The following is a 72,089-nucleotide window of genomic DNA, read 5'->3' as shown; positions in this document are numbered from 1 at the left end:
TGGTCTCTCAACATTTTCAACATTTTGAACTACTATCATATCCATGATTTCACCAAATAGAAATTTATCAAAAAAATTTTGCATGGAAAATGATAAAATATCTTTTTCAAAGTAGGGTTTTTCTCAAAATTGCTTCTAGGTGCTCTAAGCTTCTAAGATAATAACAATGTGGAAGTAATAACATTTATACTCTATTTAATTATCCAACTTGAACTTGCACTAATTGTGTACTTTTCTAAATCAAAAAATTTGTTCATTTCATTCTGAAATCAAATATCTGCTCAAAATCATCTATCTAATCTTCAAATGCTACCCAAGGTTAACCATAGCTTCCTTTCATCATGAAAATGCTCCACAAAATTTGTTGTAAAAATATAGGTTTCATCTTCTATCATAGAATAAACTTTATCTATTATAACAATAACTCTTATTTCCTTTCTAACTTATTTCGATAAGCTCCAATTTGCAAGTGAGCTTAGCTACAATCTAAACTCATATAGATACATATTTTCCCAACCTCGCTACTCATAGTTTGATCTCTAAATGAAATTTCAAATTATGATTCTATGAACAAGCTTAATTCAACTTGGTTAAATCAAACTCAATTACTAACTTCAATCTTCCTTTCTTTGTATCAAACTTTTTTTAGATCCAATAGTTAATCCCTTTACAAATGTCTCATCAAGTTCTTCTCAAAGTTCACTAACTACATTTCTTTGATTTTCATTATCTTTGTATGTTTCTTTGATCTTCATTATCTTTGTTCATTCCAAAGTTCCTTTCTTGATTCCTTCTATCATTTCCAAAGTTTCTTCCACTATTCATTCTATCCATTCTATAATACTTTTCTATATGTTCAAAGTTGTTTCATCACTGACTTACTAGGGTTCCTCTTCTACGATTATGTTGATCAATAGGTGCTTGAAAATTCTAGGTTATTTGTCCAAAGTTGTTACACTTATAACACACAATCCACTTTCTTTCTTCATAAGGTCTTCTTTCTATTGATGTCCTTTTATTAGATTTTCTTCTATCTACATGGGTAGTATTTCAAAGCATTCTACTATTCCTTTTATTATTATCATATTTAGGTTTCTTACAATCAATTTCTTTATGACCAATACCATGACAATTATGACAATAAAAATTTGTAACATGATTAAATGACTTATTTGTACAATCTCTTTTCACATGATCCATTTCATTACATGAAAAACACTTACCTCTAAATTCATACCCAGTTTCTTTAGGAGATTCAACTTGCTTAGGTTCATCCAATTTCTTAGTTTCCTTGTCTTGTCCAAATTCTTTAGATTTATCAGAGGATTGAGAGGATTCAATCCTATCATCAAATTTATTGTCTTCTTCTAGATCTAATCTATTTTTAGGTTTCTTTGTAGACATGCTAAATAGATAACCAGGACCAATCTTATCATAGGTAGGTCTTTCTACGGACATTTGTTCATCAAGATTTTCTCTGGTAGAATAAAGCTTTTCAAGATGTACCTTGCTTTGAGTTAGTTCACCTTTCATAATAGTGTTGTACTTTTGAAGTTCTTCATGATCTACTTTTAATGCTTCTAGTTCAAATGTCTTCTTTGCTAGATTGGATCTAAGATTTGAATTTCTAGTCTTCAAATTAGATTCACTTTTAGATTGGTAATATTCAATTCATTCTTCAAGATCTTGTACTTTTTTTTTAGCTTTGAATATTCATCATCACCAATTTTAGATTCTATAGATTCAGGTTTGGATTTGAAATGTTCAATCTTGTCCTTTAATTGTCCAATGTAGACTTTGGTGTCTTTGTATATGTTTCTCAAATTATCTCTTTCTTCAGCAAGAAGATCAATTTTTTCAAGTGCCTCTTCAAGATTCTTCATCAATTGTTACATATGCATAGGGATCTTACTCAAGTTGTTAAGCCTCTTCTAAGTAACTGTGCTCGGATACCAATTGTTAGAAATAGGGAATACTGAGAGGGTGGGGTGAATCAGTATTCTACAAACTTTTGTTACCAACTAGATATTATTTATTATTTTGAACCATACATAAGAAAGTAAACAAGTAATGTTGAATAGTATAAGTAACCATGCACAAAGATAACTCATAACACTATATTTTATTAACTAGGAAAACCCTGGCCAAGGAAAAACCCTAGTGGGGATGATACTCATAAGATTATATACTAATATAAATGTTACTTGTTAGAGGATGGACCCTATTAGGAGTCTATAAACTCATTCAGTACATGTGAGTCCCTATTAAGAGACTTTGAATCCCTGTTAGGAGATTCCAACCCAATTAGGAGTTGTGGTACAATGTATGCAAGAAGAGATCACTACCCAAACATGCACTTTCAATTACAACAAGAGCTCACTACCCAAACAAGTAATTTATCCTTTAAGTTTCTCAAATATAGAAGTATAGATGTTGTAACTTCTTTCTAGCTGATCTATGACCTCAACTCAATCTTAGATCACAAAATTAGGTTTTCAAAAACTCACCTCTACATATGATACAAAACTTTGCATTCATAACTTTCGTGCATAATTTCCAAATAACCTTGCAATATGTCTTTGCATAAATACCATGTCTTTTCACAAATTTTTGCTAGGTCAGCTAGGACCAAAATAAACTTTCCCAATTTAGAGTAAACATCTAGGATGTCGTCCCTAATTCATCAAGTAATTATTTTGTAAAAAAAAAAAATCTTTACCATTTATTCCACTTTTTCTTACATTGTTATACTAGTAAATCGCAAATATCTATTTTTCATATTTTATGTACTATTGTCTACGGTTATACACATCATCATCAACATGTATACTATTTCTAGATAACTTCTCTCTCAAAAATAACATCATACAAACAAGTTATACTTCAAATATTATTCTTTATTCCTATTTGATAAATACATAATTACATTCACTAGAACTTGAATAACAAGTGTCAGAGTTAGTATTCCCACAAGCAATGTTAACCATATGTTTTGCTCACTTCATACTACCTCCATGTAACCTTGTTATTCATAATATGATGTCAACAATAAGTTGCATACAAAACAATACACTGTTGTAAACCATTTTCATACATAGACAATTTTTTGAGTACCAAAAAGCTAAGTATCTCTATTTCCAGGGTTTTCTACAAGCATGTACATCATGTGTTGTCATTAATGACAACATTTACATGTCTACATATAGTCAATTATCAACAACTTCATGTATCTCTGTGTTCCTTGATTTGTTTGGAAATCACTTATTGATGCTCAACATGCTCTTCCCGATGCTCAACATGATCTACTTTATACTTGGAACCAATTTCTTGATGCTTGGAATGATTTTGTAACTCAACATGTACTAGTTGCATTTTCTTGGAATCCATCTTCTTATGTTCAGGTAAATTATTGATCACTCCTTCATTGATGTATATAAAGTCTCTATAATCTCCAAGTTTTTGCTTGCTTTCAACTTTGTTTTTCTCTTCATATTCATCAACTTTCACACTTACACTTACTGCAACTTTGATAGTGTTATAATTCAAACACTTGTATTCTTCTCTCTCAGTGGAATATCCTAGGAATATGCCTTCATCACTCTTTGCATAAAGTTTTCCATTTCTTTTATCTTTCAATATGTATCATTTTCTTCGAAAGACTTTGAAATATTTCACATTAGATGCATACCCATTCCATGACTCAAAGTGTATGATATTTTTGCCTTTCTTGACTTGTACTCTATTCAAGGTGTAAATTTTATTACTTACAACTTCTCTCTAGTACTTCGGTACAACATTCTTCTCCATCATCAATATCCTAGCACATTCCATGATTGATCTATTCCTCCTTTTAGCTATAGCATTTTATGGAGGGCTCCTAGGTGTGCACATTTCTCTCTTGATTCCTCTATCATTGTAGAATTTTTTGATTTCATCAAATATGAATTCATCTCCTCTATCAAATTTCATACGCTTCAAGCTTTTACCTATTTCCTTTTCAACTCTTCACAAATACCACATAGAAATTTGAAATGCATCATATTTTTCTTTAAGAAACATCATAGTCATCATTATAGAGAAATCAACAACAAATAGAATAAAACATTGGTCACCACAGTTTCTTTGTACTCCAATAGGTCCACAAAAGTTAGTATGAACCAATTCTAGGATTACAACAGAAGTATAGGTCCTTCTCTTGAAACTAGACTTTGTCATTGTTCCCAATTGACATTATTTACTAATTACATTATCAGGTTTATTCAATCTTGGTAAACATCTCACTCTTTTCTTCTTATTAATTCTTACCAAATTATCAAATTTGACATGACATAGCCTCTTATTCCATAACCATAGATCATTACATTGTGGAAACAAGCATGTATCATTAGATAGGTCTAGGTAGAACAAGGTGTCTCTTCTCTGATCACCACTTCCAATTATTTCTCTAGAACCATTGTATATCTTAGCCTTATGTTAAAAATGGGTGATATTGAGAGGGGGGTGAATTAGTATTCTACAAAAAAAATTTCCACAACTGAATCTTGTTAGTTACTGTATAACATGCATATGAAAGTAAACCAACAATGTTGAACAGTAAACAAATCCATACACAAAGAGAACTCATAACACTATTTTTTTTAACTATGGAAACCCTTGCCAATGGAAAACCTCAATAGGGATGGTACCCACAAAATGATCCACTAAACAAAAGTATCATGTTAAGGATGTTGACCCTGTTAGGATTCCATGAAGTACAAATAGTATGTTGATCCTTATTAGAGGACTAGGCCCTTTTAAAAGTATCAACCTTGTTAGGAGTTTCTTCAACCCTATTTGGAGTTTTTATTACAAAATGTATGCAAGATGAGCTCACTTCCCAAACATGTAATTATACAATGTAGTTCTTATATGCAAAAGAGATAGATACAAAAACTTGTTTATTATTGTTTGTTGTACTTCACTTCTCTAATCATAAATCAAAATTCACATCATATATAGCTGTCATAGACTTCACATAAGTTTTCATAACATATCCAACACATTCGCATATTTGTATATACTATCACTCTACTTTGCATATCTTGGTCTTCTACTTATAATACATTTCCTTTTTACAAAACTTGCCTTGTCGACTTGCACACATTCACATGCTTGACATAATACAAAATTAATTCTTGCTAACTTACGGTTAACATGTAGGATGTTGTCCCTAATTAATTAGTAATTATTTTATAAATAAAAAATTATTGATGTGTTATGTTTTGCTCTGTTCACCACCTTTACTAGTGAAACTTTTATATCTTATGTCATATTGTCCATACCATATTGTGCTCTTGCACATGTCATCATGACACTCTATACTATCTATATCCAAGTATGCATGTTCCTAAAATGTATTTATAGATTTTACATACCAAAACTATCTATGTATTGGGTATGTGTAGGTTCATGGTGAGTGCAAAAGTGGCAATATGAAAAAAATCACTTTTCTTCCAAATTTGATGAAATAAAAAGGGTTTCTTAAAGACATTATTTAATTTCCATTGATATAATTATTGTCAAATTATGAGTTCATCAATTATTTATGACTTATTTTCTAATAGAGTTACCTATAAAGTGTTGATTTACATATCGGTTGAAAAATAGTTATAACTTTCAAACTGTATAAACTTTTCAAAATTTGAAAGATGTATCACATTCTATGCTTTTCCTACTATATAAGGAAAACAAAAACAAATCTTAATTTTATATGGTTTTGAATGGGTTAAGGTGGTCAGACATGAGATTTTTTTTGTTCTAAAAAATTTTGTTTAAGAAAATTCAAAGTTAATTATTTACTTGAAATAAAATTATTAAAAAAATATTCGTCACATCTAGGTATGAGTCTACTTCTTATATCTAGAATTTTTTTTATTTTAATTATCAATTTGATTTTGATTAAGGTGGTCATACATACACCTATTTCTTATTTTTTCTTGAATTTTTTTTGTAGTTTTTCAATGAAAATATTAATTTTAACTAATTAAATTCTTTTTTCTCATAAAATGGCTATTGTTTTAGAAACTATGTTCAATTTACTATAGATTCTATTCTAACAAGTTTTTGATATAAGGTTCATAACTAGTTCAATATTTCGCATCAAGTTGACTAACATTGATGTCCTAATTTCTCATTTCCACTTAAGTCCATACTTTGGCCCACCATGATCCTACACATACCCTACTACCATTAAGACTATTTGATACTTTAACAATTTTCTATATCTGACTATGAGACCTTTATATGTACATTGTGCCTTCTCATCTGAGATATATATTGCCATAAATGAAAACTCCAACTTACCCTACTTGGCCATATTTCTAGCAATCTCCCCCTTTGGCATTGATGGAAACATATGGAAAAATTGGCTAAGTCCCAAAATGTTGTACAAAAGTTTTCCTTCAAAATTGGTCTTCAAAAGTTTACAAAACTTAAAAAATTCAAAACTTGTGGATCATTACATTTATAACCATCTTTCCTTATAACTCCAAATACTATATATTACTACTCCCTCTTACATTATACTTTATACAATTTTCATATACTACTCTCCCCCTTTGACATCAATGAAAAAGGTATCAAATTTTTATTTACAATTTTGGGTTACCTTTTCTAGCTTAACTTGAGATTCTCGGTACGCAATCTAAAAAATCAGTCTTTAACTTCTCAAGATCCTTCTTCCAAGTGGCCCTCATGACCTCTATGGTGCTCAAAAGTGCACATAGTGCATAGGATGCTACCTCATCTACATTCATATCAGTATAATAAAAATTCTCATAAGAAGTCTTCATAGCAAGACATTCTTCCAATTTCTTCTGTAGCATACTAATCTTTAGTGATAGATCTTCTCTAAATATAGAGAACCTTTTGGTTTCCCTTTCCTTCTTTAGTTACATGATCCTAATAACATCATGAACTTTTGATATACCAATCTCAACATCCTTAATGTTTACATTAGGCTGCTTCAATCTATTTGTGAGTGCTTGAGGCTAACTCATCTATACTAAGAATTTGTCATTAATATTTTTCAAATAGTTATAGGACATAGTACATTTCCCATATAACTTATTTTTCTCTTCCAAATAGTTCCTTAACTCATTTATATAGGCATCTAATGTATGTAGATCATTGTGCACATTTGTGAAAACTATATCAAATTGTTATGCATTATGCTTTAATTGTCACTGAATTGATGTAATGTTTGATAGAGTGGTAAACTCTACATGAAAAAAAAAATCACCATTTCATTTTCCTTCTATTACAAGTCTGGCTCAAACACCTTTGAAGTGAGTGTGTTCTACATTCTTTTCAAGATCTCTCCTAAGGTTATTTCCAGAGTTTTCACTGCTTTTTTCCTTTCTATTAATTTTCTCAAGGAAGATATGAGACATTTTTGGTAATCATCATCATCAAATGCTGCTAATAGTATAGGTAACAAGGGTGATTTATCTTTCATGGTAGTAGCTAGCAGTATATCTACTTCATGCTGAGAGATTATCTTATCCACCTCTATAGTCACATGCTTAAGTTGTGGTTGAAATTATGACTCTTGCATCACAATCCTCTAACCACACTTTATTTTATCCTTAGTTTCCTTTTCTTTTCTTCTTTTCTCTTCTTCTTCTTCTTTCCTTTTCTCTTCTTCCTCCTCCTCCTTTTTTTCTTTTTCTTTTTCTTCTTGTTTTTTCTTCCTTTCTTCTTCTTCTTTCTTCATTTTTCCATCTTCTACTCTTTTCTTTTCCTTTTCTTCACTATCTATTTTTCTTTCTTTCTATTTCCTCTTATTCTCCTCCTTTTTCTTTCATTCTCCTCTTTTTTTCCTTTTTTCTCCTCTTCCTCTTTCTTTCTTCTCTCTTCTTCTATATCTTCTTCCTCATTAGTACTAGAGTATCTAGTTATATTTCCAATAGTGTTTGGTCCATACTCTTTAAATTGATTTTCTTTAATATCAATAGTTATTTTAGTACTATCCACTTGCATGGTTTTAGTACCAATTGAGATTTGTGAAGATGATTCTAGCATCTTGGTATCCTTGACTTCCATTGTTGTTGGTTTAGGTGTACTCTGTTCAATGGTAATGGGGATTTCTCCCCTAAACTTCGAGCTCTCCTCTATAGTACTAGGTACAAAAATCATGTATTTGACAATAGCTTCCTTTGTTTCTTTATTCACTTTTTCATAATTTCCTCCCATTAAGAGAATGGCTTTTCTTTTGCTCCTTGACAAGGGCTCAATTCCCTTCATTTTTCTACTCATGTCCTCATCACTATTAACTTCACAAAACTTCTTTACTATATTTTCTTTAATTCTTTTTTCTTCATCAACAACTCTTCTTCTCTTATTTAGAAGGCTATTATATAGATATTATGGAATGTTCTTTTGAATTTTCTAAAATATTTTTCTCTTCAAAATCATGTTCCTAACTACTACACTTTCTAACTATAATCTATCCATAATATTATACATGCTATAATTCTTGTTTGATTGAAAAAAGTTATCACTATCAATGATTTGAACATTTAGGTTCTCTACCTTAGGATTCCAAACCTTCTTTCTAGTTGACATTCCTCTCTCTGCAACTACCTTCTCATTAGGTATGTCCTTTGTTTCTTCTTCTGCATCATCAACTTTAGACTCAATCATTTGCAATGTTTTTCTTCTCTTCCCTAGTCCACTATGTTGTTGTTTAACTCTTTTTCTTGATGGGGTCTCAGTAGGTTCTATCTTGACCTTAGAAAGTCTTACGGATTTCCTTGTCACTTAATTTTCTTCAACAATGGTAACTTCTTCTTCACCAATCCTTGACTAAATGGGTTGTATAATAGTGAATTTTACTTGTACAACTATGACATAAGGGGTAGTAGGGATCTGACTAGATAGCCCTACTAGTGTAACACCTTCTATAGGTCTTGCCACCCCAAGAGTTGTAGCTTAAAATACCTTTGTTTATCCATTTTTCTCAATTTCTAAGGAAATACCTTTAACTTCATTGAACTTCTCTCTAGTAATACCAAATTCCTTCAAAATTACTTCTATCTTTTTGTCAAATTTCTTCTTGGTGTCTTTGTTGTACAATTCACTATGAAATTCTTTCATATTTTCTTCAAAAGTGACCCATGTAGGGAATTTCTTATCTCTGTCATACTCCATGATGATCTTCACATAAATTTCTATTAGTTCTTTTCTCATTTAATATCCCATAGGGTCTATGAATTTAACTCTAGGCTCTACTACTTCCATATAGGTAACATCAAATTCAACCATGAAACATATGTCATCTTTGTACTTCTCTACAAGTGAGGGAGGAATTATGAATCTCATTTTCATTTCTAACTGGAAACTCTTCATCATCTTTGTTATATCCTCAATAATTCCTACCTATGTCTATATTTTGTAATTGTAAGTAGTCAAGTTCATTGTGCACTTGTTTCCATTCCATTCATAGTCTAGCATACCCAAAAACTTTATGATAACTTAAAAGAATAGATGAGTTATCATTGATTCAAATCTGAAAACTACATTCTTTATCATCTTTAAAATCTCAATATTGTCAAGTGAATGTTGCTTCATAATTTTACACATTGATTTTCTCTTTCTTTATTGTCATCAGATATCTGCATGGATGAATCCAGTAGGTACATAAATAACTCTTGAACTATAATTTATCTTGTACCCTATAATTTTTTTGATGATTCTTACATCATCCTCCTTTTCAAGTTATTTCTCATATTTCTCCCATCTAACATAGTCTTCAAATTGGTTTCAACCATTTTCTTTACATTGTTTTCATTCACTTGATTGCCCCCTTTATTTCTCAATCTAGTAAGCATATGGATCATTTCATTACCAATCATAACAAGAATGTTCCTACCCAAAATATTCCCTCTTGATATCTACTCAAGATGATTCTATTCCATTCATGTTTATCAAACTCTATATAAAACATGTGCCTAATAATGTTCAACTATTCTAGGTGCTGAAAACCTTGCTTCAAAGACAAATCATTGTTACAGACCACATTTGACTCCTTATTAATCTCATTGTCACCAATAGTTACAAATTTGCAGTGAATGTATGCCCTTACATCCTCCACATGTAATACCTTCAGTGGAACTTACAAAAATTCTCCCAAAGGATCCTCTTCCAAGGATACAAATGGGTGTTTGTTGAATATGTATTGCAACCTCTCGCTAAAATCACTCATAGTAGGCTCCACCATTTCTTTGATTCAAAAAAGCTTCATAATTTTCAATTGTAAACTCAAAGACAACCATTTTTTTATGTAACTAGGACTTTCTTTACTTCACACTTGAAAATACTTTAATTCACCTTAAAATTGTTGTCAAATTGTTCTTAATTACTCCTTAGATCTTCACACGATCGAATGGTACATGATATCTTGTTTGCATCCTTTAAATCCTTTTAGATTAAACTTCGAATTGATTGTGCAACTACTCAATCCATAAAAAGTTTTTCTTAAACATCAATAACCTTGTTTTCATTCATCCATGTTGATGTGATCTCCAAATGGCTTGCACTCTAAACCAAAGCTTCCTTATGATCTTTTTCTCCTTCTACAAACTTTTAACCCTATCTCTAATCTCTATTCCATCTTTTTGGTACTTTTTCTTGAATGACAAAGTGCTCAACTCAAATAAGATGAATCACACATAGTGGTTTACTTCAATCTCTCATCAGGCACATCAAAATATCATTTTCTAATACCAATTGTAAACTTAATGGGTCTTTTTCCTTCACAAATACTTCCTTGAATTCTTCAACATGCTCTTTGAGTGCATCTTTCTGACTACTATTGTTGTTGTCATTCCTTTTGTCATTTATATTGTTGTTCCTTCTGAAGTTTTGGTTCCTATTGATTTTACTTATATCCATTCTGAAAAATCTTGCAATGTGACTAAATTTATTGCATATCTAACATACAGGTTTACTTCTTCTCTGATTAGGTCCATTGTGATTAACTAGTACTCCGTGATTCCTTACAATATGGCCAAGGGAAAACCTTGGTGGGGACGATACCTAGAAAATGATCCACTAAAAAAAAGTATCATGTTAAGGATGTTGACACTATTAGGAGTCTATGAAGTACATTTTGGCTTCTGAATTAACAGCTTTTGAATAACCTAGTGATAAGAACACATACACCTAGGGACAGCTAATTCCCATGTTCAATGAACCTATTCAGACACTAGGGCCAACTATAAGGCTATTTAATCTCCTTCTTCTCTTTAGGCTCTGGAAAACCTAAGTGGGTGTACCTCAAATTCATTTATATGGTACCAGTGTCAAAGCATACACTTGAATCTAACAAAGCAGATAATACCCTTAATCTTCTAATGATTATATAGACAACATAGGCATGGAATAGCTAATAACATAACCTATGAACAAGATAAGATAAGTGAGGATAACACTTTTAGCTCTTTCAACATTAAAGGGAAAATGTAATACCCCACTAAAGGATCCAAAAGAATAAATCTAAAGTTTTCCTAAGTTTGCCAAACTTTTGTCTTTTTAAAGGAAGAATAACATACAATCATCTATAAGCATGCATAACAAATTACTTTCCTTAAGGATTCCAAGATGTTGAATAACATTTAAATATAATTAATACTAATCTAATAAATACTACATTCATATGAAAGAATAATTAAAAGTTCAATGTCCATTTAAATAATATACATTTGTTCCGAATGCCACTTGGCAATAAAATTTGGAATGCTCAATCATCCACTATACATGTCATAGGGTATGAAAGGCTAAAAGAATGTACAAAAATAAAATTACATTATCCTCCTCAGATCCATCATACAAAGTAGAATACCATAAATGAAACCATCCATCATAAAAGATATAAACATCCATCATAAGATATAACCATCCATCATAATGATACAAAAATAGAATGAAAGGAAATGCAGACAAGGAAACTCAAGACATAGTAGAAATGGACAAATCTCAATTGTAAGAGTAAAAAACACTACCACCTGACCGCGTGGTAACCCAAAAAGGCCCACTCCCATTACACTAAGGAGATAGTCTCAAGTCCCAAACAAGATAACAATCCAAATATCAAAAGTACACTCTAAGTCTAGAAAATCCTAAAAGTAATCTAACTCAAAGGTTCTAAGATAAATCAACATCTAAACCCAGAGACACACAAAGACATGTAGGAAACCTACTATGTAAGTAGGCAAGTGTCATGCACAAATCATGCTAGAGTTAACCTGGCAGTCTTTCAGGACCCCAGCCCCCTAGTGATCCCTATGTAGCACTAGTATCCTCTTGTATTTGACAAGGCATAATAACGATACATGGTCCCAACCAAGCATTCTCTCTACTCCCATCTTAGTCTATACTAGCACTCGAGGCATGGGAAAGAACATACAAAGACTCTTATTAGGTTCATTTTACTCTCATTTAGTTTAGTGTTTTCACTTATTAAACAACTTACAATGGGTTACCCTAGCAACCACTTAGGGCCCCGGCCTCCATTGCAAGCCACTTCCTGACATTACATATAGATAACCTACCCTAGGCTCACAAAATCACAAATCAAAGAATCATAGTAAAAATCACCTCAGTCATATACAAGTGATTGGAAAGCATCAAAAGATAATAACACATCTATTTTCTACGAGAAACTGGAAAGCATCCCAAAAAATATTGATCGAAGACTCAAAATGGTTAAGTCAAATAGGACATAACCTTCCCCTCAGCTTCACACAAGTACACTAGAAAGTAATAACAATCAATAGATCAACACACATCAAACAGCATACCAGACACATTACCATGGTTGAGTTTAAAAGATCAAGATCAATTCATCATAACATCACAATTACAGAATTCCCAAGCCTCTGGTAAACATCCTAAAACTGGTCAACACTCCAGTCAATCCAAACCCAAAACATAGACAACATACAGATAACATAGTGTAAGTTTCATAGTTTGGTTTGATTTTGAAACCATATTGTTGAGTTAAATATTAGGTTTTAGTTTTTGTTTCAATGTATGTTTCAAGTAAAAAGATTCTCTGTTTACCCTATAGTTTAACCCATTCATTTATTTCAATAAAATATAGGATTACCTCCATTATATATTAAGTCATTTACCTAAAATATTCTAAGGATAATTGTTTATTTAATTAAATTATTAAAATCATATCTACTGATCTTCTAATAAAACTTATTCTCAATTTCTATTAAAGTCAGTATAATCATTTAATAAAATAAATCCAATTCACTAAGTACTCTCGTATATTAATTAAACTTATTAAATTTTATTTAATTAAATTAATTAATAACTATAACAAATATTAATATTAATATTTTGTTAAATAAATTATTAAAAATAATAAACATTTAAATAAGAATAAAAATAATTTAATAACTTAATTTTTATTAATTTTTAACAAACTATTTATAACATTTTAAATAATTTTTTTTATAAATTTTATTATACAAAAAATATATTTAAAAAAACTTTTAGCATTTATTTAAAGACCCACCGGCCTTGGCTGCAGCATCTTTGCAACTTGCATTAGCGGCAGAACAGTCATAACTAAGGAGGAAAGGAGGAGATGGGGTAACCCCCTCCCTCAAATGTATAATATTTCTTTTTATATTTTTTTATAAATATTTTATTAAAATAAAACAAGATCATCAAAAAACACCTTGCCCTTTTAAAATTATTTTTAAAATATAATTTTTTTAATACAAAATTTCAGCTTTAATCTAATAGGGAAAATACGACCAACTAGTTGAATTTTCTCTTTAAATTTTTCCTTCTAAATTTCAAAACCTTCCCCAATTTAATATCTAATTTGCAAAATTAGTGGACGAGGTTTCTAAGATATTTCAATCCCTACATATACCAAAGAATTAACTTGTATACTAGAAATTCACAATATTGAAAAAACCTGTCACAAGAATTATTTAGATAACCATTTGACAGTCATGATGAAGAAAAGAAAGAGAAGAGCATAATAAACTATGCAAATAATCACAAGCATCTACCTGGACTCTGATGCTAATCGCTATGCTCAAGAAAATTATGAGAAAAAATTCTCCTTCCAAAACCTTCTCTTTTCTGAAATCCTTCCTCTTCCAAAACTCATAGTCCTTTGAAAATGAACCCTCAATTGGTGATAAGGAGTTCTTGCCTAAAATTGGGGCACTAATTGTGCGTTCGCCCAAGAGGACTCCTTGCTCACCAAACTTTAATTCTTTTTATATTTTTTTTTAATCTTTTTCATGAACATTTATTGAATTATAAAATAACTTTATTTAATTTTCACTTGACTTCTCTTTTCAATTAATTTATTAAATTTTAATCTCATGCATACATTATGCAATTTTGAAACTTTTAATAAATTAATATCTTTTTCACTTCTTAATTTATTTTTGAATGTTAATAACTTAGTATTTATTAACTTAAATATAATAGTATTCGGCATTTATTTAAAAATGAACTCTAAATATATTATTATAAAATAAAATTAATATTATCACTTTCTAAAATTATTCTTATAACTTTCATCTTCAAATTTAATTCTTTTTATTTAATTAATTTTTCTAATTAAATAAATATAATTAAATATAAAATATACCATAATAATTTTTCATTAAATTAAATCATTTAATTTGACTTAATTAATAGAAAAATCACCAAGGACTCATAAAACAAAATATGAAAACCCATCATAGAAAAACACATACAAGATGAAACTAATTAAAGAGTTATAATCATGAATCAACGTCATTCGACACATTTGAAAGGTAAACAACTTAGATACGTGTCCTAATTTTCTAGGGTAAATGGGTTAAAGGAATAGGATTTGGACTTAAGAATTTATCTCTCCTCTCTTACCATTGAGATAATGTGATAGGGTACTCGCATCTTGGCAATTCAGGGAAGTCAATACCCGGTACTTGTAATTTACATAAAATCCACGCATGTACAAACACAATATTCTAAACTAAATAGGCAATGACAGAAAGTAATGCATTGTGTAGATCCTGACTAGCAAGTGACTATGACTCCCTTCCTTAACCACATCAGATACGTCATACATAAAGAAAACATACACATGCAGTATGGGGTAAGTATCCATAAGAAAACACATATGATAATCCATCTAACTAATCATCATCAATAATTAAAAAACATTGTAATAATCATCATGCATACATGAAGTACAGAGTACCAAGTAATCTCATCATAAATCAACCGAATCTGAAACAATATTTGATAATCTGAAAATAATACTACTAGAATCAAGCATAAAACTAGCCTAAAAGAGTTCGGCAATAATAGCAAAAATGTAAACTAGGGGCAAGCACTACATCCACCCCACCTTAGACTTAGGCTTACACCTAGAAGCTTACAAGAATGGGAAAACTAAAGAACTCACTGTGCAGGTCCTATTGGACCCTTTCCCCCTATAGGAGGATGTGACTTCACTGAAAACACTACAATAATAATATCCAAGATAACAAGGTACTATGATAACCATAAAACATACTACTTTCAGTCACTTAGAGCAATATGATTCTGGTTTAATAGTAAACTGAAAAGCATATTGATCTAACATTCATTCTTTTAACAAGTACTAGAATAGATCCCCTAAACACTCTAAACAAAGGATCAACATCCCTAATCCATTGAAAAACATACAAGATGCTATCATAAACATAAACCATACTACTATAAGCACATATAAAAGACACATGTTTTGAAAATAGAATAAGTTTCAATTTCCAGTTTTGCCTATTTTTAGGTTTATGTATAATTTCAGTTTTGAGTTTAAGTGTTCATGCTTGAAAGTATACAACTAAAAGTTTAAGTTCTATTTCAGTTCAACTAGTTCAAGTTTCAATTTGAATAGGATATACATAATAGTTTAAATCTCTATTTTAGTTCAACTAGTTAACAACTAGTAGCATTCCAATATACCTAGAGCTTCCAATGTAGAAACTTGGGCTCTGATGCCAAATGTAACACCCCGCCAAGGGATCGAAAAGAATAAACCTAAAGTTTTACTAAGTTTTCCAAACTTTTTTTTTTAACAAGGAAGAATAACATACACATCAAACATAAAGTAGTGGAAGTAATAACATACAATCATTTATAAGCATACATAACAAGTTACATTCCTTAAGGATCCCAAGACATTGAATTACATTAAAATATAATTAATACTAATCTAATAAATACTGCATCCATATGAAAGAATAAATAAAATTCCAATGTCAATTTAAATAATATACATTTTTTTCCGAATGCCACTCGGCAATAAAATTCAAAATGCTCAATCATCCATTGTACATGGCATAGGGTATGAAAGGCTAAAAGAATATACAAAAATAGAATTACATTATCCTCCTTGGATTCATCATACAAAGTTAATACTATAAATGAAACCATCCATCATGAAAGATATAAACATCCATCATAAGATATAACCATCCATCATAATGATGCAAAAATAGAATGAAAGGAAATGCAGATAAGGAAACTCCAGCCACGATAGCAACAGATGGATCTCAATGGTAAGAGTAGAAAGCACTATCACCCGACCGTGTGGTAACCCAAAAAGGCCCACTCCCACTGCTCTAAGGAGATAGTCTCAAATCTCAAATAAGATAACAATCTAAATATCAAAAGTACTCTTTAAGTCAAGGAAGTTCTAAAAGTAATTTAACTCAAAGGTTCCAAGATAAATCGACATCTAAACCCAAAGACACACAAAGACAGGTAGGAAACCTACTATGTAAGCGAGCAAGTGTCATCGCACAGATCATGCTAGAGTTACCTTGGCAGTCTTGCAGGACCCCGACCCCCTAGTGATCCCTATGCAGCACTAGTATCCTCTTGTACTGACAAGGAATACTAACAATGCATGGTCACAACCAAGAATTCTCTCTACTCTCATCCTAGTCTATATTAGCACTCAAGGCATGGGTGAGAACATACAAAGACTCTTATTAGGTTCATTTTACTCTCATTTAGTGTAGTTTTTTCACTTATTAAACAACTTACAATGGGTTACCTTGGTAGCCACTTAGGGCCACGGCCTCCATTGCAAGTCACTTCCCAACATTACATATAGATAACCTACCCTAGGCTCATGAAATCACAAATCAAAGAATCATAGTAAAAATCACTTCAATCGTATACAAATGACTGGAATATATCAAAAGATAATAACACATCAGTTCTCTATGAGCAACTGCAAAGCATTCCAAAAATATTGATTGAAGACTCAAAATGGTTAAGTCAAATACGACATAACATTCACCTCAACTTCACACAAGTACACTAGAAAGAAATAACAATCAATAGATCAACACACATCAAACAACATACCAGACACATTACCATGGTTGAGTTTATAAGATCAAGATCGATTCATCTTAATATTACAATCATAGAACTCTCAAGCCTCTGGTAAACATCCTAAAATTGGTTAACACTCTAGTCAACCCAAACCCAAAACATAGACAACATATAGATAGCATAGTGTATGTTTCATAGTTTGGTTTGATTTTGAAAACATATTGTTGAGTTAAATATAAGGTTTCAATTTTTGTTTTAGTGTATGTTTCAAGTAAAAAGATTCTTCATTTACCCTATAGTTTAACCCATTCATTTATTTGAATAAAATATAGGATTACCCCCATTATATATTAAGTCATTACCTAAAATATTCTAAGGATAATCGCTTATTTAACTAAATTATTAAAATAATATCTACTGATCCTTTAATAAAACTTATTCTCAATTTTTATTAAAGTCAATATTATCATTTAATAAAATAAATCCAATTCACTAAGTACTCTTGTATATTAATTAAACTTAATTAAATTTTATTTAATTAAATTAATTAATAACTGTAACAAATATTAATCTTAATATTTTATTAAATAAATTATTAAAAATAATAAATATTTAAATAAGAATAAAAATAATTTAACAACTTAATTATTATTAATTTTAATAAACTATTTATAAAATTTTAAATAAATTTTATTATATAAAAAAATATTTTTAAAAAAAAATTGATGTTTATTTAAAGGCTTGTCAGCCTTGGTCGCAGCCTCTCTGCAACTGTTAGTCGCGGCAGTACTGTGTACTGTTGCTATCACAATCCCTACGTTAGCGGCAAAGCTGTTGTGACTAAGGAGGAAAGGTGGATGTGGGGTAACCCCCTCCCTCAAACGTATAATATTATATTTATTTATTTATTTATTTATTTTAAGTATTTTATTAAAACAAAACAAGATCATCAAAAAAAACCCTGCCCTTTTAAAATATAAATTTTTTCAATACAAAATTCTAGCCTTAATCTGATAGGGAAAATATGACCAACTAGTCTAATTTTCTCTTTAAATTTTTCCTTTTAAATTTCAAAACCCTCCCCAATTTAATATCTAATTTGCAAAATTACTAGACGAGGTTTCTAAAATATTTCAATCCCTACGTATACAAAAGAATTAACTTGCATACTAGAAATTCACAATATTGAAAACACCTGTTGCAAGAATTATTTAGATAACCATTTGACAGTCACGATGAAGACAAGAAAGAGAAGAACATAATAAACTATGCAAATAATCACAAACATCTACTTGGACTCTTATGCTAATCACTACGCCCAAGAAAATTATGAGAGAAATTTCTCCTCCCAAAACCTTCTCTCTTATGAAATCCTTCCTCTTCAAAAATTTCCGGTCCTTCAAAAATGAACCCTCAATTGGTGATAAGGAATTCTCTCCTAAAATCAAGGCACTAATTGTGCGTTCACCCGAGAGGACTCCTTGCTCACCAGACTTTAACTCCTTTTATTTTTTCTTTATCTTTTTCATGCACATTTATTGAATTGTAAAATAACTTTATTTAATTTTCACTTGACTTCTCTTTTCAATTAATTTATTAAATTTTAATCCCATGCATGCATTATGCAATTTTGAATCTTTTAATAAATTAATATCTTTCTCACTTTTTAATTTATTTTTGAATGTTAAATAATAAAATATTTATTAACTTAAATAATAATAGTATTTAGCATTTATTTAAAAATGAACTCTAAATATATTATTATTAAATTAAATAAATATTATCACGTTTTGAAATTATTCTTATAACTTTTATCTTCAAATTTAATTCTTTTTATTTAATTAATTTTTCCAATTAATTAAATATAATTAAATATTAAAAATACCTTAATAATTTTCCATTAAATTAAATTATTAATTTAATCATTCAATTTGACTTAATTAATAGAAAAATCAGCAAGGACTCATAAAACAAAATATGAAAACCCATCATAGAAAAACACATACAAGATAAAACTAAAGGGTTATAATCATGAATCAACGTCATTCAACACATTCGAAAGGTAAACAACTTAGATACTCATCCTAAATTTCTAAGATAGCTGGGTTAAAGGAATAGGATTTGGACTTAAGAATTTATCTCCCCTCTCTTTCCATTGAGATAATGCGATAGGGTACATTCATCGTGGCAATTTAGGGAAGTCGATACTCGATACCTAGAAGCTGCATAAAATTCACACATGTACAAACACAATATTCTAAACTAAATAGGCAATGGCAGGAAGTGGTGCATTGTGTAGATCCCGACTAGGAGGTGACTATTACTCCCTTCCTTAACCACATCAAAAACACCATACATAAAGAAAACATACATGCACACCATACACATGTAGTATGGGGTAAGTATCCATAAGAAAACACATATTATAATCCATCTAACTAATCATCATCAATAACTGAAAAAAATTGTAATAATCATCATGCATACATGAAGTACAAAGTACCAAGTAATCTCATCATAAATCAACTAAATCTGAAACAATATCTGATAATCTCAAAACAATAGTACTAGAATCAAGCATAAAACTAGCCTAAAAGAGTTCAACAATAATAGCAAAAATGTAAACTAGGGGCAGGCACTACAGAAATGATTTGATTAATGATGTTGATTATTAGCAAGACTAAGGTATGAAAAAAAAAAATGCATTCTTCAAGATGATCAGTCCCTTATCCATTGGGCATTAACTAAGTCAAAACATACACATGGATAACCAAATATACTCATACACTTAGATATCTTATCTATCTATCTACCTTGCAAATAGACATTAGTGTTCATAAAAATCCTCATACTCAAACTATCCTTTCGTGGATTCTATAACACTGTCAGATTATTGAGCATTTACTTGTCTCTTTGTTCCAAAAGAAAAACATATCAAGACATACAATTTTAAGGAATTGCAACTAGGTTTAAGCTCTCTATTCAGAAACCACAGAAGATTATAGACAACACAAATAGGAGACAAGAATTAAAATGAAACTAAGAAGTTGGTTGTTCCTTGTATTCATTTCATTGAAACTAGTACATAAAGTGTATGCAAAACTTAGATAAGACACAATAGACAATTGTATTAACTAGTTGTTTACAAGAAACTACAACACTTTTGTTTATAATAGAGAAACATTGAAGAAAATGGTATTCCATTCATTGAACTAGAGTCAACCTTGTGATTATAATAGTATAGACTAGAATACTATTGGTCTCATGGTGATAAAACTGGAACCTTATTGGTCCCCTAGTGATAAAACTAGAACCATCTCCTCCTCATCTTGGAAATCCTTATAAATGATTGTAACAAGCTACAAATGAGAGGACACATGTCAGAATTTTGACTAGAAAATACATTCAGAGATATCAATGATATTACATTCAAAACATTCTTTGTATTTAGATGAAACCAGGACAATGGTTGCTAAATCGGCATGGTGGAACTTGCTATAGGAGTCCTCAACTTATTTCGGTTTGTCTTTTAATACCTTTAATGATGAAATCTTCAACCGCCTTCAAAATATTTACTTCTTTTTTGGTGGTCATTCCATGAAATTAATTTTATCTTATTTCCATCATATCCCTACTCCAACTAAAAATTTGATCTACATTAAAACAGTGTTGCTTGAGTCACCAACCCATTCATTTGTTTGGTGCCGACCTATGCCATGCTATGTTTTGTATTTTAAAACCAAATACATCTACCACCTTAGGGTCAAAACCCAACTAACTACCAAGTGAGATCCATGTATGCAACATCTAAAAAATTTTAAAACCTTTTTAACTCCCAATCTCATGATGTCACAATCTCATGATACAGTTGAGAAGAATCATTTTGTATCATCTTTGAAGGGAAGCATTGGCTCTATGATCTTATGATTGTTATAAATTAAGCCCTTTATTGCAGAATCATACACCTTATAAATGGTTTCTACAACCATATGATACCTTAATTATTGTGACATTGGAACACACCTTTTAGCCTCTTACAATCCTACGATTGTGGTTTACACCCATTTGGCATAGCATCTTAGCTTCATTTTTTATGACTTATGATCTTATGATCATAGCACACTTCATCCTATCCTCACCATTTATACTTATCTTTATGATCTCACGATGAAGGCACTATGGTATCATCTTAATATCTTAACATCTTGAGTTTATGGCTTCATCATAAAATCTAAGGCCCTTTTCCTTTGCTTTATGATCTTATGACTGTCGTAACATCGTAACCCATTACTTTTTAGCTGAATGACATTGAATGAATCAATACTTCTTTTATTGATTAACACTCCATCAAAAGATGACTTTAACCCTATATGAAATCCTTAACTCAACTATTAACCCATGTGAATGTGCCATCCAACACTTTTCCATTTCACAACATTGACCTCAGGTTAATATTAATCCTCAGTGACCATGCGACAAGGTTGAATCTTAACTTCTTGTTTGATTGAGAGATATTGAATGAATTTATATCTACTTTATCAATCATACCATAAAACTCTTTCGAAATATGACCCTACCATTTCTTGTTGACCTTCCGACTCTCCTAGGATGTGCCACATATTAGCTTGTGATTTTTTTACCTTTTCTCTGGCTTCACCATCTAGGCCTTCTAGGATGCGTGTCCTCAAGTCAAATTCTTACTTTGGTTTAAAACATTGCAACTTTGAAATGCAAGAATATGACAATCATCGATCTTCCCAAATCTAATGATTAGGAAAATGCATACCTTTTCTATTACATTTAATGTTGAGTTCAACTCACATCATGCCACCTGGAAAATTGTTTTGATAACATCCTTTTAGAAATTCATGTTTATGAGCATGCCTTATTATTTCCACTTGTAAGCACATCATATTCTTGCTTTGGTTAAAAACCTTACAACTTCATTTTGCAAGAAAGTGGCAGTCGTAGATCTGGATCATCTGGCAATCTTGAAAAAATGAAGCTTTCCTTTGTCTATGTTAGCATTTCTATGCAATCAAAAGCTACCCATATGCCATATCACTCTAATACCTTTCATTTACAACCCAAGGCTAAAACAGGTCCCACTAACTTCCACGCATCAAGCTATCTTTATGTCACTTTGGTTAAAAATCTAGCAACTTTTAGTAGTGACATAATGACTTTCATTGATCCTTCATCTGATTGATGGCTCTAAAACATGAACAACCACTGCTTGGAAATTGAAGAGAAAGAGGGGCCCATAAGTATAGATGTCAGTTAGTTGTGCCTTCATGACTTGAAAAATTTAACTCAATGTAGAGCTTGTGACCACATGAACCAAGTCATTGCCCCATCACAACTCTAAACCATGGTAACCCTTTAACTCTAATGATCATGTGATCTAGTGCATTTAACTACTTTGTAGCTTAAAATTGAGGTTAACCTTAACTTCATGTGATCCTATGACAAGGAAATTGCCATATCATAGCCCTAACCTCCAGTTAGCATTAATCTACTGTGATGCTACGAACACTCTACAACTAAACCATTTGATTAAGGTCCTTGCCTAGTTGTAGTATAAGCTATTAATAGCCATCTAACCCTGTGAAACCATGACAACCACACCATAACCTTTGATTGTTGAGTCTTAACATAAATTGTTAATAGCTGTCTAACCCTTATGAAATGGTGATGACCACCACAGTAACCTTTTCTCTCAGTCACACCACAAAATGTAACCACTAAGAAATAGTTGCAACCATGTGATCCATTGAATCGCATCTTTGCACCACAAACCATGCAATGAGCATTAACCACTGTGAAACCCCACAAACATGAAATGTAACAGTTTCACACCTTTGCACCCATTAAAAATGTTACCAGTTATAAAGCAGTAAAGCTGCACTTGGTAGCTTTTTCACAAGATCACAACTTAAGATATGTTAGAGGCAAGATATATATAACAAGGCAATATGACAAAAAATGTAGGGATATAAAATATATGCATTTTTTTTATGTATCCCATTACAAAAGGTTAAAATCAAAACCCTAACAAAACAAATTTTTTGGGTAAGCAAAAAATCAGGCCAACAGAGGCTCTTTCTAGGGATGTATACCCCTTGTGGGTATGGCAAGGATTTAGAATCACTAGAGGAAGTAGATCATATACCTAATAGCAATACTTTCTCTAAAAAACTTATTGAAAATAGGGAAACCTTTTCCAACTATACAAGGTGATGGCCCTAGGCCATTAAAACTCAAAACCTTTTACCTCTATCAAAAACTTGATTTTCATTTACATCTCCCTGAGGTAAGCTATAAATACCACTTTCACTTGTTTCACCAAAAAATTTAAAATTGATCATTAGAAGATTAGGTTAAACAAAATCATTCTCATAGTGCATATAAAAACTTGAATCACTCTCTCCATCTTGCTCACAATGGAAATTCATATTAGCATGCTCTTGAATTCCAAAATCAAACTAAGAATTCTCAAAACCAAAAGACTTATGCATGCTATCAATTGGAAACACAAATTGGTCAAATTCCACTCTATTCACAAAGTTATACATGTGAAGAAAATGTAACTCACCTTGTGTAACCTGGTGTGAGAAGTATGTGAAATCTAATCCCTACCTACTTGTAGTCATGTTACTTATCAAATCAAATTTATCATCTGTTGAAACTCTTGCAGATTGAAAAATTTTATTAGTCACCAAGCTTGAAAAACTATTCTGAAATTACTGATCTACCATGTGTTGATCATAATCATAGTTCTCATGTAGCAAACTATTAGAGGGAACCTTGAACTTATCAATACAAGACTTATCAACACATAAAGAAACCCAAAATCAGAATTACAACCCTCATTATTTTCCTCTTGATCACCTGAAGCATCAAAACTTATTGCAGCATTACCACCAACATGAGAAAAAATTGAAACAACATCAAACTTCCCTTCACTAACATCCCCCACATCTAACAAGTCATCATGTGCAAAGACATTTGAGGTACTATCATATACACCTCCAAATTTTGACAAAGATTGTTCTAATTTTGTATCTCTTTCCACATCAAACTTTGGGGAAGTGACTTGACTAAATGAAGAAACATCATAAGGGAAAATATGAGCATCCTTAGAAGAACTTACATATTTTTCAAAATCACGAGCTAAAAAATCTAAGATTTCATTAGGGCTCAAGGAGATAACCTCACAAATCTTCTCCTGACTATGATTATCATCTAAATGACATGAAGAACTCATAGCAGCAAAAACATTAGTAGTAAAATCTAAAAAATTAGAAGCTTCACTATACTCATTTTTATCATGGTAAGAATTACCTCTACTACTATTACACGTTTCTTCAACTTCATATACACTATCACAAGACTCATTTTCTGTTACATATCCATCTTCCTCATGCTGACTACAATCATCCAATTCAATAACACTTGAATCCATCTCTTCACACTTGGAAGATAGATTATCATTATATATGGATTCATTACATTCATTACTACCTTGACTTTCAACACATGTACCATCATCATTAGAATATAAAATATGAATTCTATTGTTATCATTTTCCATCTTCTTAATGAATCTTTTAGCTTGCAAAAGTTGTTTTAATCTTACAGGTCCTAGCCAGTTAACTGAATTAAGCACAAGAATATCTAGGAAAACACTAGATAGGGAAGATTCTTTAGGTATAGAATGAAAAGGAATCATATTGATTACTAATTTAAACTTTAGATAACACTACTCAACATACCATGAGTACTTCCTACTGCAATTCTTATGAAGTTGACAATTCTAATGTGGATTTTCTTATTCAACATAGTGATGTTATTAACCACAATTTCCAGACTTTTAGAACTTAGCAAGCTAACCTCAAATCTGAAATCTGACTCCATCTTAAAATAAAAAGTCTACCTCTTTCCTTAGTGCAGAAAATCATTGAATAGAGGCAACTATTTCTAACATTTGACATTCCATGAAAAAGAAACTCATGAAAAGCAAAACACCTTTTAGTGTTGATGCAAAACTTTCGATCTGTTGATTTGGCATGGGTGTGAACATGAAAATCTCTCACACCATTGATAAATACCTTGTAGATCCACCACCTCCTTGAAGAGGACAATGAAATCATAGTTTTGATTCACTTTCTAACATTCAAACTTCTTATAATGGCAAAAGCAACAACACTCAAACTTTAATCAAGAATCTAGAATTCCTTTCCAAGAAACTATCAAAAGCCTTAGATCTACCCATATAGACTGAAAGTCCTTCAAAATATAACATGAAATCAACTAGGAACACTAGTACAAAGATACAGAGTCACCACTTGCACTTGTGAGAAATAAAACATAATTTGTCACTTGACAAAATTTGAACTAGACTTTCAATTGGAGGAAACATGCAAATCATCAAAACACTCTCGTAGATTTACAAACTTGAACAAAATAACAACCATGTTGTTCATTCTTGACTCTGAACACTATAGCACTTTGAAAACAATTCTTTAGCTAAACTAATTGATTATGAAAATATTAGTAACAATGAAATTTTTATTCAACTCTCAAAGCTATTGTTGTCCTAGATAAAACATTACTAGGAGGAATGAAACTTCAACATAACCTTGCTATTGATAAAAAACTTTGCACATGCCTTTCTTCTAACCATATTGAATCACCATTCAGGTTCAATACATCTCTAACTGAGTTGTCATTTTTTTGGCTTCTAAATTAACAACTTTTGAATAACCCAATGATAAGAACACATACACCTAGGGGTAGCTAATTCCCATGTTCAATGCAACTATTCAAACACTAGGGCCAACCATAAGGCTATTTAATCTCCTTCTTCTCTTTAGGTACTACAAAACCTAGGTGGGTGCACCTCAAATTCATTTATATGGTACCATTGTCAAAGAATACACTCAAATCTAACAAAGAAGATAATACCTTTAATATTCTAATGCGTATACAGACAACATGGGCATTGAATAGCTAACAACATAACCTATGAATGAGATAAGTGAGGGTAACACTTTTAGCTCTTTCAACATGAAAGGGAAAAGATTTGATTAATGATGTTGATTATCAGCAAGACTAAGCTATGAACAAAAAAAGCATGCATTCTTCAAGATGATCAGTCCCTTATCCATTGGGCATTAACTAAGTCAAGACATACACCTGGATACCCAAATATACTCATACAAATTAGATATCTAATCTATCTATCTGCCTTGCAAATAGACATTAGTGTTCATAAAAATCATCATACTCAACCTTTCCTTTTGTGAAATTTATAACCCTATCAGATATATTAAGCATTTAGTTGGCTCTTTGTTACAAAAGAAAAACATTTCAAGACATACAATTTTAAGGAATTGCAATTGGGTTTAAGCTCTTTGTTTAGAAACCATAGAAGATTACAGACAACATAGATAGGAGATAAGAATCAAAATGAAACTAAGAAGTTGTTTGTTCCTTGTATTCATTTCAATTCAACCAATACATCAAGTGTATGCAAAACTTAGATAAGACACAACATATGACTGTATTAACTAGTTGCTTACAAGAAACTACAACACTATTATTCGTAACAAAGAAATACTAAAGAAAATGGTATCGCAGTCATAGAACTGGAGTCAACATTATGATTATAGTAGTACACACTGGAATACTATTGGTCTCACGGTAATAAAATTGGAACTTTATTTGTCCCCTGGTGATCAAACTGGAACCCTCTCCTCCTCATCCTGCAAATCCAAGGGTTTCAACAAGCTACAGATGAGAGGACACATGCCAAAACTCTAACTAGAAAATACATGCAAAGATATAAATGATATTGCATTCAAAACATTCTTTGTATTTAGATGAAATCAGGACAATGACTGCTAAATTGGCATGGTGGAACTTGATACAAGAGTCTTCAACTTGATTTGGTTTGTCTTTTACTACCTTTAATCATGAAATCTTCAATTACCTCCTAAATATTTACTTCTTTCTTGGTGGTCATTCCATGAAATTGATTTTATCTAATTTCTACCATATCCCTACTCCAACTAAAAATATGATATCCATTAAAACTGTGCTTCTTGAGTCACCAACCCATTCATCTATTTTGTGTCAACCTGCTCCATGCTCTATTTCATATTTTGAAACCAAATACAACTGCCACCTTAGAGTCAAACCCTAGCTGACTATTAAGTGAGATCCACATACGCAACATTTGAAATTTTTTTGAACCTTTTTAACTCTCAATCTCACGATACACTGGAGAAGAAGCTCTTTGTATCATCTTTGGAGGGAAGCATTGGCTTTATGATCTTACAATCATCAAAAGTTAAACCCTTTATCACCATCGTAAGCCTTGGAAATGGCTTCTATGACCATATGATACCTTGGTTACCATGACATCATAACACATCTTTTAGCCTCTTACGATTGCAGATTACACCCCTTTGGCGTAGCATCTTAGCTTCATTTTTTATGACTTATGATCTTATGATCATAGCACACATCATCTTGTTGTAGCCCTTTATATTTATCTTTACGATCTCATGATGAAGGCACTATCATATCATCTTGACATCTTGAGTTTATGGTTTCATTGTAACATCTCAAGCCCTTTTCCTTTACTTAATGATCTTACAACTATTGTAAGATTGTAACCCATTCCTTTTTAGCTAAATGACATCGAATGAATCAATACTTCTTTTATCAATCAACACTCCGTCAAAAGATGACTTTAACCCTATATGCAATCCTTAACTCAACCACTAACCTGTGTGAATGCATGATCCAAAGCTTCACCATTTCGTAGCATTGACCACAAGTTAACATTAACCTATGCAAACATGCAACAAGCTTGAATCTTAACTACTTCTTTGATTGAGATATATTGAATGAATTTATATCTTCTTTATCAATCATATCATAAAACTCTTTCAAAATGCGACCCTACCATTTCTTGTTGACCTTTCGTCTCTCCTAGGATGTGCCACATGTCAGCTTGTGATTTTTTTATAGTTTATTTGGCTTTGTCATATGTGCCCACTAGGACACATGTCCTCACATTGTATTCTCACTTTGGTTAAAAACCTTACAACTTTAAAATGCAAGAATATGACAATCGTCAATCTTCCTAGATTTGATGATTAGGAAAATGCATACCTTTTCTACTACATTTAATGTTGAACTTGAATCACATCATGCCACCTAGAAAATCATTTTAATAGCATCCTTTAAGAAATTCATGTTTATGATCATACCCTACCATTTCCACGTGTCAATACATCATATTCTCACTTTGGTTAAAAACCTTGTAACTTCATTTGCGATAAAGTGATAGTCATAGATCTGGATCACCTGATGGTCTTGAAAAATGAAGCTTTCCTCTATGTATATCAGCATCTCTGTCTAATCAAAAACTACACGTATGCCATATCACTCTAACACCTTTCATTTGTGGCCCAAGGATAAAGCAAGTCCCACCAACTTCTACGCATCGAGCTATCCTTATGTCGCTTTAGTTTAAAATCTAACAACTTTCATTAGCAACATAACAACATTTTTTGATCCTTCACCTAATCAACGGCTTTGACACATGCACAATCACTACTTGGAAACTGAAGAGAAAGACGGGTCTATAGGGACAAATGTCTGCTAGTCATGCCTTCGCAACTTGAAAACTTTAACTCAATGTAAACCCTACAACCACATGAACCAAGTCATCACCCTATCACAACTCTAAACCATGGTAACCCTTTAACTCTAGTGATTATGTGATCTATTGCATTTTGCTACTTCATGGCTTAATGTTGGGGTTAACCTTAACTTCATGTGATCCTGCGACAAGGAAAATGCCATATCATAGCCTTAACCTTGGGTTAGCATTAATCCATTTTGACATTGCAAACACCCTACAACTAAACCATCTGATTAACCTCTTCACCCAATCCTAGCATAAGTTCTTAATATCTATCTAACCCCTAAAAAACTATGACAACCACCCTATAACCTTTGATCACCTAGAAGCAAAATTTTAAGAATTTTCCTTAGGGAAAAATCCACCCAAGATCAAATAACTCAAGCACAAGCACAATAGTAGACCAGAAAGAGTATGATCATAATATTGATGTGTATTCAATTCAATGTGAAAGTACACTAGGAGTGCTTGTATATAAAGGCCTCTAGAATGCATATGAATCAGCAACATGATAAGTCATACAACCAAGCACATGTCCACCAAATATGGATTATCCTCCATTAAGCACAGGAGTAAGTATGATGATGAAAGGATAAGCCTACAAAGGTGTAGCACACAAAATAATGTTGTAGACACCATGTGCTAAAATAAGAATGCGAATAACTATGTTGTCTACATGAAAACTCAGTTAATGATGCAAAATCCAATGTTGTAGACACCATGTGTTGAATTAGAGTTGTTTATTTCTATGTTGTCAACATGACAACTCATAAAAGTATGAAAACTCCTAAGTGTCTCAACAAATAAATAATAAAATAATGCAATATTATAAAATAATGCATTAACCTAATAAACTTAAGTAAAGTGTAAATAGTAAATACATATTTACACCAACACCCCCCCTTAAGTGCAACTTAGGGGAATGTACTTAAGCTTACAAAAACTAGGATCAAATGCAAAATGGGTTTTGGCTACTAGGCCATGTTAGGTACCCATGTACATAATGAAATGCAATCTCTCATAAAGTGGAGATAGAGGAAAAACCTCATGGGAAAAACCCTCCCCAAAAAGAGAGATGAAAAGGCAAGATGCATGGATGGATGGAGTAATCAAGACCCCCCCATTACAACATACATCAAGTATATACAAGAGTGAAGAATGAGAAGAACAAAACCCAATAAGAGGAAAAAATCCCCCCCATAAAAAAGAAGAGGAAGATAGACAAAGTAGTTCCCCCTCCCCCAAATGAAGACTGTCAATTAGTGATAGTTGCTCCAAGGTAGAAATTGGTCCTTGAGTTTTGAATAACATTCCTCCCCTTTGGAAGAAACAATGGCAAAGGTACAAGTGAGATGCTTCCCCTATGTGTAGAAAGAATCCCAATGATCAATGATGCCTCTGAAACCCATTCAACTGTCCTTGTGTCGATACTGACTATCACCCCTTCCAATGTTGCTGAAAAGAAAAATGTCAAATCGTGCAAGGATCTAGTTAGAACTTATCCCAAAGAACCATATGTCTCCTCTAATGATAAAGATACCTCTTGAAACTAATGTACATAAGGATCCACAATCATATCAACCTGTGAAGATCAATCATGTAGAGAATGGACATGAGGGTCAGAGTGAGCCCTCACAAAAATTGTAGAATGATCTGCCTCATTAAAGAGAAGATATATATCATTGATGATGTCCCGCAAATCCACTATGTATGACTCCACAAAAAAAACTAAAATATCTGCTATGTAGTCATTCCCTATTGCTAGAGCTGGAAGATAAGGTGTACCCTGTTGTGTTGGACCTATCACTATGGTTATGTATGCATGTGGACTATGTTGATGTTGTGGCCTCTTCTACAACTATTGATAGAACCCTATGTATCTAAATCTATTGAAGCACTATCATTGGTGTCACTACCAGTTTCCACAATGTATGAAACGTGAAGAGGATTAAAGGATAAGCTGGGTGAACTTTCCTCAAAGTGTAAATCCCTCTCTACAAAAATCTCATGTGTCTTAGGATCCAAAAGTCTATATGCCTTAACACCATCTTCATATTCAATGAAAGTAGAAGGCCTAGATGGTGGTGCCTTGCATCTCTTGAAAGATATGTTTTCTCGTGCTAGACAATTGAAGACTCTAAAGTATTTCACAACTGGTTTTCTGCCACCATGCCTCAAAAGGAGTCTTACCATCTAAAGCATTATGAGGAGACCTATTAAGTATGTGAGTGGCACTACTTATAGCTTTGACTTCAAGTGTAGGATCAAGAGAATTGGCTTGTATCATGCAACTTTCCATGGACTTAAGATTTTGTATCCTAAGTACTACAACATGTGTCTTGTGCGGACTAAATGCTGGTGGATTTTGAAGATCAATACCCTCAAGTTTTCAAAAGTCTTTAAGTCTTTTGTCCACATATCTGCTTTCATTGTCCATCTGAAGAACCTTGATGGCTTTCCTTGATTGTTGTTCAACATGACTCTTGAAGGCTTGAAGCTTATCAAACACTTCATTCTTGTGATAAAGAAAGTAAGTTTTCAAAAGTCTTTAAGTCTTTTGTCCACATATCTGCTTTCATTGTCCATCTGAAGAACCTTGATGGCTTTCCTTGATTGTTGTTCAACATGACTCTTGAAGGCTTGAAGCTTATCAAACACTTCATTCTTGTGATAAAGAAAGTTGACCCATGAGTAGCGTGAAAAGTCATCAATGAAAGTAAGGATGTAGTGGCCTTGGCTGACTAATATCACTGCAAAAGGACCTACTAGTACCATGTGGACTAACTGAAGAACAACCAGTGCTCTTGAAGGCTTCCCTTTATCAAACTTCTCCTCAAGATGCATATCTACTAAACATGATAAACATTCGCCCTTAGAAAATTTGATTATAGGTAGACCTTTGACCATGTTTTTGGAGCAAAGTTGTTGAAGATAGCGGAAGGCAAGATGACCATATCACTCATGCCATAATTTGGCTTGTGAATTAGATTGATTTAACAAGGCATGTGAAGGAGACTTAGGCACAATGTGGGAGAAGGAATAAACACTCTTGTCATGATTGACTTTCCCCACTACAACCAATGAATCATCTTTTCAAAAGTCTTTAAGTCTTTTGTCCACATATCTGCTTTCATTGTCCATCTGAAGAACCTTGATGGCTTTCCTTGATTGTTGTTCAACATGAATCTTGAAGGCTTGAAGCTTATCAAACACTTCATTCTTGTGATAAAGAAAGTTGACCCATGAGTAGCGTGAAAAGTCATCAATGAAAGTAAGGATGTAGTGGCCTTGGCTGACTAATATCACTGCAAAAGGACCTACTAGTACCATGTGGACTAACTGAAGAACAACCAGTGCTCTTGAAGGCTTCCCTTTATCAAACTTCTCCTCAAGATGCATATCTACTAAACATGATAAACATTCGCCCTTAGAAAATTTGATTATAGGTAGACCTTTGACCATGTTTTTGGAGCAAAGTTGTTGAAGATAGCGGAAGGCAAGATGACCATATCACTCATGCCATAATTTGGCTTGTGAATTAGATTGAGTTAACAAGGCATGTGAAGGAGACTTAGGCACAATGTGGGAGAAGGAATAAACACTCTTGTCATGATTGACTTTCCCCACTACAACCAATGAATCATCTTTTAGACTTCACACCATTACTGAATCTTGAAGGAACTCAACTTTGTTTCCATCTCCAAGGTGAGTTGTTTGGTAAATTGAGAGGAGATTGGAGCTAAGGTTTGGAACATAGAGAACATCTTTGAATTCCCCATTTTCCATCTCCACATGTCCTTTCCCTTCAACTTCCATTTTGGTATCATCTCCCACAAAGATGTGCAATACCTATGACTGCTTTAATGATGAAAAGTCTCCCTTTGAACAACCCATATTATAGGAGGCACCTGAGTCAAGAATCCATTTAGATGAAGAACTTGTATTTACCATAAGTTCTTGCCCTTTTCCCTTTGAAGTGGTTGGAGTTGAATCCTTGGAATCATTTGGTACTTGAATTTTGTTCTTCTTGAGTAGGTTTTTCAACTCATCTTTTCTCTTAGTCTTGCAATGATGCTCATCATGATTTGGTTTCATACAATATGCACAAAAAAGTTTGTCCTTCTTTTTAGTACTTCCCTTCTTGTTGGAAGAAGAATTGTCTTGCTGTGAGGAGGATTGTTGTGTCTTAGATTGTGATTTTTGCTTCCACTACTTCTTCTTCTTGTTGCTAGAACTTCTTCCTCCTTGGCTTGAGTGGTTCTCATCACTAGCCACTAATGCTTTGGTCTTTGATGACATGAGAAGTCCCATATCTATCAAGTGAGATTTTTCAAAAATCAACATTTCTACAAATGCATCAAAAGTAGGCTTTTGGAAAGCACTTCCCATGGTCAACCTATGAGTATTATAACTTGAAACAAAGGAAGCATACTCTGAAGCTAGCCTCTTCAAGATATGATGAATCAACTTTTCATCCTTCATGGAATTTCCACAATCTTTAAGTAGTGCCCTAAACTCATTGGATTTGTTGATATAATCCTGAATTGTGTCAAAGTTCTTTGGATCCAATAGAAGTAGATCATCCTCAATCTAGAATTCCTTTTCCTCATCCATCTCACCATACAATGCTTCAAGTTTGTCCCATGCAGGTTTGGCTTCCTTGAAACTGGAAATGTGGAAGACAAGATCTCTATGTACACAATCCTTGATAATTCCTAAAGTCTTTTTGTCTTTAGTTTTCCAATCAATGAGTGATGTAGCATTAGTGGGTTTGGGAATTGTACCATCAACATAAATACTTAGAACTTTTTCCTTTAATTTACTCCATGCAATATCTTTCCATGTAGAATAATTGTGTGAAGTTAGAAGTGGACCTTTAAGTGAAACCATGATGCAAAAAAGTAAGAGAGCACAAAAGAGAGACACAAAAAAACAATACACACCTCCTCTTTTCACTCAATCAAAAGACCCCCCAAAATAGATGCTTTTGGCACTTTATATGTAGTGTGTGTACAATAGGCCACTTGTCAAAATGTACAAAGTGGACTTCTAATTATGTTGTATACAACTATCTTTTGAGGTTTAAATATATCACTAAGAACTATAGCTCATATGTACAACAATTTTGAAAAGCAATCAAAGCATTATAATGCAAAAAAGGCCCTACATCTAAAAGTGAGATTTTTGTCAACACAAGCCTAGCATCTGAATGCAAATCTAGAAAGTAGATGAAAAATTAAACACTTTCAAAAAAAAATGGAACCTAAAAATGTGTCCAGATGAGTCCATATAGAGTGTTTCAAGTTGCAAAATGCAGGATTAAATAGGTACAATTTCCAAAAAACACAATTTCTAACAAATCCTTGCACCAAAACTAAAAAAGAACACCACCACTAAAAAGTTCTAGAAATTCTACCCAAAATCAAAAAATATTGCACCTAATTTGAAGTCCGGATGATTGAGTTATGGCCTCCCAAAGTTAGACTGTAAAATCAAAACTGCATTTGGAGAGGGGTCTAGGCAAATAACTGCAAGATTAAATTTGACAGTCAAATGGTCATCATTGCAGTTCAAAAATGCCTAGGAATGACGGTCAGAAAACTATCAAATTCAATCTCATGCAATGCTGACATTAGCAAAAGATCAACCTCCCTTGCTAATGTGGCAGTGACATCAAGATGACATCAACAACTGACTAAGATGTATGGTTGGTTATGTGGAAAAAGTGAAATGGCATTATGACAAGTACAGACATGGCAACTGAGTCACCCAATGATGTGTCACTATGTAGGCAAGTATGTTGAGTTGGTGGTCAATGTGTGTAGAAGGCCTGCATGGCAGGTAAACATTTTAGTGCCATGAGGGTGGTGATGTTGGCCTATTTATATCAATGTGGTTATCTGCTAAGGTGTTGTGTGCAACATGGTGGGGACGCGCTATCTGGCCTGAATTAAAAATTTCCATCGCCGGTGCTGTTCGATCATGATGGTGAAGAGTCTTTTGTCAACACTGGAGATTGATCAGAGCTTGAAGGGAAGCAAGCCAAAAAAAGGACATCGTTGGAGTTCATTTTGACTAACAAAATTGGTACCGCCGATGAGGGTCTGTTAGGGACTACCATGCCAGTATTGCAAAAGTTTGGTGATGGTTGAGCCCTATGGGATTAGTCCCACATTGATCCGCAAAGCAAACTCTATAGAGTTTAAAAGTAATCGCTACTAGTAGTGAATGCAAAGCAAAGCCGCTAGTGGGTGGTTGAGGTAAGCCACCCAGGTGACATGGGTCTCACCAAACTTGAGAGTTATGTGCTAGCTTAAATGAGAATATTCTCTATGGAATAAATGGTATAGGCCAGATTGATGCAGATGTCACTGGGTGTAGGAATATTCTGTGTAGGGTACAAGGTCAGGGTGTGACTGCTCGATGCGTTTACAAAAAAAAATTCTCTCCTGCCTCAACTATGCCGACAAAATTCCAAAAATATGCAAAAATATTGTAACAGAAATATAGAGAAATTAAATAACAGATCTAAATAAAATTAAATTCTAGATCTAAAAGATCATACCAGAACTTGTGAATTGGGCCTTTGGGTGCCAATTTGCAAAAAAAAATTTGCCTCAAAATTGACTTTGGCCTAGGGTAGACGAATTTATAGCCAATTTTCACCAAATTGACATTTTGGATGCAATGGCGAGGTTCGTTCTGGCTCTAGACACTCCCAATGACTATGATACTTTGAATCTGGGTTGAGGTGTTGAAGCAAAAATGGTCTTGAATGGCTATGTGAAGAGAAATTCTCCAAGCTTTGATACCATGTAAGAATTTCCCTTTGGGAAAAATCCACCCAAGATCAAAGAACTCAAACACAAGCACAATAGTAGACTAGAAAGAGTATGATCAAATTATTGATATGTATTTGATTCAATGTGAAAGTACACTAGGAGTGCCTATATATAAAGTCCTCCGAAATGCTTCTAGAATGCATAGGAATCGGCAACATGATAAGTCATACAACCAAGCACATGTCCAACATATATGGATTATCCTCCATTAAGCACAAGAGTAAGTGTGATGATGAGAGGATAAGCCTACAAAGGTGTAGCATGCAAAATAATGTTGTAGACACCATGTGCTAAAATAGGAGTGCAAATAATTGTGTTGTCTACATGACAACTCAATTAATGATGTAAACTCTGGTGTTGTAGACACCATGTGCTAAATTAGAATTGCTTACTTCTATATTGGCAACATGACAACTCATAAAAGTACACAAACTCCTAAATATCTCAACAAATAAATAATAAAATAATGCATTAATCTAAGTAAAATTAAGTAAAGTTTGAATATTAAATATGTATTTACACCAACAAACATAAACTATTAATAGTCATCTAACCCCTATGAAATGGCGACGACAACCATGGCAACCATTTCTCCTAGTCACACCACAAAATGTAATCGCTAGGAAACAATCATGACCATTTGATCCATTGAATCACATCTCCACACCACAAATCATGCAATGAGCCTTAACCGTTGCAAAATCCTGTAAACTTGAAATGTAATAGTTTCACACCTTTGCACCCATGAACAATGTTAGCACTTATAAAGTAGTGAAGCTTTGCTTGGTAGCTTTTTCACAAGATCTCAACTTAAGATATGTTAGAGGATAGATATATATAACAAGGCAATATAACCAAAAACTTAGGGATGTGAAATATATGCATGGTTTTTTATGTATCCCATTAAAAAAGGTTAAAACCAAAACTCTAACAAAACAAAATACAAGGAAAAGCCCTAGGGTTTAAACATGAATAATAGTTTTTTTCTAAATCCTTAGGCAATTTAGACACATTCCCCCTAATTTTCATAAGTATTTTGCAATTTTTTTGGCTAAGTTGAAAATCAAGTGAATAGTACATATAGTGTCATGGTCCTTGTTAGAGGAATAGGCCATGTTAAAAGCCTCAACCCTGTTAGGAGTTTCTATTACAAAATGTATGCAAGATAAGCTCACTACCAAACATGCAATTATACAATGTATCTCTTGTATACAGAAGAGATAGATATAAAAATATCTTTACTTATGTTTATTGTACTTCACATATCTCTAATCATACATCAGAATTTGCATCATATATACCTCACATAGCCTTCACATAAGTTTGCATATTCAACATATTTTCATATTATATATACTGCCACACTACTTCCCATATCTTGATCTTCTACTTATACCTTTCCTTTTTATAAAACTTTCCCTGTTGACCTTCATACATTCACATGCTTGACATAATACAAAATTAATTCTTGTTAACTTAGGGTTAACATCTAAGATTTTATCCCTAATTAATTAAGTAATTATTTTGTCACCAGAATAATTCCTTAACTTGTAAATACCAAATTACTAATGTCCTTTGTCCTTCTCTATTTACTGCTTTTACTGGTGAAACTTTTATATCTGATGTTGTATTTTCCATACCGTGTTGCACTCTTACACACATCATCATGAAACTTTATATTATCTGTATCCAAGTGCACACATGCCCAAAATTTCTCTATAGACTGTACATATCAAAACTATCTTTATACTACTAGTAAGACTATCTGATACTTGGACTATTTTCTATATCTAACTATGAGGCCTTTATTTGTATATTGTACCTTATCATCCTGAGATATATGTTTCCATAAATGACAACTCTAACTTATCCTACTTAACCATATTTCCAACACCTTATTATGCTGAAATTCAATTATCTATCTTGAGCTATTCAACTATGCCACACTCAAAAAATTGTAGTTAAGTCTTGCAACCCAATAAACATTATCGCAACTGATCTTATCAATCAATCTTATTGATTCTTTACCTTTTTCAAGACATGGTGCATCATTACCAAACTTAACACTACCTCCTTTGTAGTGTTCTAAGGTTTCAAACTTAATTTTATCACCATTCATGATGTGAGAAACCACTATCAATTATCCATCTATCACCTATACTCGCATATGAAATAATTGTGGTTTTCTCATCCTCATCAAAATCGTCTTCCATGGAAAACTAAACAACTTCTTCATCATTACTATCAAAATCATCATCAATCTCTTCTTCAGTAATGTAACAAGACTTCTTACATTTTCCCTTGTAGTCTTTGTATCCTTTGTGGACTTTTCCATCTCTCCTTACTTTGAACTTTCAATCTTTCTCTCATCCTTGTCATCCCTATCAAAACATCTTGCAGCAATATGACCAACTTTATTGCATGAAAAATAGATTATTGAAAGTTTAGCTTTGAATTTTACTTTGCCTCTTGGTAGTCTCCTAGCTATTAATGCTTCAAGATCCACAAGATCATTATCAGAAGATTCACTCTCATTCTCTTAATACTTTCCTTTATTTTTCTTAGAGTTATGTAAAACCATGTGTGACTTGAAATAACATTCAATAGCAGGGGCAGTAAAATTATCAAAATTTGACAATTCAAAATAAATAAGTCTACCAACTAGACTATCCAAGGTTAGATCATTACCAAGAGTGCATCTTATTTCTTTTATTGCAAAACTCTAATAGCATAAATAGGAAGTAAGTTTCTCAATACCTTTCTAGAGAAACTTACTTCCTATTTATGCTATTAGAGTTTTGCAATAAAAGAAATAAGATGCACTCTTGGTAATGATCTAACCTTGGATAGTCTAGTTGGTAGACTTATTTATTTTGAATTGTCAAATTTTGATAATTTTATTCTTCCAATATATTGAGAAATTTTCTCACCTTCTACCATCTCCATAAAATTTCCTCTTAAGCTTTATGATTTTTCTCTTAGTACATTCTTATCTCCTCAATGGATCTTTGCTAACTTTTCCCGCATCTTCTTTGTAGTATTGTAGTGCTTTATATCATCAAAGTAGGTTAGGCTAAATGCAATCTCCAACATTTTATGATTATCCTCTTGGTTTTCTTTTATATTTTGAGTTATCATAGGTGAAGTCACTACTACATAGTCATTCTCCAAGTATAATAATGTTGAATCTCCAAGTCTCACAATGTGTAGCTTCATCAAACTTTTTCATGTAGGAAAGTTATCCTTGTTCAACTTGGATATCTCCTTTCTATATATCTTGATCCTTAGCTTTAATTCCCTTTAAAAAATTCCTTACAAAAATCACAAGCTCTAATACTAATTGTTAGAATGATTTAGAATAATTGAGGCGGGGATGAATGAGTTATCCTTAGGTCTAGATGTAACAACTAAACTTTTGAACACTTCCAACAACTTAGATCATGTCTTTCAACAACTTTGTCTCTATATCAACTTATTAGTAACATAAACTTGTAGTTAACTAATCTAATAGTAACTAACTTATAGAATGAACACTAAAACATCTCAAATAACATCCTCACAAGTAAGACACTGGGATTTAACATGGAAGCGCAATTTGGGAAAAGTCACTAGTAACATGCTCTCAATTTTTCACTCTTCTAAAGTGAGCTATGTTAGGAGCCAACCATGTTAAGATTAAAATACAGACTATTAGGTTGACCCTATTAAAGGATTGAATCATCCTGTTAGGAGTAACCCTATTAGAAAGATTTAGAACATTCCATTAGAATTTCATGTTGATTAATGGAAGTATAAATGACTATTAGATCAACTTTGATTAAAGCAATTTAACTAATACAATGGTTAGAAAGTAATAACAAGTTGATTTGATAAATACAACTCAATTTACAAATATAGATGGCAATTCAGTCCAATATCTAATTCATTGACTAGCCTCCATCATCATCTCCATCACTAATGTTCTTGGAAACCCTTCAAGCAATCATTCTTCACCTCAACTCTTCATCGTTCAGCCTTTTGCTCAAGTTTGCTGATCAATAGAATTAATCATTGCTCCAACCTCATTAGGTTAGCCCTTATGTCTCCTTAAATAGGTAGTTTGATCTTTTTCCACTTAAACATCACGGTTGATCTTAGGTTTGGTCAAAATCATCAAATTCTTCCATCATTTCATTTCCTCTTTCACCTTCTAGATACTTGTCTAAACTTCTCCTTGAATCCTTTCCAAGAAATTCTTAAACATAGTTTCTCTTGCATTAAATGATCCATCTCATCAATATGCATCTTCAACATGCTTTACATATGGTATAGAAGGAAATATGAATAGGGTAAAATATGTGAATAGTATGATGGGGTAGAATATAGGATCTATCCTTAACCCAAATTCCCAAAAGGAATGATCCAATTAGATTAACCACAAGGAAGTGATCAATGCACAAATGAATCAAACAATAGAGAATATGGAAAAAGGGGGAAATCCTATAATCTACTATAGAAAGTATATAGTTGAAATTTGGAATGAATAGAAGATAAATACCAACCTAAAAATAGGACAAATCTGGAAAATGTTGATTTCTAATGTCTGTGTACAATTTTTGGAAAATTATGCAACCTGTTCTGAATTGGAAATGTTGAGATGGAGAAAACCCTAAAAAAAATTGTCATTTTGAAGGTAGGTCGACCTTGACCTAGATAGTGGGGTGCAATCTTACCCCAAGGCACAATTGTAACCCAAAAAGTTGACCTTAGTGTGTCGTGCTCTGACGAAATGTTTGTTCACAAATCTTGCATGTTCAGCAAAAAGGGTATCCAAATCTACACTATAATTCACTATAATGTACTTGTACCTACAAGAAAAATGGTTTTTTTTTATGGGGGTTTACATTGGTCAAACTCCAGTTTGGAATCAACCTAAAATGTAATTGAAATTGCAATATATATACAAAGTAAATGGAACTATTCACCTTGCTTATGTTGAAATCCTTGTAGAGGATTCGAATCCTAGAATCCATAAGTATGAATTCTGCAAATGAATGTAGGAATGTATTTAGGATGTCTCAAATCAATGGCATTAGATCTTCAACACCAAACTTGAATGGATCTTTGCATAGGAAGAGGCTTGGATAAATATGGATGGAGAAATTTTCAACAAGAGGGCTCCATAATGATTGAATCCTTCAATAGCTAACAATGGACCTCCTTGAATTGGATCTTGAATGCTTGAAAACTTGAATTCTTGATAATGGATCATCTAATATAATATCATGTCTCCTTCTAGTTTTTGTGTTAGAGAAAATGAGAGAAAGCTTCCTTATATAGAGATCTAGGGCAAAAACATCTAGAGAAGGCTGACATGGGAGCATTAAATCCCAATTAACCTTAACCCCTATAAATGGACCTATGTTAAATGAAATCTAAGAGTTTACCATTCTAAAATCCAAAATAGCCGACCCAAAAGTGGGAAAATGAAACTTTTGGAAGCTTGATATCCTGAAACTCTTAGAACTTGAAAATTGGACCTAGGGTTAGGGATGACGTCGACCCTGCCCTAGGTTAATGTCAAGGTTGTACTTGACCTAGGTTAAGGTTGAGGTTGACCTCGACTCTTTAGGTTTTCCTTGACTTAGAAATTCAAACTCTTCAATTTCACAAAGAAGATTGTTAGAAAGAGGCTAGAAACAGGGAGAGAGAAGCAGAACAAGGTGAAAACAACCAGATCCATGAAAAGTCCTAATCAAGGTGCTTGACATGACCCCAAACCACTTACTTGAAGGGCTAAATGCTCTTAACATGGAAGTGCCTCCATCTTAAGATGATACATTAAGCCCCCACTTTAGCAAGAGTATGGACTCGATGAAAATTCTTGGTAAAGTAGATTGTAATGAAAAGATAATCTTATTAAAACCAAAGGGACAAAGATATCCTTAATCCACCAGAGACTCAAGTCTTCATCAACTCCAAGATCATAATAAGACACTAGTACATTTGACCCCATTTTTAGACTAAAATTTTTGACTATCTAATAAAATGTTTTAGATTGGTCAGAATATGCAAGGAAAAATATCTTCTTTTTTAAATCCATGCTCATGTTGGTCAAAATTTTGACTAACACGGGCTTCATAATGTTAAAATGAAAAAGGTCCTATTTCATTGTTATGGAAATTTTACCATGCACAGGAGCTACATGCTAGTTGAATATAGAAGCACAAGTGTGAAAATTGAGAATTGTTGGTTACTACGGGAGTTGATGGGTTGAATGTGAATGAATGGAAACAAATTGTTAGTTAAGCTTTGGATGAATGCAAATGAATTGGAAACAAATTGGTTAAATGTGAATGAATGGAAACAAATGGGGTTGCAAGCTTTGGGTTTAACCATGGAGGAAACTCTATAGTTAAGCACGCTCAGGCTGGAGTAGTACTGGGATGGGTGACCTCCCAGGAAGTCCCAGTGCTTCACCCCTATGAGCATCACCTAGATCCAATGAGTGATAAGTGTTCCATTTATTCTCATGAAAAATGGATTCATGTTGAATCACTACTCATGAAACATGGATCAATGAGTTTGACTCAAAATCACACAGTTAAATCTTGAAAGCAATACCACAGTTTGACTTGTTGTGGAAATTATCTCCTACTTATCAAATTGGTAGTGTTCCTGATAGTCATGAAAATTCATCACAGTGTTGCTCGCCCAGCAATTCTGAAGGAGGGCGAATGAATGAAAGTTTTTATGTTGCAACTCTTGTGAAAAATTATTCCCCTGTTTCTATAAAAGAGGAAAATTTGGCCGTGGAGGATATGGAGTCGCTTCCACTGGATATTTTGGTAAGTGTTAACTTTCTGATGGATCTTTATTTGTTTTAGTTGTTTCAAGATGAGATTTTGATTAGCATTTATTTTGATAGTGATCCACCTTGAATGCATTATTTTTAGCTGAATTTATTGAATGACACCATAGTTTGAAGAGAGTTTAGGTATTTTTGGTTAGGATGATCAGTAATCAGCTTTCAACTATTTATTCTAATTTTTAAGGTTATTTAAGACATTTGAGCTTCAAAAGGCTTTTTTTTCATAATGAGATGTTGAAGGTCGATCTTTTGAAATGCAAGGGACATTCTAGAAATGGCAGCAAAACAATGATATTTATGTCTGTTATTGGTTTGACATCAAATTTTTAGGCTAGTTTCAGTTGTTTGAGCTTTTGGAGTGTTTAATTAGGGGTTATGTTTAGTATTATGTGTTCTAGCACATTTAATCTGAGTTTATTTTCAGTGGCTTGAGCTTTATGTGTTTTTAATGAGGTTCTAAAAATTTGTGTTGAGAAACTTAGCTGTTCTTTGGAATTACTTGTGCTTAGGAGGATTTTTAAGCATTGGGCTATGTTGTTTAGATAAATTTAGGACATTCTATGCTTTGATAAACATGAAGTCATTTTGTGAATTTTTAATCTTTGGAGGGTGTGTGGGGATCTTTTTGGGCTCATTTGAGAAATTGAATGCCCTGGCAAATTGCTACATTTAGGAGAACTTTTATGATATGTATAGTCTAATTGAAGAAATTTGAGGTCATTTCTAAACTTTGAATTGAAGAGGTTTTAATTATGGGAATGCGATCTTATAAGTCCCTTTTTATAAATTTTAAACTTTTTATGAAATTTGAACATTGAAGGACTTTGTATGAAGTCTCAAAGTTTTCTCGTAAGGAATTTGAGGTCCTTTTGGAGATGCTTGTATTTTGGACAAATTTGATGTTATTTCAGAATTTTGAGCGTTGAAGTGTCTTCATCGGCATCCTACGGAATCATGTTGGAAAAATTTAAGATCCCTTTGCAAGTGCTTTTATTTATGAGGATCTTTTGCTTTGTATGGTATTGCTTTGACAACTATGAACTAAATTTTGAGAATTCTAACTTTGGAGAGGTTAATAGATTATACAATGAGATGATGAAAAGGTTTGTCCCGAGACATTTGAGGTTATTTAGAAATATTTAGACTCGGGAGATGTTTTTTTTTCGTAAAAAAATTATGGTATTGTCTTGGAAATTTGATTTCCTTTAGCAAAATTGTGCAATCAAGAAGATAGAGTTTCATTTTTATACTTCTCTCTTCTTTTACAAAATTTTGAGGTTGTTCTGAGAAATTTGAACTTATAAGGGTTAAGTAATGATGTGTTAACGGTTGGTCTAAATAAATTTAAATCTTATATTGATATGCCTGCATTTTGGAATGTTTTCATGTGTTGTATGGTTCTAATTTGAGAATTTTGAAATTTGAAAAGTTTATTTTAGGTGGCTTGACTTTGGCGTCAGTTGAGAAATGAAACTTCATTTAGGAAAAATTTTAATGCACCAAAAAGGATTTTACACCTCACCTTATATATGTTGTTCCAATTTCATATCTTTCATTGTTCTGAGCTCATGAGAAGGCTCGGGTTTAAACTCGGGCTTTCCAATCTACCTAAATCTAAGGAAAATATTCTTGTAGCGAATATTTATTAAGAAAATAAGTTCATCCATATTGTTCAAATTTGTTTAAGAGCTATGAAGATATATTAATTTTTAATATTATTCATGTCTGCAGAATGGTTTTTGCAACAATACAAGTTGTACCAGTCACTATATCATCTTACAATGTGCAAAATTTAGCAAGCTATGATGGCTTATCAAGCATCACATCTTCTTTATGTCCAACAAGGAGAATTCTGACAAATGATATGACATTAGCAAGCAGGCATATTACTTATATTTCTGTTAGAAAGTATAGGAGAACTTGTTTGGTAGTAGCACAAGCTTCTCCTATTTTGGATCCAATCTTCTCAACTTCAAAGAATTCAAATAACTCTTCAAAGAAATCACATAAGATATTCTTCAGAACAGAGTGTTACAATTTCCTTGCATTTAATGTAATTGGGCCTTACTTAATTTGGTAAAGCAAATTCCTTTTGCTAGGTGTAAAAGGGCAGGACTATTAAATATGATCTATCACTATAATTTAAAATCACCTGGCTAATGGAAATCTATTCATACCTTCCTGTAGAAGGATCTGTAGCCAAACTTGGAACCTAGACTTAAATGTGCATAGTTTTAGAAATTCATATCAAAATATAGGCTTTTTAAAAACTGGTTCAAAACATGCATCTTGTTATGTATTTACTTTTGTTACTTTTCCAATTCTGTTAAGGTTTTATGGACTTTGGTTTGGCTTATTTTTAGTCACCTTTTTCCCTATACTGAATTGAAACTCTCCTCTTTCTCATATTTCAGCTTTGAATGCATATTTGCAATTTAAATCTCTCTAGAAAGGTTAGAGCTTCCTCCTTTGGCTTTTGAACCTTTCATGATAAAGTTCAGTTCAGTGGTAAAATAAAATAGTTGGGCATATTTTTGTGGAAGACAAGCTCATAACATCTAGTCTAGGAAATTTTATTAGGCTATTTCAATTGATCTCTATTGGTAATTAAAAATTCATAGTTGTAGCTTCAATAAATGCATATAGATCCTTATTTTAAGGTTTGGATTAGAAAGAAGCACACTAAGGTGAATGCATGATGGTTTACAAAGATTAGGAATTGACCTATAAGGCAAATACATTCTTATCTATAATGCAATTTGCTGTCCTCTTTTATGTTACAGCTAAAGTAGCCTTGATTTTGATCCATCACGGGGAGTCATTATGGAATGAGAGAAATTTATTCACTAGGTGTGTGGATGTACTCTTGACTCAAAAAGGAATAGAAGAGGTTGTTGATGCTAGAAAAAGGATTAGCAACATTCCAGTTGATCTGATATTTACTTCTACATTGGTTCGGGCTCAGATGACTGCTATGCTTGCTATGACTCAGCACCACAAGAAAAAGGTTTTTTTAGTCAAATCTTTACTTTATGTTTATGTCAGCATTAACTGCTTTGCTTCTCTATATATGCAAGGGCAGGTGTTTAAATGGTTATTACTTGAGTTCAGTATCAATTCTCAGGAAATTTAAATTATGTATTCAGCAAGAGTTGACAAATGCATAGATGGAGTTTTATTCATTAAGAAAAATGAGGGGGTGATTTTATTAGACAAATTGCATTTGGTAGGAGCCTTCTAAATTTCCAATTATCCTTTTTTTTAAGGCCTTCATATTCCTAAAAGGTTATTGTGGCCAGTGTTGCTCAACCAATTTCTAAGCCACTGCTCAATAGTTGACTTCTGAGTTTCTGACATTTTGAGCAGTATTTTGAATGTTTAGAGCTATAGAGGCTGGTATCAAACCTCTTACCTTTGGTTAAAGCTAGAAAACTATGTGCTTACATGGGATTCACTAAAGACCTAGTTCAATTTGATTTGTGCATCTTAAATTTCTTGAATTATGTCAAGATTTTCTTTTTTTATTTGGAATATGCATTGGGTTAATATAATTACATCCTTCTATAATCACCCTTTTTTCACAATTTGTTGGTCAATTGTCATGATAGACTTGAACTTGAGTATCATCTCAAAGCTGTGCATTTATTGTTTTTAAAAATGATGATTATACAAGTTGTATAAATTTAAAGGTCCTTTTAATGAAAACAAGAATAAAATATTAGATTTATTTCTTTGGAGGCGGTTGTGAAATGACTATCCCAGGTAGGCTGAGGTGTTTTACGATGTCATTCCAATTCTTAAATTCAAATTTATTGTTGTGGTTTTCGTAGCATATCTATAATATGAGTGATTAGGTTTGGATGTCAACATTTATATAATGACTTGTTAAACAGGACTAAAGCTTGAAGTTGAATTCCATGTGATGCAGGTACCAATAATAATACATAATGAGAACCAGTAGGCCAAGGCATGGAGAAGGATATTCAGTGAAGATACTCAAAAACACTCTATTCCAGTCATAACAGCTTGGCAACTCAATGAGCACATGTAAAAGCTTAATGCTAACAATTCTTGGATATTAATAGTTTCAAACTATGTATAATATAAGTTTATAACGATTACTCCATAAATGTTTACTACAATGTAGGTATCGAGAATTGCAAGGCTTTAACAAATAGGAAACAATTGATAGATATGGAAAGGAGAAAGTTCATGAATGGCATCACAGTTATGACATTCCTCCCCCAAATGGTGAAAGCCTTGAAATGTGAATAGAACGTGTTGTTGCCTACTTTAACGAACAAGTGTGGTACATTTTTATGAATCATATATGCTGCATTTATTTTGTTATAAATATGCTTTTTGTAGTGGTGTGTAGATATATTATGATTGGGTTGTTTTCTAGGCTTTCACATTTTGTATGACTACTAGTCACAAAACAAGTAACTTGCACATGTCCATCTTCTAGCTCTGATATGTTCTGAGAGGTATCAAATCCTTATGAAAAATGATCTTTGCTTGTTTACATTTATTTTAATGACTAATTAAAATATGTAGCTGATATTATACAGAAAGCTTTCATATACTTTTCATAGTGCTACTTTCTTAGGAAGACTTTGATTATATGGTAGTTGTATGCAATGTTCCCTTTCTGTAAATGCTTGAGTATTTGCTCTGAATCAAAAATTCCAAGTAGAAAAAGAAGTAGAATAGAATGCGTAACATCATGTACTTGGTCCTACAACATTTTAGGAAATCTTTGACACATAATCCACAAATAGATCTTTCTTATTAGAGATATTAAAGCATATATCATTCCAAATAGGATTAGGATGGCTAATTTAATCATATAGAATATTGAATTTTTTAATGGAGCTCAACTATAGGAGAGGTAGGATAAGGGGCATATTAGGGTGCCTTAATCAATCGTCTACCCTAGGTCCAAGAGAAAATACCATCACTCTTGGTTTCCTATGGCCATTGTCATCCATACAAGTGGGTGTACCTAGTGAAAAATCCATATCCAATCATTCCTCTACCTAAGGCCCAAGAGTGGATACCATCCCTTGTGGCCTCATGTTGCCCTTTACCATCCATTTGAGTGGGTGTACCTAGCAAGGAATCCATAGCCATTCCCCTCTTCCATAACCACCCTTATGCTCCTTCTTATGATTAAAGTTCCTTAATGTAATGACCAAAATGGTAAAGGATTTGAGAAAACTATAATAGGATTTTATGCTCTTCCTTTTAGAGTAAATAAGTTTTTCCCGTCTGTCTGAAGAATCAGCTCTATTATGTTAAGGTTGGGAATATCTCTGTTATGGGCAGGTGGGCAAATAATAATTTTGTATTCATTGGATATAATTTGATAGTAAGAAAGACTTAGGTGTTAATATTTTAATACTTTTCCCCATATATGGAAAATTTTTGAGAACTTCCTTAAATAAGTCTATGCCCTAGTCAACAATCATTTAGATCTTTTTGATGGCATGTGCTTCATACACAACATTGATAGTGGTTACATATAATGTTGCAAGAAATGTACTGGTTGACCATAATAGGTTTATAAAAAGGGCAAAAGATGTTGGCAAAGTTAGTTAAAGTATACAACCTATCATAGACATTAGGAATTTCCATTCTCGTGCTCAGGTCTGTGACAATATTCATAGTCTAGATGCACAAAAGCCTATTCTATGTCAGGAAGAGATTCCAATTTTTCTTGAAGTGCTTCTTTAATGTCATGAGCATCCTACAAGGGCATTTCACTGGGTAGCACAATGTCAACTTCAACAAAGAAATGAGACCCAAATGTGTAAGCTCTGATGGTATCAATATGGCACATGTCTTTGTGATGATTCCAACAAAGATATGTCAATTTCTGCAAATAATCAGGCAACGTTGTTTTCCCCACCAAAGAATTCACATTCTCCAAAACTATGCTTGACCATGTCCTGATTGTATAGAGTGCTAACTACACAAAAGACCCACTATCAACTTTAGTATTTCAAATTATACGCATTAATAAAAACTTGCAGCATACTTGGCATTTGCTTGGAGGAAGCCTAGTAATCTATATTTTGGCTTTAGTGATCACAAGATTATACATCCTTCTTGCTACCACCACCACACAAGTAACTTGATAGACACTAATGATCAAGTTTAAATAAAAAAAGAATACATCCTCTTCATTATTGTGCATGCCTGTAGCTGTTATTACTCACTAGCATTCTAAATGCTTCTAAGAATCTAAACTTAGGATCTAGTGTGGTTGTTATCAGTGTTACCATCTATAAAGACAAAAGTTTGTATCCCTATATGTACATACAAAGAGAGGTTAGATATGGTAATCCAAAAGGAGCCAACTGGTATTATGTGTTCTAAACACATTGTATACATACATATGCCTTGCAGTAGTCATTACTATCATCTCTGAGGAAACAAAACCCCAATACTATTCCAAACAAATAAGATCTTCAGAATCAAGTAATGCAAATGGTCACATCTACTTGGACCCTTTAAAAAAACTACTAATTAGTGGAAAGTGGAAACATATTCCATGTTTGATGTGGGTTATACGAGCTAGCTAGGAGCACATATATAGACATTATTTGGCTTTATTAACTACGTAGGCATTATTGTAGAAAATGTGAAGTATCCTATGTTACAGTGTAAAGTAAAAGGTCAGAGAAGTGCTTACCACTATTGCTCCAGATGGATCAATCTGCTAGTAAAATTTACTTCCAAGAACTGTAGCGATAAGACCAATTGAATTGGTGATGACATCAAAGAACTAATCTTGGGCATATGCCTTTACTATCTCATTTGTAAAATTCTGGCAATAGATTACAAGGACCAACTTCACAACAGTAACTAAAACCATAATTCCAACAACCCAGAACCACCTATCTCCTTCTAACAATACACCTTGGTTCTGCATAATTTAGGAATGAAGTTGATGTAAGAGTATTACTTATATGTAATATGCAAAAGTAGCTCATTTAAAAGACAATAAACTAATGATGGAACAGATGGAAAAGAGCAGAACAAAAGTAGAATATTTGGTGCAGAACAAAAGCATACTCCATATCACATTTAAGCTCAATATTTTATAGCTCCAAAATAATGATCAGAATAAACAAACATAAAACTCAGCTTTTAGGACAAGGAAGTATGCCTTCATTTTGTTCACTTTTGCATCATTGGCAAACCATGTAAATCAAGCCAAGTAAAACTCAACATCAAGGATTTCTATGAGTATTTACATTTGTATCCACTTACAAAATTTTGGCAAAAACAAAAAGCTAGAGCTCAAGCCACTTATACCATTAAATTCCTTCAAAAATGGTGAAGGGGGTTTACTAATCCAAAATATTAACAATCACCTGATGATGTTGTATTTAAGAACATACATATGACCTCCAACACTTGACTATTATTTTAACTTAGCAAAACCATGTTGTTTAAAGGATTTAAATCACAAGCACAAAATTGTATCTATGGTTGTAATTATGTCCAATAAAATATAATGTATTTGCAGTAATAGGATACAAAGCTAAACAAGTGACCAAAAAAGCATATAATATATCTTCCATGTTCATGAAAAGTTCAAATCATCATGAGAACCATTAGGTAGAAATAGATATCTTGTTCTTAAAGGTATATCCTTGAATGGTAAATTTACCTTTGAAACAAGTTGTGGAATAGACTCTAACACAATCTGCAGTCCCAATGTAGCCATAACTGAAGCAAAAACTAGAATTCCTTGCACATGGAGCATTTTATTATGAATTAATGCTAAATTAGTGTTGGAAAATTTACAATGAATACAGACCATGACAAAAAGAACATGAGCATTCACACATCAATGAGTAACCATAGTAATAGAAAACAAAAACTACAATGAACAATCTAAAACAATTTCTTACACTAATCAAGAATAGAATTCATCTCCAGTTATATTGATATCTGCTATGAAATTACTCAAAGATATTAATGAGTCTCATTCTAATCTTATTCATAAGTTAAAATAAAACCCCCATTACTAAGGATGCAGGGTAGCACATAAATGCAATTTGAAACAATAAAACATCAAGTTGCAAAGCTTAAGGTTAAAAAATAGTAACATCTTTGGATTTTGGATCTTTGCAATGAAAACTTTTCCCATATGGATGCTTCCCTATTACATGGGATCTCTTATCAAATCTCAAATAAGAAACCAAAGGATAAGAAGTCAAGAGGCCATGAGAAGAGCTTAAAGTACATAATATATAACAAGCACAACTAACAAGTGGAAAACCTAATTAATAACCATCAAAGTTGCATAAGTTTTAGGTGATGATATTTAAATACCTAACCTTTTAGGTGATGACATTTAGCTATCTTGTTCCTTAACAATATTGATACTAATATCGTGTTATTGCTCCCCTGATTTTTATGTAGAGCATTTTGGTGAATATTCAAGATACAAAAATAGGCATTATAGTAGAGAAAAGGTTTGATGCAAAAAAATCAAAAAGGGGATGCACTCGCTTAAAACTTATGTTCCTACATTTTTTTGGAAGTCGTAGCTTGTCCTAGTTTTCGCTACCCTCCCAAACTTCTTCTCATGGCTACTAGATTCAAGGTTTTAGTGTGCAGATATAAGCTAGGTTCAACTTGGAAGTGGTTGATGATTTATGGGTATTCCCACCTCAGACATTGTGTTGACTGATATGATATTTATATGTATTGTAATACTTCATTGTTTATTGAAACCTGTCCACATTCATTCTTTTCCTCCAATTGGGTCACAATTACTATGGAGAAAGAAAATTGTGCGATGGAAAACCATTTGCTATTTTCTTTGCATGTTTTTTTTTCTGTAAGAAATTATTTACATCACAAACTTAATATTTTTCTGCTTGTACTTTGATAGAAAAAACATGATGTGGATCTCAATGTTGAGGATCCTAATGCTGATGACTACACTAAGCCATAGGTAGATGATTCACAATTAAGTGATTGGTTAAGTCAGGATGTAATTGAAAGCATTCGTGATCGCTTTGTTACTGGTGACTGGTCAAAGGCTGCTCGTCGAGGTGAAGCAATGGATGAGAGTGACGAAGATGATGACTCTACCTATGGAGATTTTGAAGATCTGGAGATGGGAGAGAAATATGGAGATGAAGCTAATGATAGCTTGGAGGATAGTACAAATTTGAAGTCTACAGAATAACAACGAAGACTGAAAAAGCTTGCACTTCGTGTCAAATTTGATTCTCAATATCCTTTTGGCTATTTTGTTTTCCAGTCATACAATGCCTACTTTTAAAGATATTTAGTTTCCATGGTTCATAACATTGTGAAAAAATGTTCTTAGACAGCACTGTGTATGAGATCCATCCTTAGGATATGATGTAGGATTACAAGTCCAGAGTTTCCCTTGTATGGGTGACTGCATTGCAAGAGTTGGGAAAGTCTATTTCTAAATAATTAATGGAAATTAGGTACATAGCCACCTGGGCACAATAAATATGAGTGGGAAGAGCTAAATGACCATCTACTTTAAGGTTGGGAATTGGGATAGATAAATGGAATGCTCAGATTAGTAGTAAATAAATTTAAACAAAAAAAGATTATCAATTTAGCCAAAACTTAATATTATGTGCAAGAGACAACACAATATTGTTCATTGGTTTCTCTTATTTAATACTTTTGGCACAATAAGTCTATAAATTGTAAATAATAAATATACTTGTGTGAATTGCAAACATTATTGGTAACTCTAATTTGGTATGTTTTGTAGCATCTCATTGTCCCCTAACTCATATGGATAGTCACAGCTTAACTCATATTTGCATCTTCTAACTAGATTTTCTTTAGCTTTGTGAATAAAGTTTCATATTGCAACCTCATTTGTTGTAGATATAAGTGCCCTCTTTAGTTGCTCTATAATTGTCTTGATAGGTTCACTAGATAAACCATTCTTTGAGGGCACAAATTATGTCTTGACCTCTGGAATTTTTAATGATAATTGCACTAGCTATGTTTAGTTCTTTTTCGTGGTACAAATATGAGGTGGATTGTTGTGGCACTGTTGGTTCTTGATGGCAATCACACCACCTAATGTTACACACATTTGTTATCATTTACAGCCTATGGAGATATACATTGACAATGAGACAAAATTGACACTTCATGGTTTAGTTCAGGTATTGAATTTATTTGAGTTCGATAAAATAGTAAACCATTCTCTCTTTTGTTGTGCTTGGTATTTATGTCTTGAGATTCTTCCAGCACTACATCAAACTGAGCAAGCTGGAGAAGAACTGGAAGCTAAATGATCTGCTTGATGCACTGGACTTCAGTCAAGTTGTGATATTTGTCAAGAGTGTTAACAGAGCTACAGAGCTGAACAAGCTTCCTATGGATTGCAACTTTCCATCAATCTGCATTCATTCTGGAATGCCACAAGAAGAAAGGTATGTTTGATGTTGTTTTTCTTTTTGAATCTACCATGGTACTTAATGTAACAATTCCCTTTTCTCTTTAATTTAGGATATGCAATTTAATTTAATTTTTATAATTTTGTCATCTCACATTGCTAGCTACTTCATTCATAAATAAAGCTTTTTGCAGTTGTCATATACACATTATTTTATTAGGTGCTTTTTAAATTAAGTTATTTCTTGGTTCATTGATATTTGATGGAGGATATTCAAAACTTTTAATGCAAATTTTCTTTGACCATTATTTCCTAGTTCCATGCCTTCTCTCCACTCCTCTCAAACACACCCCAACACTACCCTTCTCATGTTTGTAGTTCTATCTAATTCCAAGCATTGCCCCATAAACAATGATGTAATTTCCACATTTGTGCAGTATTTTCCTTTTTCCATAAGATAGTCATCCCCCAAAATAATGGACACTTTATGCAAGATTTCATTTGTTTTGAATTTCATTTTTTTCAATCTATTCTAGGAAACTTTCCCCAAAAATACAATCATTGGTTTTGTGGCCCAAAGAGAGAAACTTGCCAACATTGTTAGTGGAAAGGTGGTATTCACTAGCCACCTCCAAGCATCCAAAAGCACCTTTGAATGTGGTATCCCTTTTGAGATCACAATTTCTTCCACACAAGATATCTACCACTCTATAGAGGATTATGAGTAATGCATTTTTTACTTTGTATTTGACTTGTGTACTTGCCTATCTTCTCACCAATCCTTGGCACTAATTTTCCTTAGGTCCATGAAGGTCATTGCATGCATGTGATCCTTTGACTCAATGGCCACATTAGAAAGTTGACTAATTACACAACAATCTGAGTAGAAAACTAAACAATTCCCTTGATCACACATTTGACTCACACTTGATAGCTTGAAAATTTATAGAGAATAAACACTAAAGTTGTAGAGTTGGTTTTTGGACTTCAGTGGATGAGGGTATATTAGATTGAAGAGATGACTTATCTCAATAAGAAATAGAAAGAGACACATAGGTACTAGATGAAAATCTTGAAAAATGGGATAGAGAAGTTTAAGGGAAGATCATGGACTGGAACGCTATTGACATTAGAATTTTTTGTGAAAGGATGGGGTTCCACTTGTATGATAAGATTGGTTTGAAGATTCTTCAAATGTGTCAAGTTTTAATGTAGCATCAATCAATAGGATTCTGAATATAATAATTGCTTACAAAGATTTTGGAAAGGAAATGGATCCCCACACAAAAAGGCTCCCTTGAAGTTATTGAAGTCTGAATAAAAGTTCTTGTGAAATTTGTCTATTTACATGTCCCAAGGAGTTTTAGACAACTCCAGTTCATATTTGCAGGAAAAGATGCAAAAGAAAAGTAAAGACATCATATTTTTGATGAAATGAACTGTAAAATAGAAGTAAAAAAGTACAATTTTCAAATGACTACTGGATTTTTAATTGTAAAATTTGGCTTGTATGCATTTGAGAGGAAAATCTTATCATAAATATTGGATGTAAATGAAATGTGTTTTATGTCACTAGTATCTTGTCAACCTTGGCATGTTTGTGTACATTTGGAAAGTGAATATTATTGTGCACATGAGCTGTGAGTTGTTTCTTCAACCTATGTATGTAATAGTGTTGTTACTATAGCCTGTAGTGACTTCCATATTTGGTCCAATTCATAAGATTTTCACACATGTTGGATTTTTCAAGTTTGTCTATTTGCCAAATTGTGAGAGAAATTCAAGATTGTTGGCCTTAGTTTGCATTATCTTCTCTCCCCTTCTTGTTGTACTATATAATCTTATGCTTAGATTAGGATTAGTTAGTTGCAATTTTGTTTCAACTTTATGATTTTTAGTGTTAGGTTTTCAAAGAAACAAAATGATGAGTGTTGTGTGATTTGAGTCCAAAAATATGATTCTATTGTTTATCATGAATCTTAATCATGCTAAGTTAATGGATTTTTCTTAGTTTTTTAGAAATATATAGTTCAGTTTATTCATTGCAGAAAGAAGTTGGTTTGGATCAAAATCTGCGATAATTTTCTTGTTTAAATACAACTCTGCATACTTTTGGATGATGCAGCCCTACTTTGCTGTTCAAGCATCATATAAACTTGCAAACTTTCATAGCTCTGTGGATTTAAACCCTTTTAGGGTAACTTTGGATGTCCAATTTGGTATGTCAACATGTGCAATAGGATATAAAATAGATCTAGAAACAAATTATAGCCACATCAACTTAGGTCCATGGTGAGACTTCTCACTATGTCTCAAGCCTGTGATACCATAGACACTTTGCTTCAATACTTGGTCACTCAGATCCAAGTAGATCAATATGCAGCCAACAAAGGATCCTATGTGTAGGTACACATTGGAAATTAGTAACAACAGATGAGTCATTCAATTTATGATCCTCAAACCAACAAAGACTATCCTCATCAAGGAATTAGTGAAGCACTTCAGTGACCTACAACATTTTAAAAATTAATCTTATGTTCTTATTAAACATAAGTTATAAAAAATAAAAAAACATTTGTTGGTGAATGCCCATTTTCTCAAATGAGGGCCTTTATTACTGGCAATGGTATGTCTCTCTAGATACCAAGATTGGTTTTTTTTTTTTTTTTGAAATTCTTTTGAAAATACTAATACAAATTTCTTACATGGAGGCTTTTGTGAAAACAATAGTATTAATTTGGATGAATCAACAGTTTATGCCAAGCTTTTCATCTAGAGAGCTTTCAATTTTAGAAGCAGATGCTTGTGTTATGATGTGTAACAATCTGGATCTAATCATGGAAAGTGACTCAATATTTTTAATTGATTTAGAAATGCTACTCATATAGGTAGTATTTTCATATTTATGTTATTTTGCAGGTGAAGAAGATGAAAGGGTTGAAGGAGAAGAAGGCTCACCTAATGGAAATCCAAGTAAATGGTGGAACAATCCCAAAAAAAGTAGATTATGCATACAACTTTTTTGAGGAGGTACACATTGATGCTTTTTTCTAGAAAGATGAAATTGTTAGAGTAAATAATTAATTTACTAATTATTTATTCTATTTACTTAAGCTTACTTAGGTAAATGCATTTATTAATTAGTTGTAGCCTAGGAGTTAGTTATAAGTTGTTGACAACACGAGAGTTTGTTCTCTCTAAGTCATACATATCCTCTCACATTGTTCAAGGACTTTCCACCTCATGTGGATGTGTGCTTAGTTGTCACACTTATCTCCTCGTATCTTCTAGCTTGTTCTAGAAGATTCCTGGAGCTCTTTATATTCGGGCTCCCTCATTGTATTTTTATCACATCAAGGCATATTGTAAATACATTTTCTCTTGTGTTTGCATATTGTCTCTCATGTCCGTTTAGGGTTTTTCCCTTGCTCCTTGCTCTTCTCTCCTTGGCTTCTCTTTGATAGGTTTTCGCATGCACATGATCTTGGGCATCTTCAGAGTTGGCTTCCATCAACTCCAACAGAAATGATTGACGTTATTGGTGTTACAAAGGGCAAAGGGTATGAAGGTGTTGTAACTAGGTGGGGTGTAACAACGTTGCCTCATAAAACACACAGAGGTTTGTGAAAGGTTTTCTGTATTGGTGCTTGGCAGAGAATATAAAATCATCAAAAGTGCTAAGAATATTTTGATTGAGGTAATAGGTGTTGAAGTTGATACTTCTCAAAAAAATTTGTTTCAATTGGAAGAAGTAATCCAAAAGTTTAATGAGGACTCCAGTGTTCAAGGTAAATTAATTAAGAAAGCATATAAGAAATTTGATAACAAAGTGCTTCAGCACATTGCTCAACAAAAGAAATAAAAAGCAAACTGACAAAGATTGATGAAGATCTAAAATCTAGTGCACAAAAATTGCAACTTGACCCTAGTTCAAGCTCTACACATCATATGAAAATCAAATTCTTGTCAAATATGCAAGCAAAGCTATTGAGAGAAGAAGCAAGGATCTGGTCTTCACTAATAGATATCCAGAATATGATCCTTCCCATCATGGACAATGCAGAAACACATTGTTTACTCAAAAACATTGATCCATGACAAAAATTTCTCAATTTCATATCACATGATAGAACTCTTTGTTGAAGTCTAAGTTGCTCTACATACGTGCAAAGTTTTACAAGAAAATTGGGAGAAGACTTTAGCACTCATACATAAGGTACATTCTGAGTTTCTTTCTTATATTGGTGTCTCTATGTAAATAAGTTTTGAATAAATCTTTGGCATTATTGTCAAAAAAGGGGAGAGACAGTGTCTATATATGAAAAATAGTATGTACATTGTATGGGGGAGAATCATGCAAAAAGGAAAGGAAAGTATATTGTATATACTTACAAAGACAAATTTTGAAAAATCTCAAAAATAGTACATAGCTAGTATCACACTGTGATGTATATAAGTTTTGGCGGATAAGTGTTTTTGTCACTAATGCTAAAGGGGGAGATTGTTGACATTAAGTCAAGTTTGTTATTTGTGACAATACTTATTTAGATTTTTTATAGTTACCAAGCTCATTGAACAGTTTACAGTGTTTGTCATGTAATCCAATAGCCACCAAGCTTTACAGTTCCTACCGAGCATCCCAGTGGTTACCAAGTGAAGTTGGGTAGTATGAAGTCCAGCAGTTCAACCCGAACAATTCAATGATTACCAAGCTTCATAGTTCAAACTGAGCTAACAGTTCATGTGAATTGAAGTTAGTGTTTACCGAGTGTAGTCATGGTAAATGTTTCTACCAAGTTACATAGCATCTATCGAGTTGGCAGTGTAGATTGAGTTCAAGACTACTCTGAGATGATTAGTATGGACCAAGGTTCTACTTCTACCAAATGCATGATGATACCAAGTAATGATAGTGGATGTTGTGTATCAAAACTTCACCAAGTCAATCTTCAGAACTCGAGTGTCTTCATTCAATCCGACTTTGTATTATTGGTATTAACTTGTATATTGGCCAACTTTGTAGTTTTATAAATCGGATTGATATATATGTGTAATGTATTGTATCATATCGAGTGAGTCTGAAGGAAGGACTAGATGAATGCATGTATATGAATGCTAATCAACAGCAAAGTATATTGTAAGGCCATATCAAAAAAGGAGCAACAAAGTCATATCTATCACATAAAGGTGATCAATACTTCAAAGAATCTCTATCAGCAAATCAATTCTAAGTTAGAGATCAGTTGTTTCATTCTAATAGGTGAACTAGTTCAAATCCTCTAACAAGCTAGACTTAACAGTCTTTTTCAAACCTCTTTACCAAGTACATATTTCGTTGTATGTTTGCAAATCCTCTAACAAGGTGGACCTAGCAGTCCTAATTGCTCCTAACAAGGCAGATCATTAGAAGTGATCATTGTAAGACTTAATAGGCCAACTTTATGTTGCAGTATTGAAGTTTTTTGGGTATCATCCCCACCCCAGTTTTACTTTCTATTTGGAAGGTTTCTGGGTTACCAAATCATTGTGTTCATGTGTCATGAATGTTTATGTTTTCAATTTCTCATGATTGCAGTTAGATCTTATTTAATGATTTTATTATTATTGGACTATTGCAATTAAGATCTGAATTTGGTAAATTTTTCTAAGTTACTGATTCACCCCTCCCCTCTCAGTAACCTAGAATAGTCTTGAATATTTCCAACAATTGGTATCAGAGCATTTGTGGTTCTCAGGATAAAGCTCAATAGCTTGAGCAAAGATCAAGGACAATGGAGATATTCAAACTTGATAAGGCAATTGACGATGAAAAGCTAGATCTAGAAATGGCCCTTGTACAACTCAAGAAAGCCAAGGAGAAACTTTCCCAATCTCTGAAAAGAAGGAAGGAACTTGCAAATCAAATGAATGATCACTAGTGCATTGAAGAGAAGATTGAAGACCTTTTCCCTTCAAGCAACTCAGATGAAGTAAATGATGCAATAAGAGAACCATTAGAGAAAAATGGTTCCCTATAAGAAGAAATAAGAAAGCTCAAAAGAGAACAAGAAATTCAATCAATAAGGTGATGTAAAATCTCGGAGCAAAGAAACAAGATGAAAGAAGAAATGGATGGAAGAAACAGTGGGATCCAGAATCAATCCATTCAGCATGAAGATCTTATAGATCAAATCTCCAATGCAAATGAAGAAATCATGAGTCAAAGATAGATCAATGAAAGATTAAGGAATGATCTAAATTCAGAAAGACAAATCAATGAAAGATTATGAAGTGAGCTAAGATCTAAAAAGAAAATCAGTGAAAGATTGAAGAATGACCTAAACACTGAAAAGAAAATCAATGAAAGGATGGTGAAATCACAAGCAGATGTGAATCAATTGAATCAACTGAATGAGCAGAATCTCTATAGACAAAAGGGTAAAGCAGGAATTGGATACAAAGAAGAAGGTGAATCCTCTCAACAAGGTGCTCAAAGGAATCAAAGACCTACTTGCAATCACTGTGGTAAGATAGGTCATACATCAAAAAAATGAGAACAAGAGGACAAGAAGAAATAAAAAAAGCTCAAAAGAGAACAAGAAATTTAGTCAATAAGGCTATGTGAAATCTTGGAGCAAAGAAACAAGATGAAAGAAGAAATGGATGGAGGAAACAATGGGATCCAGAATCAACACATTCAGCATCAAGATCTTATAGATCAAATCTCTAATGCAAATGAAGAAATAATAAGTCAAAGAAAGATCAATGAAAGATTAAGGAATGATCTAAATTCAGAAAGACAAATCAATGAAAGATTACGAAGTGAGCTGAGATCTAAAAAGAAAATTAGTGAAAGATTGAGGAATGACCTAAACACTGAAAAGAAAATCAATGAAAGAATGATGAAATCACAAGCAGACATGAATCAATTGAATCAACTGAATGAGCAGAATCTATATAGACAAAAGGGTAAAGTAGGAATTGGATACAAAGAAGGTGAATTCTCCCAACAAGATGCTCAAAGGAATCAAAGACCTACTTGCAATCACTATGCTAAGATAGGTCATACATCAAACAAATATTGGATTAATGGTAAAGAAAAATTCAATGGTAAATGTTACAATTTCGATTAGCATGGTCACAAGGCTAATGAATGTAAAGATAAACCAGAATTTTGAAGGCAAATGTCACAAATGTAAGAAACAAGGTCACAAGACATCAAACTGGAGAACCAAGACATTCAATCTAGTAGAGAAAATTTTGAAAGCAATATTTGGTTGGGACTATAACACCTAGTGCAGATGTCATTACTGTGGAGAGTATGGACGCATTAGCATGAACTGTGATGCATGAATACAGGTAGAATTGAATATTAAAAGAAAGCTAAGGCAGACAACATCAGAAAGCAAATGAGGTAGAAATGGATTCCTAAATCCACCAAAGAAGCAATTCGAAGCAATGATGGTCATGCCACTCAAGAAGTGGGTGACTCCACCATTTCCAACTAAGTTCTTAAGCAAGAATTGGAACTGTGTTATCATGATCACATCTAAACAGTTCCAAAATTGAAAGAAAGAAAATATCCAAATCAGTATTCAAGATACAAAGGGATCACAGAAAGATCAACATCAATTATCACCAAGTTACTTTGTCTACTGAGCAAGGTTGGGTAATGGACTCTACTAAGCAAGGTCGGGAGTAACTAGTCACACATGTTTGGTTATCGAGTTATGAAGCATTCACCAAGAAATTTGAATAGATAGTGAACAACAGGCTATCACAAACTGACGCATACTGTCATGCATAATGATACTTTTGTACCAAGCATTAATAGAGAAATGTTATCAAAAGGGTAGGAGATAGAATTCATTTTTCATTAAAAAAATTTAAGTGTTATTGTGATCAAGTGAATTATAGAGCGATCAAGTGATTTCGAGTGGAATTTGCTATAAAAAAATTTGAAGTTTTCCATCACCTACCGAGTAGCCATGGTAGCATCAAGCAGTACCAACAAGGCAAAGAAAGGGTCAGAAATGTTGGTCTAAGGAGTCGAATGGAAACCACCAGATTTCAAACTTGTACCAGCAATTGTGGAAACCCTTGATCCAAATGGAGCATAATTGCAAATCCCTCCTAAGGTACTACTCATTAATGATATTCAAACTCATTTGAAGTGTGCAATTAAAGAAATTAGAATCCTAGAGATGGATGAGGCCCTAGGTGAATTCTGTGTGAATGGTTTTCTTAAACCTGAACATAAACACTTGGAAGATAAGGGTTTAACCCACATTCCCCATCTGCCCCAGAGTTTCCAAATCAAATGGATTAGATACATTCTAAGCTGAGTTCACAATGGTTAGTTATGGCCTAAGCAACTAGTTTTGATCACTAAGAAGATGATTCATCATATCACCAGTCTTCCCATGCTTTCCAAAGCTAAAGCTACTAAAACCCAAGGTCAGGTGGAGTTGCAAAAGGAAACCCTAGCCAAGTGGGATGGCAGAGGAATGAAGATTAGTTCTATAATAAATGTAGAATTGAAATTTGGCATACATGTGATAGCACACAAGATTTACAGTTCTAGTCATCTAAATAGTGTGTCATGTGAAGCAGTAAACTTGGCATTTAAAGTTGTGAAGAAAAATCTATCATTTGATTTTGCAAACTTGTTGTTGAAACAATTTAACAAAAACATGGAAAGTATAAGGACATCCAAGAACAATCCTTGTAAATTTGGTTCATTGTTGACATGCTTATTCTTCTATGTTCAAAATTTTTTCCCTTCTAAAGGTACAGTCATATGGAGAAAGGATGTGCCATTTTTGTATCAGATTAATGAATATATTGTAGAAATGGGTGAGAATTTTGTCAGCATAATGGATAACTACTTTGATGTCTTCAAGGAGAAAATGAATAACAGATTCAAGATTCCCAAGAAATTGGTTGAAGATTACAAAGATGATGTTTGTTTCATGGTAGACAGTGACAAAGTCTACATTTAGGCAGTAAAACCAAGAGTTGTATGGGTAAAACCTCTTCCCTATGAGGTAAACATCGATGAAGAGAAAGACATAATTGAGGCCTTGATAAAAGAACCTGTTGACCCATTGGCACCATACTTTGGAACATATGATGAGGCTAAGGTAAGAATAGAGCTTGAAATCAAGCTTCCACAGGTGGTTAACAAAGGTAAAAGGAGAATGGCAAAACTCAAATCCAGCACACCTCTTTTGTTGACCGAGGGTAAGGGAGAAGATGATGATGATGCAGAGGATGAAGAAGAGTCAAGAGAACCAGGAAGAAAGGTGGTAAAGTTGTGTTTAGCAAGCCTCCTCTCACCTTCCAAGAAAAATTGAAACAAATGGAAGAAGGTGCAAGCATAAACAACTTCAAATCATTGAAGTATGAAACTAGGACAGAGGCTGAGAAGAAGCAAATTGAAGAATTGGTGCTAACCAAGATGGGCAAATGGAAGTATTCCCCTAATCAAATAGCCTCTCAAATTTCTAATGAACTATTAGAAAGATTGAATCCAAGATGGGACTCAGCTATGCAAAAAACAAAAGATATCTATGAACAAACCCTAAAATAGTAATAGTTGTTACCGAGCATTACCAATGCTAAGGTTAAAAAAAGTCTATGAAGAAAAATGAAGACAAGATGACTCTTAGATTCAATACTTGTTTAATTTTTTTAAAAGATATAGAGCATGTAGTCAAGAATGCTATAGGCATGTGGAAAAATATTTATCACTTGCATAAACAGAGTGACTCTCCAATAGAAGTCAAGGATGATGATAGTGATGATGAGGAAGAAGGAACACACTTTGAGACAATACAGTTTGACAATGAAGAAGTTGAAGAAGATAAAGGGGAAGAAGCTATCAAGGAAGTCAAAGAAGATGATGAGGAGACTGATCCCATGAAGATAGTAGTAGCAGTCATTGCCTCACTTCCTCATTCTCCAAGCAAATTAGTAGCTACATCAAGTTCAGAGATAGCTTCAGCAAGTTTGATTGTGACCACAGCAGATACATCAAATGTCCAATCACTCTTCGCTCCCTCACAGCTCAGCACATCACTAATGGAAGTGTCAACCACTTCATCTACCGAGTTGCAGCATCCCTCTTCTTCAATTCTCGAGTCAAGTTCAACAGCAGTGAGTATAGCATGTTCTACGATTTTGTGTTCTTCAACAGTAAGTATAGTTTCGATTTCTACAATTTTGGATTCTACAGTTTTGTTTTCTATAGCTTTAGATACTTATGTAAGTATATTAGTTTTGGATTCAATAAGCATACCAGTTAGTATTCCATTTGTTGATACTATATTAGTTTTTACTGCTAGTCTTGCTATCTCTACTATTTTTTCCATTCCCAATTCTAAGGCATTATGTACAAAGGTAGTTGAACCTAAGGCTCAACCAAGTATAAGATTTTTGAGTGGAAAGGAAATAGAGGAGGACATTGATCTAGATGAGGAGATTGAGATTCCAAAGTGGGATTTTGATAATGCCACTGCAGATTAAATGCAAATAGCTAGTAAACTCCTCCAAAAGAAAGTGAAACGGAAGAAATTAAGAGAGGAAAGAGACAAAAAATATAAAAGCATTGAAAGTGATAAGAATATTTTGACTGAGGTAATAGGTGTTGAAGTTGATACTTCTCAACATATTTTGTTTCAATTGGAAGAAGCAGTCCAAAAGTTTAATGAGGACTCTAGTGGTCGAGATAAATTGATTAAGAAAGAAAAGAAGAAATTTGATAACAAAGTGCTTCAACACATTGCTCAACAAAAGAAATAAAGAGAAAATTGACAAAGATTGATGAATATCTGAAAGCTAGTGCACAACAGTTGAAACTTGACCCTAGTTCAAGTTTTGCACATCATATGAAAATCAGATTCTTGTCAGATATACAGGCAAAGTTTTTGAGAGAAGAAGCATGAATCTGGTCTTTACTAATAGATATCCAAAATATGATCCTTCCTATCATGGATAATGCAGAAACACATTGTTTACTCAAAAACATTGATCCATGACAACAATTTCTCAATTGCAGATCACATGATAGAACTCTCTACAAAAGTCCAAGTTGCTTTACATATGTGCAACGTTTTGCAAGAAAATTGGGGTAAGACTTTAGCACTTATACTTAAGGTACATTCTAAGTTTCTTTCTTATATTGGTGTCTCTGTGTAAATAAGTTTTGAATAAATCTTTGGCATTATTGTCAAAAAGGGGAAGAGACAGTGTCTATATATGAAAAATAGTATGTACATTGTACGGGGGAGAATCATGAAAAAAGGAAAGGAAAGTATATTGTATATACTTACAAAGACAAATTTTGAAAAATCTCAAAAACAATACCTAGCCAGTATCACACTATGATGTATATAAGTTTTGGTTGATAAGTGTTTTTGTCACTAATGCCAAAGGGGAAGATTGTTGACATTAAGTCAAGTTTATTATTAGTGACAACAATTATTCAAATTCTGTATAATTACCGAGCTCATTGAATAGTTTACAGTGTTTTCCATGTAATCCAATAGCCATCGAGCTTTACAATTCCTACTGAGCATCCCAGTGGTTACCAAGTGAAGTCAGGTAGTGTGAAGTCCAGTAATTCAACCCGAGCAATTTAGTGGTTACCAAGCTTTGCAATTCAAACTGAGCCAGCAGCTCATGTGAAGTAAAGTTAGTGTTTACCGAGTGTAGTCATGGTAAATGTTTCTACCAAGTTACACAGTATCTACTGAGTCACCAATGTAGACCAAGTTTGAGACTAATTTGAGATGATTAGTATGGACCGAGCTTCTACTTCTACCAAATGCATGATGATACCAAGTAATGATAGTGGATGCTATGTATTATAACTTCACCAAGTCAATCCTCAGAACTTGAGTGTCTTCATTCGAGCCAACTTTGTATTATTGGTATTAACTTCTATATTGGCTTTAACTTCTATATTGGCTGACTTTGTAGTTTTGTAAATTGGATTGATATATATGTGTAATGTATTGTATCATATCAAGTGAGTGTGAGGGAACAATTAGATTAATGTATGTATATGAATGCAAATGAGCAGCAAAGTATATTGTAAGGCCATATCAGCAAAGGAGCAGCAAAATTATATCTATCACATAAGGTAATCAATACTTCAAAGAATGTCTATTAGCAAATTAGTTGTAAGTTAGAGATCAGTTGTTTCATTCTAACAGGTGAACCAATTCATATCCTCCAACAAGGTAGACTTAACAATCTTTTTCAAATCTCTTTACCAATGCATACTTTGTTGTATGTTTGCAAATCCTTGAACAAGGTGGACCTAGCAGTCCTAATTGCTCCTAATAGGGAAAATCATCAAAAGTGATCATTGTAAGCCTTAACAAGCCAACTTTATGCTGCAGTATTGAAGTTTTGTGGGTATCATCCCCACCCTAGTTTTACTTTCTATTTGGAAAGTTTATGGGTTACCAAATCATTGTGTTCATGTGTCATGAATGTTTATGTTTTCAGTTTCTCATGATTGTAGTTAGATCTTATTTAATAATTTTATGATTATTGGATTATTGCAATTAAGATCTAAATTTGGTAAAGTTCTCAAAGTTACTGATTCAGCCCTCCCCTCTTAGTATCCCAGCATAGTCTTGAATATTTCCAAAATAAAATTGATATGACACTCTACTTGCATAGCACTTGTCTCATCAACAAGGTTTGACATCAATGACAACATAAAAATTGTTCTAATTGTAGTTTCCAACATTTCCTCTCCACTAATACCATTATTTGAAGAAACTTTTGTCATCTTATCTCTTAATTTATTAAGATTAGGGTTAGGATATCCATTGATTCCTACAAAGCTTATTTTCCTTTATGTTTCTAAGCATAATGTCTTCTTTGAAAACCTTAACTACCACTAGCTCTCGGTCTATGAAGATTAGATAACATCCCTACATTACTGTTTACTTGTTGTCTAGACATACTTTGACCTATTTCAATAGAAGACAACATAGGACCATATAGGGAAGCACCTATATTACTCTCTCGAGGGCCACAAGACACACCAAAACACATACCTTGGGAAGATGCAACTTGTTCGACAACAAGACCATAGGAAGACTTAAGGAACTCAAATTTTCTTCTCATTTTAGTAGCTTGAGCTTCATTCTCAACCTTTTCTATCTCTTTAGCAAGATCTTAATACTCCTTTTGTTGGAGTTTCAAAATGTCAATGTTTCAAAATATTCCAATGAGAACAAGATACATCTAGGGGTAGCTACTTCCCATATACAACATATGCTTTCAGACATCAAGGCCAACTATAAGGCTAAACCCTTCTTATACTTTAGGCTCTGTAAAACCTAGGTGGGTGGACCTATAGATTCTTCATATGGTACCAGTATCAAAATCATACAACTAAATCTAAACAAAGTAGATAAAACCCTTATTTTTCCATACTTATGAAATAACAAAGATGTGCAATAGCAAATTGTAATTCTATGAAATCCATAAGCTGAGTGAGGGCATCCTTTTACATCTTAAATAGAAAGGGAAATGGATGATTATAAATTTGATTTCAGCAAATCTCCAAATATGCAACACTGAGAACAAGTTGATCTTGTAGCTGATCAGTACCTTATCTATTAGGTAGTTTCATAAATCACACACATACATCTATGATACCAATGACATATTTGATACATCAAGATATCAGATCTATACTATCACTTTTTGCATCAAACATCAGTGTTCATAAATACCTCATACTCATGCAATATCCTTCTCAAATAACTAGCAACCTTGTCAAATATATCAAGCATTCACTTGGCTCTTTTTTCCAATAGAAAAACATACAAGACATACAACCTTAAGGGGATGCAAAAGGATTTAAGTTCTTTGTCCCTAAGCCATAAAACATTGCAAATTATATAAATAGGAGACAAGAATCAAAATGAAACTAAGAAGTTTCTTTCTCATTATATTCATTTTTTTGAAACTATACATTCAAGATGCATGTAAATAACCCATAAAACTAATGAATAGATCAAAAATATCTATATTAGCTTCATTACTATTGTTGATACAAGAGAGAAAACTAAAGAATGGTGAATCATAGCTCTAGATCCAACCTTGTGGTATCATAGACAACTTAGAGCCAATCTTGTGGTATCATAGCAATTAGAAAATTCTCCAAAAATGGAACCAACCCTAGAGAAGGAGAAAAGAAGAGACTAAAATGAAAGGAAGCAATCCCGGATTAGATCAGATGTTTCCATTTGTCCACTTGGAAAACCTCCATCTATTACTAAAGAACATCTCTCTACCCTCTCTCTGTAACTAAAAATCAGATCCTTTCTTTACTACTCAAAGAATGCTTTAAAATGTCTTCAAAATGATGAAAAGTGTAACTAATTTTGATGCCATATCTAATATCAAAGCAAGGGCAAAACATTGGTTAAATGACCTCTAGAGGCAAAAAGAAACTTTTAGAATCATTTTCCCCAAATTTTGGATTCAACAAACTTTCATGTCTGTTTTCCAACTGATTTTGCAACTTAATAATGAATTCTACTCATTCTACTAAGAATTCCCCCCTTTCTAACAAATTTTCTTGTAGCTTGTACTAGTGAATACCTAAGAAAATTATGACTACAAATTTTGAAATTTCATCTTCTACTCATTCCAATGATATATTGCATTGCCTATTTTGAATGAAAAATGCCCCTCTAAAAATGATCTAGGCAAAAACATCCAAGTCAATCCAAACATTTTCATCAACATAACAGAATGAATCGAGGGAAAAAGACAACCAGCAATTGTTATAGTTGCTCCCTTATTTTCTTGAGCATCTTTTCTTTTCCACTTTATAGTCACCAGTGACCCCTAATCATCGCAATGGTTTGATGTGTAACCTGTAGTCAAAGAAGGAAATTTCATGAGAAAGTTGGAGTGCATAGGAGAAGTTGTCTTCATGCTAACAAATCTACATTTCAATTGGCTTCCACAACTTGTGCATCTCTTATGGAGGTTGGAGCTTTTGCTGGGTGAATTAATGGCTCTCTGTGCTTTGTGTCAGTACCCCATCTCTTTCATAATCCATAGGTTGAGCTTTGCAAGGGTGATGATTCTTGGTCTTTGCTACCATGGGATTCTCCAAACTCTGGATAACCATATGTTTTTCTAACTTTGCACAACCGGTAGCTATGTGCCACTCAAAGTCCCACGTGAGCTTCCAATAACTAAAAAGACTTTTGAAAATGCAAACGACTTTAGAGATGTCTTCTTCATTCACTACTCATGCATATGGAAGGGTGCACTATAACATTTGACCTCATTTTTCTACCAAAAATTTTCACCATCAATTAAAAAGGTTTAGGTTGGTTGGATTGTAGAAGGAAAAATTTCTTTTTTTTTAAATCTAAGCTCATGTTGGTCAAAATTTCGACCAACACTGGCTTAACTCTAAAATGAAAAATCATTTTCAATTTCATTGTTTGATGGAGCGCACGAAGGAGCTAGAGGTGGAGCATGGTGTAAGGGTTTTCTTACTGTGGCATTTGATTTCCATTGTTTCCTTCTGCATTTGTTAGTCCTTTTGCATTACAAGTCCTCATTGCATATTTTTCTACATTCATCGGTCCTTATTTTATGCTTGTGCCCCCCAACTTGAGTGATTTTAGTGCAAATGGCAATGCAAGGAGCAGAGAGGATGCAGAGGCATGCACATGCTCAAGCTCATCATGTCAGGCTTCAGAAAATTGCACAGTCTTTTAAAAAACCATGATAGCTAGTTGCATAAGGTAATTTGTGCATCACATCATATGAGAAGAGTTGTAGTTTATTATATTGGGTCCAATGCATCACTATTTAATCCTATCTGATTGCCAGGTGAAGAAGTATTTTAATCTTCTTTGTAAATTGAAAATTGGTCAGGTAATTCAACATAGCACAATGTGATTGAAGACATTTAAAAATTTTGAAGGTATTTCACAAAATGCTACCTTATACTACTTTTATTTGCCCCAAAACTTGCAAGATACCTATGCAGGATGGCTTCCTCGCCAAATCAGCAATTAGGGTTTTCTTTGTCCTACTAGTAAAATGGTGATTAAACAAGATTTAAATGTTTGATTGTAAAATTTAAATCTTGGCAAGCTTGCATTGGAAGATGCAGTGGCATTCTAGGTCTAAGTACAAAAGAATGCACAAATACAAAGGAAAAATGAAAAAAAGTAGAGGTCTTAGTGATTACATTCTAAGGAAAGAGGTGTTTCAAGCAAGAGTTAAAAAAACATGATGCAGCCAAAAGAAAGAAAACAAGTCTCAGATGCGAGTTCCATGTGCACAAGCAACATATATAAACATTATTTTCTTTCTCCACAAAAATCTTAGATTCTTACATTTCTAATAAACTACAGCTCTTCGCATATGATGTGATGTGGCAAAGAAGGTGTTGGCCAGACAACAATTCAAAGGAGATGGTGCCACTATCAAGCACAATATAGGTAGGTGCCTAATATTTCTATTTTTTTAAAGATAATTTATTATTGTAATTTTCACTCATTCATTTATTCTTTTCTATATCTTATTATATTCTTTGGTCTGAATAGACCAGAGTTGAAGTTTTTGGAACCGTTTTTGTTATTAGATGAATTCTCAGGTTGGTTGGTCTCTACCCAAAACTATTATTTGGTAACAAGTATGTTTTTATTCCATTCAAAAAATAAAATATGTGTGTATGGTGTTGTAGTAAGTGCTCCTGCTGGCTTTCCAGACCATTATCATAGAGGTACTTTTTCCTATTTGGATCTTTTCATCTTTTAGTTCTATTTTCTTTGCTCTGCTCATCATAATTTATGATTCGATAATACATTTTGGGTAGGCTTTGAGATAGTGACATGCATGCTCGAGGTACCATGGAAGTTCCTCTAGACTGTCAATTGATTTGAGAGGTCTGGTTGTCTTTTCTCCTACTTATTTTAAGTCTTTTCAATTTGTGTTTTAGTTTCCCCGTATCTTGAAGATAAGACTGTGGTGGGATTGTGTGCGGGTTTTGGAATATTTTGTTTTATGGATTAGATCAATCTTAGGCAGCATTTTACATTCGTATTGTTATAATATAGCTTGTTATTTTTCCTGGACTTCTATTGGGGTATCATCAGTTTTAGGGTACATAGAAAATGTTGTTCTGGTATAAATGTTAATTTCATTGTATTTATAGTGACTGTTGAAAAATTGGCCAAGTTAATATTTTAGTTTAGGTCTTCTTTTAACCATCTTGCATTTTGTAAATTTTATCATACCATTTGGGTGTGTGGATATTTTGTTTACTGTTAGTTCTATATATTGTATTTACATCTATCTTGACTAAATGGTTACATTTTTAATGTCGCAATTGAGGTATGTGTTTGGGACTCTATCAGCCTTTTGTGAATCATGGGTCAATATCATTTAAATTGATTGTCTCATTATAGCAACTTTCTTGACAAGAATCTTTCAATGGAAGAAATTGATGAGGCACTTTGTAACATGGCCACTGAAAAGAACCTTGAAATGGATATACTTCCTATTGAGCTCTACCTTTCTTTATGGCCTTACATACCTAAATACCTCTACAATGTGTATCTGGAAGGAGTTGAAATTGGTACTTTAGGTTAGTTATTAATCAAGACCTTATAAAATTTATTCCTAAAGGAAAGGATGAAGACTTTGTGGATAGTTGGCATCCCGTTACAATGCTCAATACCTCCCACAAAATTACCACTAAAACTGACCTGATGAATTAAACCTGTTACCCAAATGATTGTGCACAGCTACAGCAAACATTATTTTTAGGAGGAAGATTTATCTTGCACAATCTTGTGTTAGTTTTCCTCTTGCCCTTTTCTTGTATGTCCTTGTGGCTGATGCCCTTAGGTATGTTCTACATCATGCAAAGACTAATAAACTTATTCATAGCATCTCCTTACCTACCAATTCCAATCTCAACTCACACTTTGCTAATGATAGCTTACTTTTTATCCAACATTCTTCTGAAGATGTGGTCAACACTATGGATGCCTTGGAAGTTGGCTATGCATAAGACAGAATTTATGGATGCCTTGGAAGCTGGGTTTGAAGTTTGGAGTGTAGTTGGCTTCTACACTTGGATTTTACTCTTTGGAACTTAGCAAGTTGGATGCAGCTTGAAATTAACATGATAAATGTTGTGTACGTAGAATAAGACTTTAGTAATGGTTGATGAATTGTAATTAGTGAGCATACGATGGTCTATGTGAATACCTGTACAAGTAAAACTAGGATATGTGATTCTGAGACCTAGTTGAATTCATTGTTTATGAAACAAGAAATCATGGTCTAAGCTAACTTATTTTCCTCGGGTTTATTTTGCCCTTCTTGAATAGAATTGTTTCCAAATGTTATGAAATTTTCCAACAAATAAATATTTGAAATCATTTTTTTGCAAAACTAGCTCTTGTGGGACCTAGTTGAAGGAAGACCATAATTAGAGCATGACATAAGTTTTCATTAAATGAAAGAAACAAAGTAAATTTTCCTAAATTGATTTTTGTAATAGTTTTTAGAACATATTTTCTTACATCAATCAACGATTTGTAATTGACATTTAAAGATATAGAAGTGTATTAAGGTGTTGGATACTCATTCTATGAGTCCAACATTATAAGTGACCTTAGTCTGTCCACTCAATGACTATTTACACATCTGAATAAAAAACTAGTAAGAGGCCTAAGACTGCACAAAACCTATTTACTTCATGAGAAAATGTGTGGGTTTTCATAATTGAGAATGCTATCATTTGCATAAGCAAAGATAAGTACTTGTATTATAACTCAAAGTACTGCAAGCCCCTACATTCTT

General features: G+C 33.0%; 2 pseudogenes; one reads left to right on the top strand and one right to left on the bottom strand.

The window, feature by feature from the left end:
* Positions 1-44,540: 44,540 nt before the first annotated feature.
* LOC149547538 (2,3-bisphosphoglycerate-dependent phosphoglycerate mutase 1-like) lies at positions 44,541-48,194 on the top strand (annotated as a pseudogene).
* A 237-nt stretch (positions 48,195-48,431) lies between these two features.
* LOC149547537 (metal tolerance protein 11 pseudogene) lies at positions 48,432-50,585 on the bottom strand (annotated as a pseudogene).
* Positions 50,586-72,089: the final 21,504 nt, after the last annotated feature.

The sequence above is a fragment of the Cupressus sempervirens genome, chromosome 7 (genome assembly GCF_028749045.1).
Source record: "Cupressus sempervirens isolate cs-2001-9-10 chromosome 7, ASM2874904v1, whole genome shotgun sequence".
Taxonomy (NCBI): Eukaryota; Viridiplantae; Streptophyta; class Pinopsida; order Cupressales; family Cupressaceae; genus Cupressus; species Cupressus sempervirens.
Note: the sequence above shows the minus strand (reverse complement) of the source record. Positions and strands in the feature narration are given on the sequence as shown.